The 60,948-nt window shown below is 41.0% G+C and overlaps 4 protein-coding genes across 4 annotated transcripts; all 4 read left to right on the top strand.

The window, feature by feature from the left end:
* Positions 1-3,286: 3,286 nt before the first annotated feature.
* LOC142183260 (alpha-2-macroglobulin-like protein 1) lies at positions 3,287-29,521 on the top strand. The gene is made up of 30 exons (XM_075258283.1): positions 3,287-3,398; positions 3,824-3,908; positions 4,225-4,306; positions 4,511-4,628; positions 5,666-5,775; positions 6,737-6,901; positions 7,048-7,272; positions 10,420-10,483; positions 11,779-11,924; positions 12,003-12,152; positions 12,357-12,533; positions 12,664-12,757; positions 14,455-14,563; positions 16,729-16,954; positions 17,180-17,306; positions 18,147-18,268; positions 19,110-19,161; positions 19,353-19,442; positions 20,565-20,741; positions 21,107-21,188; positions 21,736-21,892; positions 23,533-23,607; positions 24,083-24,245; positions 24,810-25,006; positions 25,084-25,299; positions 25,825-25,940; positions 26,108-26,198; positions 27,165-27,233; positions 28,441-28,543; positions 29,484-29,521. Exons 1-30 carry the CDS (start codon positions 3,287-3,289, stop codon positions 29,519-29,521), a joined length of 3,738 nt encoding a protein of 1,245 aa, XP_075114384.1.
* A 2,528-nt stretch (positions 29,522-32,049) lies between these two features.
* Positions 32,050-32,964, top strand: LOC142183380 (olfactory receptor 5AP2-like). The gene has a single exon (XM_075258455.1). It carries the CDS (start codon positions 32,050-32,052, stop codon positions 32,962-32,964), a length of 915 nt encoding a protein of 304 aa, XP_075114556.1.
* Positions 32,965-43,265: 10,301 nt separating this feature from the next.
* Positions 43,266-44,183, top strand: LOC142183462 (olfactory receptor 5F1-like). Its single transcript, XM_075258561.1, has one exon. It carries the CDS (start codon positions 43,269-43,271, stop codon positions 44,181-44,183), a length of 915 nt encoding a protein of 304 aa, XP_075114662.1. The 5' UTR covers positions 43,266-43,268.
* Positions 44,184-45,499: 1,316 nt separating this feature from the next.
* On the top strand, positions 45,500-58,845 carry LOC142183259 (transient receptor potential cation channel subfamily V member 5-like). The gene is made up of 15 exons (XM_075258282.1): positions 45,500-45,606; positions 46,977-47,074; positions 47,816-47,938; positions 48,539-48,679; positions 49,255-49,353; positions 49,428-49,600; positions 52,497-52,643; positions 52,716-52,928; positions 53,403-53,489; positions 53,642-53,718; positions 54,168-54,333; positions 54,698-54,764; positions 54,850-55,118; positions 55,226-55,332; positions 58,626-58,845. Exons 1-15 carry the CDS (start codon positions 45,500-45,502, stop codon positions 58,843-58,845), a joined length of 2,094 nt encoding a protein of 697 aa, XP_075114383.1.
* Positions 58,846-60,948: the final 2,103 nt, after the last annotated feature.

The following is a 60,948-nucleotide window of genomic DNA, read 5'->3' as shown; positions in this document are numbered from 1 at the left end:
CTGCTGGTACAGTCACTGTGTACATACATTACATTATTTATCCTGTATTATACTCCAGAGCTGCCCTCTAAATAAGATACAACCTATATACTGTATACTACTCACCGCCAGGTATCTTTCTCTCATTGGTTCCCTCTTCTCCTCCTCTTTAGGTTCCTGCTCCAAGCGGTGATTCTGAGGTTGTGAAAGTAAGAATTGTCGGCCAAGGAGCAGTCAGTGTTGAAGAGGTTAAATTCGTTTTAATCCAGAAAATACAATTTGGAGTTGTGGTGCAGACTGATAAACCAAGCTACCGGCCTGGTCAAACAGGTAATGCATGGGGTCAGGGTTTCGGGTGGGGATCGGGGTTCGGGGCTTACACTTATAACCTAGGAGTTCCTTTGGTTCTTTTACAGTGCTGTTCCGTATCTTGACCTTGGATGAAAACTTTTTGTGCGCCAAAATGCAGGTACGGAGAGCTTGTAATGTCCTCTGCTCTGGCCAGGGTAGGGCTGGGGTAGCAAATCGATTCATTGTCACGCATGAGCCTGGGTTCGGGGGTTTTGGGGTTCTGGAGATTTGATACATTGATGAATATAGTCAAGGATAGCCTTTGTCTTATTTCTATTGATGTGTCCCTTTGATTTGCATGAGGACAATGTATAGCCCCAGCCGACCTCTTCTCCAGACCCCTGCCGTATCACACCAGGTCTTACAATGAGCCCCTGCAAGAACCTCCAAAATTACTAAACAATGATGATCCACCTTTCCTAATATCTTTAAAACATTGGGGCCAATATCTTGTGCTTTGAACCCAGTTTTTTGGTGCACAAGGTGCGAAAGTTATTAGGAGACGGAAGACCTGTGCACTTCATTCAGCTGTAATCTCCAGGTAGTAAGTGCTCAATTTCCCTGCAGCGCCACCACAGGGGACAGTAAGAATTACACAATGTCCATGCAGGATGAGACAGATTCTCTACACTTTGTATCTATGTAGGTGACGTTGGCTTCTGCGTACATGTAACCATACAATACCAAACGTTTCTCTTGACCCCCAAAAGATGACATTTTTTTGCTGCAAAGGTGGCGCCAACAAGCACTTTTGGTCCATTATATATTGAACGCTGGGAAAGTAGCTCATCTGTGTGCAAGATAGAAGTTTATCTGAATAATATGTTGTGAATATATCGTGCCTGCGCCTTCAGTATGATCTACGCACAGGACCGCTTCTATATTCAGTGTATGAAGTGATTTGCACGTTCCTACATTGCTCGCTGCTAGTTATGGGGCTCATTATAGGGTCGGTGCACACTGCTGTTTGTGTTCTTGTGTATTTCTTATACACTCGGTTACACAGCACAAGCGCCGTATACAATGTATCAGACGTATCCTTAATCTGTCCCTTTCCTCTCTTACAGTACACTATAGTGGAGCTAAAGGTGAGTTCCGCCCCCCCCCGGCATCTTGTCTTATTGTTGGGTGTATGTGGTGCCCATCTTAAAGGGCACGATCGATGGTCTAATATCTCAAGCTGTTGATCACCAAGATTGGAGCAGAGCACTACCTCTTGATGCTACATGGTGCCCAGAGCTGTGCTACTGCTGGTGCATTGTAGTTCCTGAAAACAGCTGATCGTTGTGGGTGTTGGGAGTTGGACCCTTGCGGATCTAATATTGATATCATAGATGATCAATAATAAAGTTCTGCAATGCTCCCTTAACTACATTGTAGCATTACATAGCTATCATATATCACTATTAGAGATTAGCAAACAGTGTTCGATCGAATATCAGGCCATTCGAGGTTTTCGATTACAATCGAATACCACGAGGCAAACCCACTAAAAATTTGTATCCCCTCCCACCTTCCCTGGCGCTTTTTTTGCACCAATATCTGTGCAGGGGACTACGACAATGGAGGCAGTGAAAAAAAAATCGGAAAAAGTAATTCCCTGGCTAAGTCAGGTGACCTCCAATTTATACGAGGGGTGGATTTAACACTTGGTTAATATGAGACTGTGAACTATGTGACTGTGAGACAGGGACAGATGTACAGGAGGGTTAGCTAGGGATTACCTTTATTTAGGGGGGAATGTCACTCACCCAGCTCTTTGGGGCTCTATCTGGTCGGGATCCCTGTCAGCTTGTGATATGCGGGAGCTGACTTTTTCCCATAGGAATGCATTGACCAGCGTTGATTGGCTGAATGCCATACAGAGTACAGCATTCAGCCAATCAACGCTGGTTCTGCCGGAGGAGGCGGAGTCTAAGATCGGTCCACAGCAGTCTCTATTGTGGTTCCGATCTCAGATGTAGCAGTGTTGAGCGCACAGCTCTGCTACACCCGAGAGGTAGCATCGCTGAGTGTGCGCTGAGCTCTGCTACACCCGAGATGTAGTAGAGCTGGCCGTGCACTGAGCTCTGCTACACCAGAGATGCTCAGCGCACACTCAGCTCTGTTACATCTCTCTTGTAGCAGAGCTGTGTGCTCAACACTGCTACATCTGAGATTGGACCACAATGGAGACTGCTGTGGACCGATCTTAGACTCCGCCTCCTCCGGCAGAACCAGCGTTGATTGGCTGAATGCTGTACTCTGTATTGCATTCGGCCAATCAACGCTGGTCAATGCATTACTATGGGAAAAAGTCAGCTCCCGCATATCACAAGCTGACAGGGATGCCGACCAGATAGTGGCGTAATACAGGTACTTAGGCATGTTAGATGCCCCCAGGCATGCTTCCCCTGCTGTCCCAGTTGCATTGCAGGGTATTGGCATCATTTCCTGGGGTGTCCTAGTGGACTTGGTGACTCTCCTGAGTCGAATTGTGGCTTCCCCTGAAACAAAGCATTTTTCCCCATAGACTATAATGGGGTTCGATATTCGATCCAATAGTCGAATATGGAGGGGCTATTCGAAATGAATATTGAATCTTGAATATTTCACTGTTTGCTCATCTCTAATCACTATTATTCATGTATGAATCTGTTGTGGATTATGTGAGCACAGTGTGACAGTATTATAGATGTAGCATGGTATTTGTGCACTGCACGGGAATATACAAGGACAGCAACATTATGCTCTACACAAGACACTTTCCAATGTAAGGCCATGTTTGCAGCACAGGAACTAAATAGCCATAAAATACACATGTGCAGGCGAATGTGTAGTGACCAGACACTTGGCGTGTATTATCCTATGGGCGCCACTTGAGCGATTCACTCATTTGCCTTCTATCCCTTTTATTCTTGCCCATAAGGATCCTCAAGGTAACCGCATCTTTCAGTGGTTGAATGTGAAGACCACAATGTGCATTGCAGACTTGAGCTTCGTCGTGTCCGATGATCCCGTTCTGGGCATCTATACCATCAATGTGGAGAATGGACTGGCGTCAGCAAACTTTAAAGTTAAAGAGATCGGTGAGTTGGTTCATTTCAGCTGCAGATTATACGAAGGTCCAGTAGTGAAGATACTCATAGACCTCCAGCAGAACCAAACTGGACCTCCAGCAGGCCAGAGGATCCTCTGGTGGTTTTTCAGTGCTTCTCACCCAGTGAATCCATACCTTGCTCTGTATTGCACAAAGCACCAAATTCTAGCATGCACCTTCATAGACTGTGTGCATCTTACTCCAATATACCTTGGAGAGTTAACCAGAGAGGCCATTGGTCCCCCAACAAAATTTGCACAAATTGTAGCATTTACATTCCTCTTCTTTAGAGAAGCTCCAAATTTATGAGGAGTTTTGCACCTTGATAGACTGTGTGCATCTTACTCAACATACATTGGTTTAAGGTTAGCACTAATCCTCATACGTCGTCCATGTTGTCTTTTTTCACTTCAGTGCTTCCACGCTATGATGTCGCCATAGAAAAACCAACCTCGATTTATGCTCTGGATTCTGCGTTCCCACTGAAAGTTTGTGCGCGGTGAGTGGATCGTTTCGTTTTTTGGTGTGCTCTCATCACACCTAAGTGCTATGCATTTCAGGGTGCAGTCCCTACATTTTTGCCATGATTGACATATATTTAGCTCCTTGGAGTCAAGGGTGACGCCCTCGTTGCACCAAACATGTCAATCATGGCAAGATCTGAGGGATTAGGCGCTGAAATGCATAGCTTTTTGGTCAGGAGTAGGAAAAATGTGGGCTCTGAGCCTTCAAAGCTTTTGGTCCAAACCTGAGATTGGCTTGGGACCATCGTACCAGCTCTAATCCATGACCTGATCTTGATGATGTCGTTGCAGATACACTTATGGGAAAGGGGTGCAAGGAAACCTGCTGGTGACCATTTGTCGTAAAGGTATCTGTAATGTCCTCCGTGAAGAGGTGAGCTGACGTCCTAAGAATGAAGGGGGGTCTTTGCTTGGCTTTGGGTATTGGCTATGTGTGAGAGGGGGTGCAACTCAGTAGGCTGGTGGGGCACGTCCTCTAGGCCCGAGTAAGTTACAGCTGTCCAATGTGACAGATAAAAATCTACAGTATATGGTCTACTTATGGTGTGTTACTTTCACCATCTCATTTTCTTACCAGACGGATGCCACCGGCTGCTTCCAGACAACGGTCAATGGATATCTCTTAAGTCTCATGGATCCTAGTTTCTATTATGCTGATGTTCAAATCACAGCGGTTATGGTAGAGAATGGCACAGGTGAGCGGATTCCAGCTCTGAAATTCTCCCCATCCAAGAACTCAATATAGACACGGGCTGGGGAACGGTCCTATACATTTGTAAAGAGAGGTGGTCGGACAGGGAGCTAATGGACATACTGTAGCTTTCTCAGTCCTGATAACCTGGCCATCCTGATTGCAACATGTAGAACAGGAAATAGACAAGTGTGGCCACCACTGCCAGACGGCGGAGGTGGCTGTGTGCTTAGGCTGCAGACAAAGATCCATTTTGGGGTGGATTTACAAATACTGCTTAATCATTTAGACTATTTAGACTAGGACCACCTTGACTAAGCCAAATTGGTGTTACTCTGTGCCGGGCCCATCTCCTTACTCTTAACCACTGGAGGACAGGACATCCAGATCTCCAATGCTGGAACGTATTAGTGATACCCCCATAGTTTACTGAGGTATATGATCACCAAAAGAAAGGTTAATTCAGTAGTAAAGAACAACCAGGGCCAACATCCCCGCCCAAAACAGACTCAACCCACAAAATTGCACAGCATGGACTGCAGACAGCCGGACCATCAGCTTTGGAGGACGTGAAGGCGCAGGAGTTTTTTCCACCCCATAGGGCTATAAGCATCAGGATCTGGTGCACAAAGACTGTATATTGAGTGGTGGCAGGGGGATACCACCTGCTGCAGAGCCAATGGGTGCAACAAACTTTTGCCCATTTTGGAGAATCCTTGTTCCGCCCGGTTTCTAAAAAGTACCAGAATGAGGTCAATGCAGATACTCAGGAGGACACAAAGCGGCCATCACCACCTTACATTAATGCCTAAAATGCGCCATAATTTGGGCACAACGTTGCATCTTGGGCTTTGCCCCTTTCCTAAGACAAGTCCACTTTTTGCTAATCCAATACAAAGGCGCAAAAAGAGTGGAGCATTTTGATGAATCCATCTGCCCCAATGTTGCCCAGTCTATTCCTATGTACGTAGTGATCCAGGTGCCCACAAACCAGATCCTGGATCCCTTCTCAACCACTTATCCAAAATGTGTTTGTTATAGGAATCCAGTTTTCGGTCTCCCAAACTATCCCAGTTTCATATGCAGCTGTACAGCTATCTTTCGAGGCATCGGATCCATATTACAGAGCTGGAAATCCCTATCAGATAACGGTGAGGAGGGTCTTGAACGGGCATATATGGCATATATTCAGGACATCCACAGGTCTGATTTATAAGCTGACCTCTCCGCTGAAGCCTATAGGAATGGGAAGAGGGAATTGCCCCTTTTAGGCAGCCATAGCATTTACTATGGATAGGTCATAAGTGCTTAAAGGGATTGTCCTCAGAAATGGACCTATTGCTTAAAGGGATACTTCCGACCTGTACGTGCTTATAGTATTCAGTGGGATCTGAAAAGGGGACCGCTATAGGGTCAGCAATGACCCCTTGACTATGACTGTGTTATGTTCAAGTGGAACCTTGTCGTCCATGCACTGTCATGTGATACATGCTATAATCCACCCCTTTTGTGATATTACTATGCCCGGGGCACTTAGGAGATCTATGGATGGCGGTATGAGGTCACTTCATGTTACATTGCATCTTGCAGGGGTGTAATAGAAAGCTCACAGGCCCTGCAGCAAAAGCTCAGTCATGTCCCGTCTGTACTTTTTAGCAGAATTTACATTATCCTTTCCTTCTCTGGGCTCAGACCACCATTTCTGCGCACACAAGTGTCTCACCATTCCCATCCATTGTCAGTGATCCCGCTTAGTAATTGTGCCCGCTTTTGCACCCCGCAGAATCCTTCCTTGGCTATATGCTGCTGGCCAGGATTCATTTATTTCCTTTCTGACAGTGGAAGGCTGTGTATCCTAAATCTTCTGACTACAGTGCACCAGAGGGCAGGAATAGGAAATCAAAAGAGAGATCAAATCCATAGTGTGATGGGGTCCCACAAGTCACCCTCCTGGTTTCTGGGATAGCTTTGGCTACTGGAACGCCATCATGTCCATCCTGCAGGGTACAGCTAAGCCCCCTGACCGTTATACTACACGTGACTTTATAGATTTAGAGGTGGAGGCTGGGTATAGGATGCTCTATAAGGTGACAAATCTCTTTTCTATTTTAGCTGTTAGCGCTGGGCCGCGATGACGTCCCCCTCCAGTATAAGGGGGTGTCACTTGAAGTCCAATATGGAAGCCTCACAACCAATGTAGATGGAATTACTGATCATACGGGGCGAATGCGCTTTAATCTAAACACCTTCGGCTGGACGGGACAAGTCACTATCCGGGTGAGAAACCCCAAAGTTTTGTGTCATTTCTTAGCCGTCTCTTTGTAGAATTGTCGTGTTTTTATTCTTATTTTTAAACTTAAAATATCACCTTGAGCCATAACCAAATGATCTAATATGTCCTCACTCCTGCCCCCCACTACCAGGGATACACAAGGGATAAATCTACATCTAACGGACCATTCAGTAGTCAAATCTCCGATCCCACACAATATGTCCTCCCCTTTTACAGTGAAGCATTGAGCTATCTACGACTGGTGCCCATCTCTGACACCATTACATGTGGCCGCAGCGTGAGCATACGAGTGGAGTACGATATCAACCCAAATGATCTGAATAGCGGATGGAGAAGTGTTCAGTTCTATTACATTGTAAGAAAACTATACCAAAGAACCGTAATATCTAATGGAAGAGAGAGGGTTAAAAAGGGAATTATCTTACTGTAAAAAGATAGTAGTATTATAGTAGTTATATTCTTGTACATAGGAGTAGTATTATAGTAGTTATATTCTTGTACATAGGAGCAGTATTATAGTAGTTATATTCTTGTACATTGAAGTAGTATTATAGTAGTTATATTCTTGTACATAGGAGGTAATATTATAGTAGTTATATTCTTGTACATAGGAGCAGTATTATAGTAGTTATATTCTTGTACATAGGAGTAGTATTATAGTAGTTATATTCTTGTACATAGGAGTAGTATTATAGTAGTTATATTCTTGTATATAGGAGTAGTATTATAGTAGTTATATTCTTGTACATAGGAGGTAGTATTATAGTAGTTATATTCTTGTACATAGGAGGTAGTATTATAGTAGTTATATTCTTGTACCTAGGAGGTAGTATTATAGTAGTTATATTCTTGTACATAGGAGGTAGTATTATAGTAGTTATATTCTTGTACATAGGAGGTAGTATTATAGTAGTTATATTTTTGTACATAGGAGCAGTATTATAGTAGTTATATTCTTGTACATAGGAGTAGTATTATAGTAGTTATATTCTTGTACATAGTAGTATTATAGTAGTTATATTCTTGTACATAGGGGTAGTATTATAGTAGTTATATTCTTGTACATAGGGGTAGTATTATAGTAGTAATATTCTTGTACATAGGAGTAGTATTATAGTAGTTATATTCTTGTACATAGGAGCAGTATTATAGTAGTTATATTCTTGTACATAGGGGTAGTATTATAGTAGTTATATTCTTGTACATAGGGGTAGTATTATAGTAGTAATATTCTTGTACATAGGAGTAGTATTATAGTAGTTATATTCTTGTACATAGGAGCAGTATTATAGTAGTTATATTCTTGTACATAGGAATAGTATTATAGTAGTTATATTCTTGTACATAGGGGTAGTATTATAGTAGTAATATTCTTGTACATAGGAGTAGTATTATAGTAGTTATATTCTTGTACATAGGAGCATTATTATAGTAGTTATATTCTTGTACATAGGAGGTAGTATTATAGTAGTTATATTCCTGTACATAGGAGCATTATTATAGTAGTTATATTCTTGTACATAGTAGTAGTATTATAGTAGTTATATTCTTGTACATAGGAGTAGTATTATAGTAGTTATATTCTTGTACATAGGAGCAGTATTATAGTAGTTATATTCTTGTACATAGGAGCAGTATTATAGTAGTTATATTCTTGTACATAGGAGGTAGTATTATAGTAGTTATATTCTTGTACATAGGAGCAGTATTATAGTAGTTATATTCTTGTACATAGGAGTAGTATTATAGTAGTTATATTCTTGAACATAGGAGCAGTATTATAGTAGTTATATTCTTGTACATAGGAGGTAGTATTATAGTAGTTATATTCTTGTACATAGGAGGTAGTATTATAGTAGTTATATTTTTGTACATAGGAGCAGTATTATAGTAGTTATATTCTGGTACATAGGAGTAGTATTATAGTAGTTATATTCTTGTACATAGGAGCAGTATTATAGTAGTTATATTCTTGTACATAGGAGCAGTATTATAGTAGTTATATTCTTGTACATAGGAGCAGTATTATAGTAGTTATATTCTTGTACATAGGGGTAGTATTATAGTAGTTATATTCTTGTACATAGGGGTAGTATTATAGTCGTAATATTCTTGTACATAGGAGGTAGTATTATAGTAGTTATATTCTTGTACATAGGAGCAGTATTATAGTAGTTATATTCTTGTACATAGGAGTAGTATTATAGTAGTTATATTGTTGTACATAGGAGGTAGTATTATAGTAGTTATATTCTTGTACATAGGAGTAGTATTATAGTAGTTATATTCTTGTACATAGGGGTAGTATTATAGTAGTAATATTCTTGTACATAGGAGGTAGTATTGTAGTTATATTCTTGTACATAGGAGCAGTATTATAGTAGTTATATTCTTGTACATAGGAGTAGTATTATAGTAGTTATATTCTTGTACATAGGGGTAGTATTATAGTAGTAATATTCTTGTACATAGGGGTAGTATTATAGTAGTTATATTCTTGTACATAGGGGTAGTATTATAGTAGTAATATTCTTGTACATAGGGGTAGTATTATAGTAGTTATATTCTTGTACATAGGAGCATTATTATAGTAGTTATATTCTTGTACATAGGAGGTAGTATTATAGTAGTTATATTCCTGTACATAGGAGCATTATTATAGTAGTTATATTCTTGTACATAGTAGTAGTATTATAGTAGTTATATTCTTGTACATAGGGGTAGTATTATAGTAGTTATATTCTTGTACCTAGGGGTAGTATTATAGTAGTTATATTCTTGTACATAGGGGTAGTATTATAGTAGTTATATTCTTGTACATAGGAGTAGTATTATAGTAGTTATATTCTTGTACATAGGAGCAGTATTATAGTAGTTATATTCTTGTACATAGGAGCAGTATTATAGTAGTTATATTCTTGTACATAGGAGTAGTATTATAGTAGTTATATTCTTGTACATAGGAGTAGTATTATAGTAGTTATATTCTTGTACATAGGAGTAGTATTATAGTAGTTATATTCTTGTACATAGGAGGTAGTATTATAGTAGTTATATTCTTGTACATAGGAGTAGTATTATAGTAGTTATATTCTTGTACATAGGAGGTAGTATTATAGTAGTTATATTCTTGTACATAGGAGTAGTATTATAGTAGATATATTCTTGTACATAGGAGGTAGTATTATAGTAGTTATATTCTTGTACATAGGAGGTAGTATTATAGTAGTTATATTCTTGTACATAGGAGTAGTATTATAGTAGTTATATTCTTGTACATAGGAGGTAGTATTATAGTAGTTATATTCTTGTACATAGGAGTAGTATTATAGTAGTTATATTCTTGTACATAGGAGCAGTATTATAGTAGTTATATTCTTGTACATAGGAGCAGTATTATAGTAGTTATATTCTTGTACATAGGAGCAGTATTATAGTATTTATATTATTATTACTCACATTCATTAGAAGTATTATAATCACTGATAATTTTGTTTGGCAGGTTATGGGTAAAAATGGAATCATGCTAAATGGACAAATAACAATTCTACTGGGCAGCACGGCTTGTAAGTGCAGATATTGAATTTCTATATATATGTTATGTTGGGTCTGTACGTGACATGACTACTATATCAACATGGCTTAATGTAAATTGTCCATAGATAAACCTTCCCCCTATTGATGTAAATGCAATTAAAAGCAATCAGAACCATCCCATGCCCCGACCACCCGGGTTTCCAGACCAAACCATAAAGAAACACCTTAGCAGAATCCCATGTTATATCCTGTATATAATGAAAATGTTGGTAGAATATAAGGATGTTGCGCTAGTAATCCAAACATTCACTTACCAAAAATGCGAATAACTATGGTCATATACAAGATGTCCACTAAATGTCGGTGACCTGGAGTGAAGGATGGAGACACATTTCTGTGCTAAATCTTATATTGTATGTTTTTGACTTTTTTTTTCAATATTCTTAAAAGGAATGTGTCCCAAGGAAAATCGCCGATGTTTTAAGTTTGGGTTCTCTTGAGTATCTCATAGAGTTCTAGAGAGGTGCCGAAATATGATAAACCATGATACTCGCCTCCCTGCACTCCCTTGTCTTCTTCAGTTGTCCTCCAGACCAATGGTCTCCAACCTTTTTTCCACCAGAGACCAGTTTCAGCAAGACAATTTTTCTATGGTCCGGTGGGGGCGGGAAGTGGTGTGGATCGGGGAAGGGGTGTGGTTGGGGGCGGGGTTAAGCAGTGTACTGTAGTTGCCCAAAGTTTGGTAGGCGAGTGCGGGGTGGAGCCAAAACCTGAATCCTGGACATACAGCGGGTCCCGGCTCAACCCCGCACTTTGCTCACCTTATCCCGATGAGCAACAACCAAGCCGCACTCGCCGGCTCCACAGCAGCTGCTGTCTCGTCGCCGCTGGTATGCAGATCGGTGCAACATGCCCTGTGGCCCGGTACTGGTCCAGTGGGGACCCCTGCTCTAGTCTGTTCCATCCTCCTGGGTTATTTCATGGGTTTTGGGTGGCAGATGAGGCTTGTCCTTGGGCTTTAGTGCTCATGTGGGATGTGCTGAACATTTTAACAATTGGGTGCCATTATATCGGCACGCCCCATATGACCACTCAGTCCCAATCACAGACCTCAGCAGTTACCCAGGACCCATGACATCACCCAGGAGTCCAGTAGACAAATAGAGTACCCAAGAGAGGCGAAGGAACCCAAATATTCTCTGGGTCAAAAGAGACTTGAGAGCATTGTAATTGCACTTTTGGTCCGGACCATAAACAGGGTGATGAGCCTCCTGAATGTTCCCATCTGTATCGCCATATAATATATCTACCATCCTCTCTCTAGCTTTCCGTGGATTCCTAACCGTCCCAATCACGTTCACATCCAACTTTGGACCAGCTCCCAAAATGCTGGGATTCCTTCTGCTCAATAATGGCACTATGGTCGCCAACCGGCTGCTCTTCAATGTGGAGAAGTGTTTTCCAAATCTGGTGAGACCTCTAAAATTTGGTGCTTCAGCCTTTGGGTTTCCTTTTAGACTTTCCTACCCAATGTCTCTTCTTTGGCAGGCCTCGTTGAGGTTTTCACGGCCAGAAGCCAGCCCAAAAGATCAGCTGAATCTCCATGTTCAATCCTCGGCTGGATCTATGTGCGCTGTCCGAGCTGTGGATAAGAGCGTTCAGATTTCCAATGAAGATAAGGAGTTGACTACAGAGAAAGTAAGAGGAAAATTTGGCTAAAAGTCGGTAGAGAGGACGTAGCGAGATCAGAAGATCCTCCCAACCACCAGCTATAATGTATATGGCCAGCCTTATACTTGCCCATGGTTACACGGACCTTCATAGAGTTAGGAGAGGTTCTAAACCAATTCAATTTTGTTACTTGTCTTAAAGGAAATTGATTATTTTATATCTTCTTTCCAGGTTTATGGATTGTTCCAGTACTTAGTAAGAGGTGGATATCCCTACAGCGTACAGGAGAGACAATTCAACCCTTGTCGGTGGCCTATACCCATAATCCCTCTTCCACCCATTGAACTCTCTAGAATCTTCCTACCGTATTCGCGTTACGAATATGTGGATGTTTTAACTCTATGCATGGTAAGTCCTGAATATTCCCTACAAACAATTTTTTGCTGCTTTTCTGCCATCATGGTTCTCCATTAATGAAAAAAATTCTCCCTTATGCTTTTTTTTTTTTTTTTTTTTTTTTTTTTAAATCTCATTATAGGAGACTGGAACGAAGATACTGACTAATGCTCGGATACTGCAGCCTGCGCCCCTAAGGATTCGCTGCCCTATGTTTGTGGATGCATTTGCTGAGGGTAAGAGACTGTGACTTCACCTTTTTCCATTAATAATTTCGACAGGTCTTAGAGTTGACAAAATTCTAATCTTGCAAAGATACAATTGGCAATTTTATCCTACTAATATTATAAGTGTCAAAGTTTACGTGTTTGGATGTTTGTGAGTTTGGATGTTTGTTCCTCAATCACGCTAAAACGCCTGGACGGATTTGCGTGCAATTTTCCACAAACATAGTTTTCCCTCAGGATTGAGTCACAGGCTACTTTTGGTGCCACTAAACAACATGGCTTCCTAGCAGGAGACTCACAAAAGCAGGACTCCTAGCCCCAGCTATAGACTCACACACACTGCCTGGCATTTCCTGCCTCAACCTGCCTGCACACTCCTTACTGTCACCTCAGGAGTAGCCCTCACTCTACTCACTCACATTTACATATAGCTTTCCACTATATAACACACCACATTGTCTGTATCACGACATACACAATACAACACATCACATTGTTTGTATCACTAGATACACAATATAACACATCACATCACATTTGCTAGCCCACCAAACTTTTTAAAGCACTTTTACAGTTTCACACGTCTGTGTCCTCCCAATTCTCCAATCACCGCAGACGAAGTCACGGGTAAAAGCTAGTGTCAAATAAAAATATTTATATTATACAGTGTATACCTATGTAATATGTTAGAGAACCTTTCAGCACCACCACTTCCATCTCTTTGCATCCTTTAATCGGTGACACTCCACTCCTTCTAATGCCATTGGATGTTTTTCTCTAGCCCCCACCATTCCTGAGCAATCATTGTTACTTCCAGCACCCAATATGCTAATTGTTCTTTACTGTCCAGTGGGTGGTCTTAGATTGGAGGAAATCGTGTAGGACCTCCAACCTGTCAGTAGAGAGTCACATTAGGATATTCAGTGCTGAAACCAACAGCACTGATGGCTCAGGAATGGTGGGGGCTAAAAAGTTCCAAACGTACTAAAACTGTGGACTGGCACCAATTGATGGGCGCAAAGAGAGAGTTGGTGGAAGGTCCTGTTTAAGACGCACGACGTTTACGATTGAAAGCGAATACTTATGATGACCTCAGTCAAAATTTATATTTTTATACTCTAGAGCGATAGTAAAACATTTTTGACTATTCCCTGCTTGTTCAGTGTCTGGACAAAAAATTTCGTAAATTTTGTTAACCCACCAAATTATTAGAACGTAAATGGGATTAACCCAAGGAGGGTCAGCAATGGGGTAAGATAAAAACAAAAGGGGGGGTACTCACATACCCTCTGTCCTCCATTGTGGTATCGGGTCACCAGGTTCCTAGTTCTAGCACTGATCGGACCAGAAGTGAAGTGACTCGGGTGTGATCACGTATTGAATACCGGTCATGTCACTGCTATCAGTGTCCAACAATTCATCACGGAGGCAAATGATTGACTGCCCTGGTCTCCAGAGCGGGGGCACCTAGGGCAGACACAGGATGGATTGGGGGACCCAACATTACAATGGAGAACCAGAGGTAGTTGACTATCCCTTCAGTGGTTGGACTCCATCGGTTAACCTGTCCAGCAGATCGGTGAAAAGGGTCAATATTAGGAGAACCTCTTTAAAGTCCAAAGCAAATAAGTTAGTCTAAGAGGAAAGTAGCAGTGAGAATTGTAATCCGATGTTCTTGACACAATGTTTTTGCGATTTTTCCATAGTTCAAAATGTAGTGGTCCAAAAACTGCCTGAAGTTCCTGTATCTGCCCCATCTGATGCGGTGAGAAGATATTTCCCCGACACCTGGCTGTGGCAATTGGTCCTCATTGGGTAATATACTTGGAATGTTGACATTGCTCTATAACACTCAGTGCGCTAAACTTCTGGCTGTATAATACATCCGGGGCTGCAGATTAACCTTTATCTGGCTAGTTTGGGGGTGCCCCTTGTTTCACCCCCTTGCCCTGGTATCTGCATAAACATAATGTCATCCTTAATGTAGAGTGAACACCATAAAAAAGAAAACACAAAAAACTATTTCAGAATTGCATGTTTTCTGTGGACTCTTCAGAGACGTTAAAATCAAAACAAAGTCTAGGCGTCCATGATAATTTCATATAACATTTTACATATAGGGAATATATGGTGTAGGATGACATGCAGTACATTGTATTTGGGGGTATGTTCGGGATGACATGCAGTATATTGTATTTAGGGGTATGTCTGGGATGACATGCAGTATATTGTATTTAGGGGTATGTCTGGGATGACATGCAGTACATTGTATTTTGGGGGTATGTTCGGGATGACTTTCAGCATATTGTATTTGGGGGTATGTCCAGGATGACATGCAGTACATTGTATTTTGGGGGTTGTCCAGTTTGACATGCAGGATATTGTGTTTGCATGTTATCCCAGATAAACTCCCAGTGTATTGTATTTGGGTTTTCGTCCAGGATGAGATGCAGTAAAATGTATTTCAAGGCTTGGTGAGGATGATGTTCAGTACATTGTATTTGGGACTTGTCTGAGAAAAGATGCAGTATATTGTATTTGACATTTTTTTCCAGGATTACATGTAGTACATTGTATTTTGGGGTATATCCGGGATAACATTCATTACATTGTATTTGTGGATTTGTGCAGGTTGATGTGTAGTCCATTGTATTAGAGGGTTTGTCCAGGGTGACATGCAGTACATTGTATTTGGGGGTTTGTCCAGGGTGACATGCGGTACATTGTATTTGGGGGTTTGTCCAGGGTGACATGCAGTACATTGTATTTGGGGGTTTGTCCGAGATGACATGCAGTACATTGTATTTGGGGGCTTGTCCGGGGTGACATGCAGTACATTGTATTTGGGGGTTTGTCCAGGGTGACATGCAGTACATTGTATTTGGGGGTTTGTCCGAGATGACATGCAGTACATTGTATTTGGGGGTTTGTCCGGGGTGACATGCAGTACATTGTATTTGGGGGTTTGTCCAGGTTGATGTACAGTCCATTGTATTAGAGGGTTTGTCCGGGGTGACATGCAGTACATTGTATTTGGGGGTTTGTCCAGGGTGACATGCAGTACATTGTATTTGGGGATTTGTCCGGGGTGACATGCAGTACATTGTATTTGGGGATTTGTCCGGGGTGACATGCAGTACATTGCATTTGGGGGTTTGTCCGGGGTGACATGCAGTACATTGTATTTGGGGATTTGTCCGGGGTGACATGCAGTACATTGCATTTGGGGGTTTGTCCGGGGTGACATGCAGTACATTGCATTTGGGGGTTTGTCCGGGGTGACATGCAGTACATTGTATTTGGGGGTTTGTCCAGGGTGACATGCAGTACATTGTATTTGGGGGTTTGTCCAGGGTGACATGCAGTACATTGTATTTGGGGGTTTGTCCGGGGTGACATGCAGTACATTGTATTTGGGGGTTTGTCTGGAATGACAGGCAGTACATTGTATTAGAGGGTTTGTCCGGGATGACATGCAGTACATTGTATTAGAGTATTTGTCCGGGGTGACATGCAGTACATTGTATTTGGGGGTTTGTCCGGTATGATGGGCAGTACATTGTATTTGGGGGTTTATCCAGGATAACGTGCAGTATATTGTACTTGGGGGTTTGTCTGGGATGACGTGCAGTACGTTGTATTTGGGGGTTTGTCCGAGATAACATGCAGTACATTGTACTTGGGGGTTTGTCTGGGATGACGTGCTGTACCTTGTATTTGGGGGTTTCTTCAGCAATGATCTGCATTTACTTACGGATTGCCTTTGAATATTAAGCACTACATGAGAAGATTTATAGGCTAATAGAAAGCATGAAGTATGGTATACACACACACCTATAAATAATGTAATTTTTTTCTGAATGATTTGGTACTAAATATTTGATTTGCTGATAGAGATTATCTGTACAGGTTTTCTTTAGTTCAAGCAAGTATTTTATGTATTGATATTTTTATTTCATTTCATTTTTCTTTAACTTTAGTCCATTTGGTCGATCAAGCCTTGTAGTCACCGTCCCGGACACCATCACAACCTTTAATGCCAGAACCTTCTGTGTGGGAGACATTGGTTTCGGCTTGTCCCCTCAGGTTTCTTTGACTGTTTTCAAGCCATTCTTTGTAGAAATTTCTACACCATACGCCATCTACCAAGGAGAGACTCTCTTACTTAAAGCCACAGTCTTCAATTATCTCAGGCAGTGTTTGATGGTGAGTTACGAGATGTTTTTGGTAGTTTAAGAAGAATTTGCTATGATTAGCTATAAAACTGTTGCGTTTTGTGAAAGTAGACATCTGCCATATTGGTGGTGGGATCCTAAAATGCTGGGGTCATTGTGTTTTGTGAAAGTGGCCACCAAGCATGTAGAATTTCATTCAACATGAGCTTCAGCCTCAGATGGGCATTTCCATTTATATTCTGTGTTTGTTCCGTAGGTCCAGGTAACCCTGCTCGATTCTACGGAATTCTCAGTGCGAAAGTGCCTGAACTGTATATACTCGCGTTGTGTCTGCCCCAACCAAGCTGTGACCTTCACCTGGTATATCAGTACCAATCAAATAGGTACTTTGCACCGCGTGGTTGTACATGGGAGGCGCTAAAAGTTGTCGGAGTAAATGTGTCAGTTTGTTACGGAGCTTATATTATATATCATTTAGATAGTTTACTATATATATATTTTCATTGTTAAAGGGTTTCTCCAGGCAAAAATTGACAACCCTTTAAGTTTTAATAAGCTGGGGACAGTGAATCTAAAATTTGGAAAAAAAAGTAGACTCTCCTGTCCCTCTTGTTCCAGTGTCCTCCCGCACCTCACGTGTCATCTGCTTCTGCGTTGTGTTGAAGTCGCTGATCGCAGAGGCCAATCAGCAAAGGGCTTGAATGTCACTACCTGTGACATCACGGGTCCTCTTCCTGAGGTCACATGACTACTGAGGCCAATCATCGGCTCCAGCACAATACTGGAAGAGACCTGGGAAAGCAAACGAACCGGGAGGCACGGAATGATTAAGATACTCCCAGTTTTGGCTTTGAATTTGCATCATGAAAGAGCGCTCTTAGTGGTGGATAGTGGTACTACAACTGATAGACATTACTAAAATGAAGATTGGATATCTTAAAGTTTTTTATACCCTCTTAGACTCCTTTATTTGGTTACGTTCCCATGAGATATCTTGATCCTCGAGAGCCCAGAAAGTTGATCCAAGTTGCTAATCGATGGATCCCTTGCTACTGGGATATCTAATTTTTAGGTTGTTTTTCAGTAATAACTTATGACAGTACAACTAATGACATCTGGCGTATCTGGTGGACCCAAAGCTCCCTAGACGAAGCCCCAAGTATTGCTTTCAGGATAGGTCGAAAGTCTTATCTTTTATATGTATATCATTGGTATGTCTCTAGGATTGGTGACCATCAATGTGAGAGCTGAGGCCGTGGCCAGCAGTGAGTTATGTGAAGGAAGGCTACCATATGTGCCCTCTAGTGGAAATCTCGACATATTGCAAAGACAACTCCTAGTCAAGGTAAAGAAAATAAATAACTAATAATAATAAAAAAATAAATAAAAAATCATAAAAATAAATATAATAATAATAATTAAAAAAAAATAATATGCACCATATAAACGTATAATCAGAAGTGTAACATTAGACATATAACGTGGAGGAGGGCCTTCGGAGTCCAGGGGACACTTCTTAGGGCCTTCTTCAACTCTGTGGTTGCTTCAGCCATCTTTTTCGGTGTGGCCTGCTGGGGAAGCAGTATATCAACCAGGGACAGAAATAGACTTGTCAGGCTGATCAGGAGGGCCAGCTTTGTCCTGGGGAGCCCCTGGACCCAGTACAGGTGGTGGGTGACAGAAGGATACTGTCTGTGGTGACCTCCATGCGGGAGAACAAATCCCACCCCATGTATGGGACCCTGATGGGACTTGGCAGCACTGTAAGTGACCGTCTGCTTCACCCCAAGTGTGAGAAGGAGCTATCGCAGATCCTTCCTTCCAACCGCGACCAGGCTGTATAATCTACATCAGACCAAGCGAAGAGCTCTCCGCACAGAGAACTAAATGATCCTGAAGTCTTCCTTCTTTCTTCTTCTGTTCCTTAGCTGCTATGGACTCCTAGTATATCTTCTCTTCTCAGCTTATCTGTGTCTACGTCTGTAATATATTACTCTGTATTATCCTGTATCTGTATTACTATTGCTGCTGTAACATGCTGAAATTACCCCACTCTGGGACTATTAAAGGATTATCTTATCTTATCTTATCTTATGAAGTGATCACATTTGTATATGACATACTTCAGCTATGATCTGTATTTTCTTGGAGGTTACGCAGTATCTTATTCATTTTTTTTTTTCTAGCCTGCGGGAATCCAGAAAGAAGTTATTGAAAATATGTACCTCTGTCTGAACGGTAACACGAGGAACCTTTGTTTTGGGGTATGGAGGGCTGGTTTGGTAGATTTAAAGGGAGTGTTATCTATAGAGGTGTTATCTTCTATTCTAATCCGGTCTGTGATGTAAATGAGGTGACTGAAGCACAAAACCCAGATTTGGAAAGTGTGTGGGTGATGTAATACCGTACCTCTCTTGCTCTGTTTCTAGCCTCTGTGGACAGCATACAAAAGTCATTCTCACTTAAACTTCCACGTATTTGGGTGTATGGATCGGAGAAAGCGTACATGTCCGTCGTGGGTAAGAATAAGACTATAGTGATAATACATTCAAGAGCTGGCCACTGCTGCAACAGCAGGGATCAGTGATAGCGTAAGTGTAAGAATGCTCTAAATCCCACCCCTTTCGCTTTTCAGCACCGGGGTTGTAGGTTCGAATCCAACCAAGGGCATCATCTGCCAAAATATATTGATCTGTAAATTGGGTTCCCGCACAGTTCTATTAAAGAATGAAAAGTAATGATATATGTTGCATTAACAAGAAAAGCAGGGACAATGTGAACACACACAGGATATCTGAGTAAAAAAATATGCAAATCTATTCTCCAGGATGTAATTAGGAGAACAGTGCACTCTGTACGCCGCCCTCTAGAGGGCAGCATCCTTAACATCATGAACGACTCAGTTAAAAAGTCTATTTAATCATGATGCGGATTTAATTGCCAAAAGGAACAGATTCCCAGCTATGGACAGCACTGTTTCGGCCTATTGGGCCTCCTCAGCATAGCGCAGGGAAAATGATTTGGCAGAGTGAGAAACTATAGATCAGGGTCAGGGGATAATCGTACACATCAGGAAGAATGTGTGCCTACATAGGCAGTACAGAGACTTACAAGTCATTCCTGCTCTGCTAGGGATTCTGGGAATAGATTTGCATATCTTTTTACCCAGAATCCCTAGCGGAGCAGGAATGACTTGTTAGTCTCCGTACTGCCTATGTAGGCACACATTCTGATGTGTACGATTATCCCCTGACCCTGATCTATAGTCTCTCACTCTGCCAAATCATTTTCCCTGCGCTATGCTGAGGAGGCCCAATAGGCCGAAACAGCGCTGTCCATAGCTGGGAATCTGTTCCTTTTGGAATAGAAATTCTAATTTGGCAATTAAATCCGCATCATGATTAAATAGACGTTTTAACTGAGTCATGCATGATGTTAAGGATGCTGCCCTCTAGAGGGTGGTGTACAGAGTGCACTGTTCTCCTAATTACATCCTGGAGAATAGATTTACAGGATATCTGAAGCATTCTGAATGCAGCTTTGCATGCGACTAGAGTATAAGACAGGATGTAACTGCTATACGGTGAAAGCTTAATACTAGTGTGACTGTGAGCTGACTATATGAATCCATCTTACCCCAGGCGACCTTCTAGGAACGACGCTGCAGAACCTGGACCGTCTCGTCAGAATGCCAGGTGGCTGCGGAGAACAAAACATGCTGACCATGGCACCCATAATATATGTCATGGGCTATCTGGAAGCCACGGTACAGCTGGATGGTGCGCTAAGGCAAAAAGCCATCGGTTACCTGCGAAGTGGTGAGTTTTCTGTCCTCCAGGGATTGTGTTTTACATAGAGTTGAGCAATCGGGATCAGATTCCGATAGGCAATCGAGTAAATTTAGCAATCGGAATTCCAATCACAATCTTATCCAGGTCGGAGGTTATCTCAAGATCGGCTCAACCTTAAAAGTGACACTTCCCATAGAGAAGCATTGACTAGGGTTGAGCGATCGGGATATATGAACCGTTTCCAAATTTGCCTAAAACTTTTGCACTGTACTGTAGATCTTATACATTGTAAAAGTTCTGAGTCCGGCCCAGGTTCGTTCAATTAAATTCAAGTAAATTAAAGTTAAATAATTTGCATCCCTAACTACTATGACACTCTCCCCCATCACCAGGATATCAGCAAGAGCTCTTGTACAAACGCACGGATGGGTCGTACAGCGCGTTCGGAAACAGCGATGCGGATGGAAGTACTTGGTGAATAGTTTTAATCCCTTCTTTTTTGAGTCTCTCTGTGTCTTAACCAAATAACAAAATTGCAAAAAAATAAATAAATCCCAAATTATTTTTTTTAATTTTTCCAAACTAAAACATTGTTGTAGCCTTAACATAGCTAGCAAAACACAATCAAAAAGATGGATTTGTATGATTGCAAGACCCCTAGACTGCAATGCAACTATACTGCAACCTATGGGAGTTTTGTTAAGTTACTATTGAGGCTTAGCCATAGACTAGCCTCAATAGTGTTATACCTGTAATGATCTCATGGCTACCATAGGAATAGGATGGCTGCCAGGAGCTCAGCATTTGCCATAATAGCATGGTGCATGTTGGGAAGGGGAAAGAGATGGGTGCAACTTGGTGAGAGTTCGGGTTTGAAACAAAACAGAAGTGCTATTAGTATAAATGTTCGTCAAGTTTTCTAATCTCTAAATATTGTGGGTTTATTTATTTATTTATTTTTTTACTCTCCTGTGGCTTGCAAGTTAAGCGTTCACATCCTACTTGTAATTTTTGTCCCTAGGCTCACCGCATTTGTGTGCAAGTGTTTCTTCCAGGCTAAGAGGTATATATTAATCGACAATGATGTTCTGAGGCAAGGTGTGACTTGGCTTGGTCAACAACAGCAATCTAATGGATGCTTCATCAGTCGGGGGATACTGTTTCACCCAACCATGAAGGTAAAATTGACCCCAATAAATAAACTTCTAAATATGAAGCAGCAAGTCCTTAAAGGAACACGTTTATATAGTAAGACAATCATAGTTCAGATGTAACCAAAATAATTATACTCCCTCCTATATACGAGAATATAACTACTATAATACTACTCCTATGTATAAGAATATAACTACTATAATACTACTCCTATGTACAAGAATATAACTACTATAATACTACTCCTATGTACGAGAATATAACTACTGTAATACTACTGTGTACAAGAGTATAACTACTATAATACTACTCCTATGTACAAGAATATAACTACTATAATACTACTCCTATGTACAAGAATATAACTACTATAATACTACTCCTATGTACAAGAATATAACTACTATAATACTACTCCTATGTACAAGAATATAACTACTATAATACTGCTCCTATGTACAAGAATATAACTACTATAATACTACCTCCTATGTACAAGAATATAACTACTATAATACTACTCCTATGTACAAGAATATAACTACTATAATACTATTCCTATGTACAAGAATATAACTACTATAATACTGCTCCTATGTACAAGAATATAACTACTATAATACTACTATGTACAAGAATATAACTACTATAATACTACCTCCTATGTACAAGAATATAACTACTATAATACTACTCCTATGTACAAGAATATAACTACTATAATACTGCTGCTATGTACAAGAATATAACTACTATAATACTGCTCCTATGTACAAGAATATAACTACTATAATACTGCTCCTATGTACAAGAATATAACTACTATAATACTGCTCCTATGTACAAGAATATAACTACTATAATACTACTCCTATGTACAAGAATATAACTACTATAATACTACCTCCTATGTACAAGAATATAACTACTATAATACTACTCCTATGTACAAGAATATAACTACTATAATACTACTCCTATGTACAAGAATATAACTACTATAATACTACTCCTATGTACAAGAATATAACTACTATAATACTACCTCCTATGTACAAGAATATAACTACTATAATACTACTCCTATGTACAAGAATATAACTACTATAATACTGCTCCTATGTACAAGAATATAACTACTATAATACTACTCCTATGTACAAGAATATAACTACTATAATACTACCTCCTATGTACAAGAATATAACTACTATAATACTACCTCCTATGTACAAGAATATAACTACTATAATACTACTCCTATGTACAAGAATATAACTACTATAATACTGCTCCTATGTACAAGAATATAACTACTATAATACTACTCCTATGTACAAGAATATAACTACTATAATACTGCCTCCTATGTACAAGAATATAACTACTATAATACTACTCCTATGTACAAGAATATAACTACTATAATACTACTCCTATGTACAAGAATATAACTACTATAATACTGCTCCTATGTACAAGAATATAACTACTATAATACTACTCCTATGTACAAGAATATAACTACTATAATACTACTATGTACAAGAATATAACTTCTATAATACTGCTCCTATGTACAAGAATATAATACTCCTCCTATGTACAATAAAACAATGCTATAATATTGCTGCTTTCTCTGTGACTATTTTGTTCTTCCCAGGGTGGAGTACAAGATGACCTCTCACTAAGCGCTTACATCACAGCGGCCTTCCTGGAAGGTGGTATGCCAGTCACTGTGAGTAGACACTGTAATATGCGGTATTGATCGATCTTGTAGTGTAAGGCGTATGGCTGTATAATATAATGGTGTATCACTAGATTATGCCATTACTGTATTATTGGCCTTTGCTGATCCCGAGGGCTGACTGTAGTTGCTGGGCCTTGGCTTATCCCCATTGAGCTAAGTAATAAACATTAGTGACTTGTTACAACATAAGTTCCGAGTGTGTGCCAGTAAGTTGCGTCAGATTGTTGTCTATCCTTGGTGGTTGACTCTCTGGATCAGCCACTATGTGATTTCTTCCTTCTGGAAGGGAACTAATTTGCATACTTTTTCCCATGGTGCCTTGCCTGTAAGTAAGACTCTACACTCTGCCTGTTCTCCTCAATGTGACCTGCCCCGAGCACCTAACTAATAAGAAAATACTGACTGTTGCCCTTGTAAGTCATAGGTGACACAATAACACTACTGTATCTCTATAATCCTCCAGGACATTATGGTGTCTCGGGCTCTCTCGTGTCTGAGGACTCAAGTGGCGACCTCATCAAACCCGTACACTATGGCGCTGTTGGGGTACACCTTTGCCCTTGCCAATGACCATGTAACCAAGCAGATACTTCTGGACAGACTCTTGAACCTTGCCGTGTCCTCAGGTAATGTAATTCGGCTACAGGGAGTAACCTATAGAGAGTTACAAGGGTGCGGTTAAATTTAACCCTGGAGTTTCTATATTTCTAATTTTCGGTCAAGAATCGCTATGGCTATACAGGCAAGCTGGACATGCCCGCAATGATGGGCACTACATTGGTACATCTTGTTAAGATGAATTTACCCCCAAATTATTGCATTTATTACTGACCAACTTTGGCGCATGTGCGGTACAACTCTCAAGATTGCCAAATTTGCATCAGCTGACAGAGTGGTGGTGCAAGTATAAGACTCGGGCCAGGTGACATTTTGTCTACACTGCTTGGCCCTGTCCATTACAAAAGGGGAATGGTGATGCCATCGTTGCCCCAAACATATTTGTAAAATGAGAAAAACCGCTATATCTAGGGGACGTAGGCATGGAGGAAGATGGGCAAAGACCACTGGCTTTAGGTGAGCCTAAGTTTGTATCTGCAGGGATGATCTGATGACCAACTACCAAAAGTTCTAAAATGATTGATTCCAGATTTCATGTTGACCGACATCCATGTTGAATTTCTCTACCTCAGGTGGTGACCTGTATTGGGAATACACGCTTCCATCCTCTGGGGGCTCGGAATCAGCCAACGTAGAACTAACTTCCTATGTCCTGATGGTACTAACTACAGGCAACAACATACCGACATATCAGATTATATCCGCCTCCCGAACGGTCAGCTGGTTGACCAAAAAGCAGAATTCCGATGGGGGATTTTACTCCACCCAGGTAAAGCCCCTGGAATTGTTCATGGCAGTCGCCTCTTATGAGTGTTTTAGGACTGATTATGGCGTCTATCCCTACAGGACACAGTCGTGGGTATTCAAGCAATGGCCAAGTACTCGGAGCTGGTGTACTCTTCTAGAGGCACCGTTTACATTACGGTATTTTTTGGCGGACGGACTTTGATGCAGTTCACGGTGAATGGAACAAACCAACTTCTCTTCCAGAAGGAGCCTCTACCGTACGTTCCCGGGAGCTACAGTCTGAACCTTAGAGGAAACGGCTGTGTGTTCATTCAGGTGACTTATTAAGGATGGCAATGAGAATGTGTAACTCATCTGGAAAATATAGGTTTATTATATGGGGTGTAGAGTTTACGGTTCCTTTAACCACTGCAAGGAACTTTGGTGGTTCCGTTTAGAGATTCGGCGACCAATCTTAAACTGCGCTAAAGGCATTGGCAGTAAACATCAGGTCAAATATCACTTCGGGGGCCCCCTTAATCAAAATTTTTAGGCCATGTTTCGACTTTACCAGAACGGCCCATCCAGTTGCAGGTCAAAAATTCCCCCTTTATTATATAACACCCTCTTTACTGCCCCCACAGTAGATTTCCCACTTGTTTTCCATTTTACTCATATTGCGCCCTTTTATGGCCCCCAAAGAGTACACGGTCTTCTTTTATGGCCCCAAATCTTATATTGCCCCCCTTTACTGCCCTTATTATTCCAACAATTTTTATCTCTTTTCAATTTTTAGATCAACTAATCCGTAAAAATTTAATTTAATGATAAATCTATTTACCCCCCCAACCTGTTTTTCAGTGTGTCCTGAAATACAACGTTCTGCCAGTGAAGGCGCTGTCAGTCTTTAGTCTTTTTGCCGAAATTGAGGACTGTGATAACGGAATGGAAGAATACACTCTTCATGTATCCGTCGGGTAATTTTTGTATTGAATTATCCATTATTAATCATCGTATCTCGTCTTAATTGTACAACTAGGTCAATGTACTTAAATTTATCGCTGACGTTTTGACTTGTTTGTGTCGTCAGACTATAATTTTGGTTCTTTGTTCCTTTTTTGTTTTGAAAACTCTTTTGCCGCAGATACATTGGAGCGAGAAAGGTCACCAATATGGTCATTATTGAAGTGAACATGCTGTCCGGGTTCCAGCCTGTTAGTGAAGCCTACGTGCTGGTAATTCAGGAACATTGTGTCATGGTGGCGACTTGCGTTATCTTCAGACTCTTTGATATTTACGACCTCCGGGCCATGTGTTAAAATGTATATATTGTTAGAATTAGCGATGAGGGAATTTCGCAAAAGTTAAAACTTGTTTGCAAGGTTCAGGTAAAGAAATTAGTTTTGGACCGAATTTGTACAATTTGGTGCCAGACCAGAGTTCTGGAGTTAAAAAGTTGGAAAATGGGAGTTTGTGAGTTTCTGAACTTAATTGCGTAAAAATGATTGCAACATAGTGAGGGGTTACTGTGGAGTGGAGTCACATCTCAGGTCAGAAGTGATAGTTAGAGCTATAACAATGTATGAAAGTGTGCAACATTCTATAAATTTGGTACAAATTGTAGCATCAGCAAAACTGACTTTAGAGTTTCCCCTTATGATAAATTCCAACCCATCTCAGAAAATGTCTCCATTGTTCTGAGACTAAAATTCTCCATAATCCAAACCTCCTAGTCCCGTATCCAAGACTTCTCTCATGTTTCCTCAGTTCTCTGGAATGTTCTACTCCAGACAGTGGAATTCATTCTTGACATCCACAGTTTTTAACCCTATGCACTTGAAGAAACTACTTTTGCCACTCAGACTCCTTCCTCTTCGGCCTGCACCCCCTGTTTGTGACAGTTGTTTTTACCAAATAGGATGGGTGATGTCATGGTAGTGAGAAGATGAACTCGCATTGGGGCATAAGAGATTTGAGCATTGCGGATGTATTGGAGCAGTGCAAGAATGTTCGGTGAGAGGCTACAGAGTAGCCTACACTGGAAATGAATACATGGGCAAGAGTTTCAGTTGACCTGGAGTAGAGAGAGTAGATTTGATTCTTCTTAGTGAAGGTGACAGGAGGTGGTAAGGGCCTAGATTTAGCAACCAAAATTCCTAAAATGATTCAATTTAACCCTTTTTATAATTCTATTTTTACAGCTTAAGCAATCACCTAAGGTCAAGAGAGTTACCATCCAGGAGGGCACAATTAATATTTACCTGGAAAAGGTCAGTGAATATCTTGGGTCGTGTAAGATCCATTTGCATAGTTATTTGTGTACTCGATAGAATACCACACGGTCAATATTCAATTCCCCTCCCGCCTTCCTGGGCCCTTTTTTTTTAAAAAAAAATAAGAAACTACGCAGGGGAGGTAATCCATCAAATATACTCGCTCATCTCTAGTGAAAAGGCTACCACAAACTCCTTATTACCCACTGCCACCAGAGGTACCAGGAAGAGCCAGGTACTGTCCAGTACACAACCACCTAGATTAGATAGTGGTGCAATATCTAGTTAGTGTTAGGCAGAGAAGCAAAAACAACTGTAGCCTTCCCATCCTGATTTCCCATACCCTTTTGATTATATAAACCAGTGATACAATAAAAGCAACAGGCTAACTTTACCAAGAAAAGTTCAGTTTGAACCTGATTAGAGATGAGCGAATAGAATACTACTATTCCATCGAATACCTCCATTCACATTGCTTATCGAGTATTCTATCGAAACACCACGATCACTATTCGATTCACTTTCCCGGGATGGCGGATCGAATAGTGATCGTGGTATTCGATTGAAGATAATAAATGTGAATGGAGGTATTCGAGTGAATACTATTCGCTCATCTCTAAACCTGATGTTTCCTCAGTATCTGTCAATCATTAGATGGTTGTGTACTGGACGGTACCTGGCTTTATCCACATAAATATTACTGAATATTTCTGTCTTATAGGGTCCTGATTATGTATCTAGATGTGACATTGATAGTGTTATGGAGCAGATTGTCCTCTGTTTTCTGTGTGCAGCGTATAGGAGGCATCATAGTAGTCAGCTCCAAAAAAAATTGTGAATTGAAGATGAAGTCTGTTATGGGGAAAACAAATAAAAAATGATGTGTACAAGTTAGTGTCCGGATATATAAATTCTCTTCATGTGCTCTGTACTATTGATCTATCCAAAGTGAAGTGAAAGGTTAGGTAGACTTTAATCTTCAATCTTCTACTCAGGATACTTGTAGTCGAATTTGATGCTTAATGTATCTGTAATCATGCTGTAGCTGATCCATTTCTAAAACGAAGCCCAGTACCCTGTCTGTAGGGGGCACATTACAAAATACATACTTTCTTATGAGCCACACCTCATATTATAGCTTGACTCCTTTTGTATCAGATTGCCTTCTGATTGTTACATTATATCAACCTTTATCGTTCTTCAGCTTGATCACACAATACAAGACTATTACATTATAATATGGCCGGAAATCGAGGTCCTTGACTTGAAACCAGCAACTGTCAGAGTGTACGACTATTACCTGCCAGGTAAGAAAGATACCTGGAAACTCCTCATGAGGTTGAAGGAGTTCTCTATATTGGACATTCCCCACAAAATTGGCTGATCACAGTGTGTCGTCAAACCCCCCCCCCCCCTCCCCAGCGATCAGCAGTGGGTGAAACCTAAAAGTAAGTGTTTGATTTCCATGCAGCACCACCACAGGAGACATTAAGTATTACACAGTGTCCCTTCACTCCAATGAGTTGTCTATAAAATGGGTCCTCCAGAGGCAGAGACTTTCTCTACTCTCCACCTTGGCCAAGATATAAGGGATTCCCTGATCAGAGAAGTCCCTTCTATTATAGGTCTATTACAGTAATTTTAATTTATTGTGTATCAAGAGGTAAAGGTCTCCCAAATCTATCATGATATGGGGGTTCCCTTCACTCATCAGAATGTATCGGCATGTTACCTAGCCTAGCATTGTACTATTAAACCAGCAACCTTATTTATCGATTCTCTTCATGTAGACCTCACTTTACACCCGTGGATGTGTTTTGGGGGCTGAGATAGTTTGAGTTCCTTAACAACCACTTGACTTCCTATCTGGGTGATCATCACCTGATGACATGGACATGTCTTCAATGGTGGTCTTGAGAAGGAATCCTCCAAGGTTAGGAGAGGAGGAAAAGTGAAGGATGAAGTCTATAAAAACTAGGTTAGTAGGTGCAACTGTATCCATTATATGGGCCCAGGTCATGAGTCATAGGAGCTCGGCTGAGGCCAGTGATTGGCTGCAGGGGTCACATCGGTTTAGGGCAGGTCAGCAATGCAGAAAACATGTCGGGGACCACTAGGGCGGCAGCGCTGGAGCGGCAGAGGATTTAACAGGTAAATGTTATTTTATCACATTTCCTCTCGAGTCCATTTTTTCATAAAACTTTGGTGATATTAGATTGATTTTTGGTACTTTTTTCGTTTCTACAGAGGAGAATGCTGTAACTACATACAGTGCCTGCCAGTGAGAATCTACCGTACTGCTCTCCGGGGATGATAGAGGACACTATTGTGACTGGGACTACAGTGGTGACTTGGATATGAACCCATGGCCCATTGGCTGACTGACATGAGGGATGGAATAGCTGTCACCGTGTTACAGTATGAAATAAAAACAGCACTTTGACTGTTAATGTGTGTCTCTTTTTTTTTTGAGGAACATAGTCAAGAACTTCAAGGGGCCTTGTATAGACATAACCAGATTTACATTTGTAGACAACTAAAAGATTTTTGCAAATTTAAGTAAAAACATTTTTGCAGAGTTGGAGATTCCCTGTAGCCATCTTAGTAGGGTTGAGCGATCGGGTTCGGAAAAGATCGGATCCCGATCGACGATCGAGCAAATTTCATGATCGGGATCGGCTGGAAAATGATCGGAAATTGGATTTTAAAATTGATCCTGAAATCTCAAGATCAGTTCAACCCTACATCTTAGTGGTCACATCTGTTGACTTGATCTTGCCACCATCAGGCATATACCCTGTTTCCCTAAAAATAAGACACCCCCCTTCACTTCCTGGACCACCTACAACTGGCAGTCATGCCGGGGCTTCGCTAAGGAAGCTCCAGCATGACTGTCGATTGTCCCCTGCTCCAGCTACTGCATAAGACATCTCCCGAAAATAAGACAGGTCCTATATTTCGGAAGAGAATTTAATATAAGACATTGTCTTATTTTTGGGGAAACTGGGTAGTGTAGATCGAATCAATACAACAGATTCAGCCTTGGGGGATAACAAGACCCCAAAAGTTTCATTACGTATCACAGTATGGTAAAATAAATTCATTAACCACCAAGACATAACCCTTGATTTATTTTTTGGGCTAGATCAGATTATACAAACCCTTAACCATTCGGGTTGTTGACAATATAACAAGCAAATTATTTGTCACTCCAATAATATTAAGTCTTTGTTTCATTTAATGATCCCAAAGAAATTTCATTCTTATTATCAACCAAGACTAATGTGAACAGATCTGCGGGGAATACGGCACAAAGGTAACAAAACACACATAGATAACTATATAATGCTGCTCCTGTAGGTATCACTAGAGACCACGAGCCTGGCCTGCCGACAGCACACGAGTGAGTGATACAGTCAAATAACTTGGATATAAGACTCGGAATATCCATGAATTTATGTAACACGAGTCGTCTTGTGAGGTTTCTCACATTGAATAGTATAGAGAGTAGGCGCGTGGGTGGAAAGTAGAGGCTAGAGTAGGAAATAAGTATTTTATTAAAAATTCCCTGTTAAATTTATATTAAGGATATATATGCGAACGTATCTTGGCTCTGCACAAGTCCCACTTACATTGTATCATGTTATCCTATGCAGTGCTGCAGATTGCCTGTATTCCGCCTGGCTGTGGTCAAGTAGAATTCCACCCCACCCCCTTGTCCTTAGCACCCAATCCCAGCCCCCATCATCAATCTGGTATTTATCCTCTGTCCTATGGGTAGACCAGCAGTAGCAGGGACAAGGAGACTGCATAGGGGCCACACTGTGTATCTTATTGTTCTGATGGTATATTGACTTGATGTTATATCACCTGACGTGCTGCATGGAGCCAAGTTTGGTGGGGTCAGAGGTGGAGACCAACGAGCAGCGGTGGGGTCAGAGGCGGAGACCAAGGAGTAGCCAAGTGAACTTCTGAGGGTGACTCACTGGAGTAGCGTCACTGCTAATAGGTGAGTGCTGACTCTGCGCAGTCTTCATATGGCCACCCTGAGCTTCCTCTCCTCTTCTGCCTATATCACAGCACAGGACGGGTCCTGCTCAGCATGCGGTGGTTTTTTTTTTTTAAAGGTCAAACAAAACGCTGCACACCTAACTGACATGGATAGTGTCGCCTGAGCCAGCTGCCTCACTTTGCCTCATTAGAAGTGTGCCCCTGCTCCCCCAAGCACCTCTATTAGACAGGCTGCTCCATGTGCCCCCCTCTTACAAAGACTGTTCCTTCATGCCCTGCTTCTGACAGACTGCTCCCTATGCTCCCCTACACACAGGCTGCTCCCCTGCACACAGGCTGCCCTTTATGCTTCTCCTCTTCCACACCGTCTTCTAGCCGACTTTGTTCCATAACAGAAGCTGAATAGGGAAAGCCTAGAGAGAACCGTGCAGTTACTGTACAGCTTTGCAGATAGTCCTATGATTGGGCAGAGCAATTCAGGAACGCTCTACCTGATCATTTATGGGAGAGCTCAGAGAATCTGCAAGGGAACATACTATTCATGAAGGGGAGAAGTTTGCAAATGGAAAGGTCTCACTTTAACACATCTTAAAGAGAAGAACTTTCTTATCCCCGGGCCCTGTTTTGTATTGCAATGTTACACCAATCTGCTAAAAAATTTTAACTTGAAGGGACAATTTTGACTATTGAATCAATAAAAAACCATTATCCTTACTGATAACAATGTCTTCTCCTGTGGTGGCTGGACTTACCTTCACCACGTTTGCCCATTTGTTCTATATGTAATAGACATTCACTGAAGATGAACAGAAGTTCGGTAAAGGAATTCATCCTCCAGGGCCTCACGGACAAACCGGAGCTCTTCATCCCTCTTTTCATCCTGTTCCTTCCAGTTTACATCATCATCGTTGTGGGCAATGTCGGGATCATAGGTTTGATCCGGGCGGACCGACGTCTCCAGAAGCCCATGTACTTGTTCCTTAGCAATCTATCGTTTGCAGACCTGACATACTCTTCCTCGGTCACCCCTAAGATGCTACAAGACTTGCTCTCTGAATCCCGGACCATCTCCTTCATCGGGTGCGTTCTACAGATGTACACATTTGTCTCCTTTGCCACAGTTGAATGCTTTCTTCTAGGTATTATGGCCTATGACCGTTACGTGGCCATCTGTAGACCCCTGTTATATGGCGTCATTATGAGCAGCCTCTTGTGTCTTCGGCTGGTGGTTTCTGCTTATCTTGGCGGCCTCATGACTGCTTTGGTCCATACTGGTTTTGTGTTTCGCCTCAATTTTTGTAACTCCAATATCATCAGCCATTTCTTCTGTGACATGCCACCACTCTTTAAGCTGTCTTGCTCTGATATATCCATGAATATCTCTGTTATTTTTGTCTTGGGTGGTTTGGTTACGATGTCGTGTCTCATCCTTATCCTGGTCTCCTACACGAACATAGTCCTGGCCATTTTGAGAATCCGCTCTACCCAGGGCAGATATAAGGCATTCAGCACCTGCACCTCCCATATGACTGCCGTCACCATCTTCTATGGGACAGTTTTATTTATGTATTTCCGTCCATCCAGCAGCTACGCCCTACAGCAGGACAAGGTGGCCTCGGTCTTCTACAGCATACTGATACCCATGCTAAATCCTTTCATTTACAGTCTACGGAATACGGAGGTCAAAGAAGCTGCAAAGCGCCTTGTAAAGAAATAACCTGCTAACAATAGAACTGTGAGAATCAAGACATTGGAGCTTCCCAAAATTCACACTGTTGTGCTACATTTGCAATAAATACATTTTTAAACCCTTCTCAGCACCTTTGGCGTAGTCCTTATTGAAAGCTTGAGAGTAGAGAGGAGCAAACCATTTGTTAGGGAACTGAATTTGTCCCAAACCATCCAAACTTTTTGTGATACAATGGAGAAAACAGAGAAGGATCACTTGACCTCATGGATCACACCGGCTTTCCCATCGTTTTTGCAGATAGTCCTCAAAACAGGGGCAGCCAATCATAAAGGGCTATAGGTCTGATGTCACTGGATCACTTAGTGTTATCATAGCCTCATAAGCATTACGTAAAGCCAAGTGCTTGTGTGGGAAGAGATTAGACAGACTGAGTAAGATAGGAAATAATACACAGATCCACAATAACAGAGCGGGGGTGAATGGAGTATGTTAACACAGAAGAGGATGACTTAGATTTAATTGACATAAAACATAGGAGATTGCAGTTACTTTGTGTCTGTCACGCTGTTAGACCTGCTACACAGGCGGTGTGTCAATGACGTAATGAACAGACAGTGGCAGTAGGCAATAGCATAAAGTAATGTAATAAGCAGGTAAGATTGTGGGGTATACGGCTCACTTATCAGTTCAATCACAGCAGGAGGATGACAGTGACACTGTGACTTTAAGACGGAGATCAGCAACTTCAGTACATTCCTTCTACTCTGTGCCCCTGTCACAATAGCAGTCAAAAAATATCTCCATAGGATCCTTACTGTTCCGTGGTCGCTGACTTCCCCTGATACCTACTCAGGTAACTTTTATTTTTTATTAGAAGACACAGCAACACAAATGTTGAAGAAGACAAAGCTTCAAGTATTGATGCAGTATATGATAGCAGTTATCGTTTGGACTCTGATTTGGAGAAGGGTCAAGTAGACAACATGGGATGCTTGTAGCCATGATGGCGGTACTAGTAAAGGCAAATGTAGAGATGATGATAAAGAGGGAAGGCAAGAAGCCTGTGTCCAGGTCAAACAGAAAAAAAGTCATTCCTTCATTTGTAAACCTATAACTTGTTGCTTGCTACTAGTATTCGCTTAAAAAGGATAATATTTGGACCGATTTTGTAAAAACAGCCATTACTTGAAGCTACTCCCCAAAAAAGGATAATTTTGAATCACTTGTAAAAGCCTTTACTTCCCGCAATACAACCATGTGTGTGAAAACAGCCAGAAAGGGAACATTTGTGGACCTTATTAATTTCACAGTTAAACAGTCTATTGTGTTAAGGGAGAGGATATATGTTACCACTGGGTACTATCCATAGCCAAATCATCGCTTCTAGGAATTCAAAGGGCGTTCACAACAAATATTCATAAAATTAAAATTTCTATTTCATTAAGTCACTTCATTTTGTTAGTTAAGTAAAAAAAAAAAAATGTATTAACATAAGTTACAGAAATTTTTTGCAACTGTAAAAAACATTCGTATAGTAATTATATTCAGTGTTATGCTACTGACTTCTAATACTGCTCCTATGTACAAGAATATAACTACTATAATACTGCCTCCTATGTACAAGAATATAACTACTATAATACTGCTCCTATGTACAAGAATATAACTACTATAATACTACTCCTATGTACAAGAATATAACTACTATAATACTACTCCTATGTACAAGAATATAACTACTATAATACTGCTCCTATGTACAAGAATATAACTAATATAATACTGCTCCTATGTACAAGAATATAACTACTATAATACTGCTCCTATGTACAAGAATATAACTACTATAATACTACTCCTATGTACAAGAATAGAACTACTATAATACTGCTCCTGTGTACAAGAATAGAACTACTATAATACTGCTCCTGTGTGCAAGAATATAACTACTATAATACTACTCCTGTGTACAAGAATATAACTACTATAATACTACTCCTATGTACAAGAATATAACTACTATAATACTGCTCCTGTGTGCAAGAATATAACTACTATAATACTGCTCCTGTGTACAAGAATATAACTACTATAATACTGCTCCTATGTACAAGAATATAACTACTATAATACTACTCCTATGTACAAGAATATAACTACTATAATACTACCTCCTATGTACAAGAATATAACTACTATAATACTCCTCCTATGTACAAGAATATAACTACTATAATACTTCTCCTATGTACAAGAATATAACTACTATACTACCTCCTATGTACAAGAATATAACTACTATAATACTACTCCTATGTACAAGAATATAACTACTATAATACTGCTCCTGTGTACAAGAATATAACTACTATAATACTGCTCCTATGTACAAGAATATAACTACTATAATACTACTCCTATGTACAAGAATATAACTACTATAATACTACCTCCTATGTACAAGAATATAACTACTATAATACTCCTCCTATGTACAAGAATATAACTACTATAATACTGCTCCTATGTACAAGAATATAACTACTATAATACTACCTCCTATGTACAAGAATATAACTACTATAATACTACTCCTATGTACAAGAATATAACTACTATAATACTACCTCCTATGTACAAGAATATAACTACTATAATACTGCTCCTATGTACAAGAATATAACTACTATAATACTACTCCTATGTACAAGAATATAACTACTATAATACTACCTCCTATGTACAAGAATTTAACTACTATAATACTACTCCTATGTACAAGAATATAACTACTATAATACTACTCCTATGTACAAGAATATAACTACTATAATACTACTCCTATGTACAAGAATATAACTACTATAATACTGCTCCTGTGTACAAGAATATAACTACTATAATACTGCTCCTATGTACAAGAATATAACTACTATAATACTACTCCTATGTACAAGAATATAACTACTATAATACTACCTCCTATGTACAAGAATATAACTACTATAATACTCCTCCTATGTACAAGAATATAACTACTATAATACTGCTCCTATGTACAAGAATATAACTACTATAATACTACCTCCTATGTACAAGAATATAACTACTATAATACTGCTCCTATGTACAAGAATATAACTACTATAATACTACCTCCTATGTACAAGAATATAACTACTATAATACTGCTCCTATGTACAAGAATATAACTACTATAATACTACTCCTATGTACAAGAATATAACTACTATAATACTACCTCCTATGTACAAGAATTTAACTACTATAATACTACTCCTATGTACAAGAATATAACTACCATAATACTACTCCTATGTACAAGAATATAACTACCATAATACTACTCCTATGTACAAGAATATAACTACTATAATACTGCTCCTGTGTACAAGAATATAACTACTATAATACTGCTCCTGTGTACAAGAATATAACTACTATAATACTGCTCCTGTGTACAAGAATATAACTACTATAATACTGCTCCTGTGTACAAGAATATAACTACTATAATACTACCTCCTATGTACAAGAATATAACTACTATAATACTGCTCCTATGTACAAGAATATAACTACTATAATACTACCTCCTATGTACAAGAATATAACTACTATAATACTGCTCCTATGTACAAGAATATAACTACTATAATACTACCTCCTATGTACAAGAATATAACTACTATAATACTACCTCCTATGTACAAGAATATAACTACTATAATACTGCTCCTATGTACAAGAATATAACTACTATAATACTACCTCCTATGTACAAGAATTTAACTACTATAATACTATTCCTATGTACAAGAATATAACTACTATAATACTACTCCTATGTACAAGAATATAACTACTATAATACTGCTCCTATGTACAAGAATATAACTACTATAATACTACTCCTATGTACAAGAATATAACTACTATAATACTACTCCTATGTACAAGAATATAACTACTATAATACTGCTCCTATGTACAAGAATATAACTACTATAATACTACTCCTATGTACAAGAATATAACTACTATAATACTACCTCCTATGTACAAGAATATAACTACTATAATATTACTCCTATGTACAAGAATATAACTACTATAATACTGCTCCTGTGTACAAGAATATAACTACTATAATACTGCTCCTATGTACAAGAATATAACTACTATAATACTACTCCTATGTACAAGAATATAACTACTATAATACTACCTCCTATGTACAAGAATATAACTACTATAATACTGCTCCTATGTACAAGAATATAACTACTATAATACTACCTCCTATGTACAAGAATATAACTACTATAATACTGCTCCTATGTACAAGAATATAACTACTATAATACTACCTCCTATGTACAAGAATATAACTACTATAATACTGCTCCTATGTACAAGAATATAACTACTATAATACTACTCCTATGTACAAGAATATAACTACTATAATACTACCTCCTATGTACAAGAATTTAACTACTATAATACTACTCCTATGTACAAGAATATAACTACCATAATACTACTCCTATGTACAAGAATATAACTACCATAATACTACTCCTATGTACAAGAATATAACTACTATAATACTGCTCCTATGTACAAGAATATAACTACTATAATACTGCTCCTGTGTACAAGAATATAACTACTATAATACTGCTCCTGTGTACAAGAATATAACTACTATAATACTGCTCCTGTGTACAAGAATATAACTACTATAATACTGCTCCTATGTACAAGAATATAACTACTATAATACTACCTCCTATGTACAAGAATATAACTACTATAATACTGCTCCTATGTACAAGAATATAACTACTATAATACTACCTCCTATGTACAAGAATATAACTACTATAATACTACCTCCTATGTACAAGAATATAACTACTATAATACTGCTCCTATGTACAAGAATATAACTACTATAATACTACCTCCTATGTACAAGAATTTAACTACTATAATACTATTCCTATGTACAAGAATATAACTACTATAATACTACTCCTATGTACAAGAATATAACTACTATAATACTGCTCCTATGTACAAGAATATAACTACTATAATACTACTCCTATGTACAAGAATATAACTACTATAATACTACTCCTATGTACAAGAATATAACTACTATAATACTGCTCCTATGTACAAGAATATAACTACTATAATACTACTCCTATGTACAAGAATATAACTACTATAATATTACTCCTATGTACAAGAATATAACTACTATAATACTACCTCCTATGTACAAGAATATAACTACTATAATACTACTCCTATGTACAAGAATATAACTACTATAATACTACTCCTATGTACAAGAATATAACTACTATAATACTACTCCTATGTACAAGAATATAACTACTATAATACTGCTCCTATGTACAAGAATATAACTACTATAATACTACTCCTATGTACAAGAATATAACTACTATAATACTACCTCCTATGTACAAGAATATAACTACTATAATACTGCTCCTATGTACAAGAATATAACTACTATAATACTACCTCCTATGTACAAGAATATAACTACTATAATACTACTCCTATGTACAAGAATATAACTACTATAATACTACTCCTATGTACAAGAATAACTACTATAATACTATTCCTATATACAAGAATATAACAACTATAATACTACTCCTATATACAAGAATATAACTACTATAATACTGCTCCTATGTACAAGAATATAACTACTATAATACTACCTCCTATGTACAAGAATATAACTACTATAATACTACTCCTATGTACAAGAATAACTACTATAATACTCCTATGTACAAGAATATAACAACTATAATACTACTCCTATGTACAAGAATATAACTACTATAATACTACCTCCTATGTACAAGAATATAACTACTATAATACTGCTCCTATGTACAAGAATATATCTACTATAATACTACCTCCTATGTACAAGAATATAACTACTATAATACTGCTCCTATGTACAAGAATATAACTACTATAATACTGCTCCTATGTACAAGAATATAACTACTATAATACTACCTCCTATGTACAAGAATATAACTACTATAATACTACTCCTATATACAAGAATATAACTACTATAATACTACCTCCTATGTACAAGAATATAACTACTATAATACTACTCCTATGTACAAGAATAACTACTATAATACTACCTCCTATGTACAAGAATATAGCTACTATAATACTACTCCTATGTACAAGAATATAACTACTATAATACTACCTCCTATGTACAAGAATATAACTACTATAATACTGCCCCCTATGTACAAAAAGAGAGCGTTGGGTCGGGCTGATATATTGTTTTGTGTATGGTTATACTGGCCACTTGATGATATGTCTGCGCTGGGTGGTACCAGGCAGATTACTGGTGAACCATTCATAGACCACACTAACAATGCCAGGCCATCATTATCAGAGCAGCTTCTGTTCCAAGAAGTGCTGAAGCATGCCTAGAAGGTTCTCCCATGGAAGTCAATAGGGTCTCCTCCAGACCATTGTGTTCGTCCCTAGGACACAGGAAGTCCAAGCGTATAAGGTATTTTTAATGGGGTCCCTGGAGCTTTGGTGTGCTTGGGACTTGTTCTCGTGGAAGTTCTCAGTCCTACCTTTGAGGTCAATCAGCAGCCTCAGAGGCCTAAGGAAAGGAACAAGGATGTCTCTCAAATATGTCACCTAGACACCGGTGCACTAGGGGCAGGTGAGTATGTTTTTGATACTTCAGACCTGCGGGCGTCCTGTAGACCTCAATGCTTTTGTTGTTCTCCATGCCATCCGTGGTCCAACCAGACAGATACAGAGACTAGTAGGCTCCTTCGACTGCCACAGAAGGAAATGCTGTCTACATGTGGAAGTGATTCCACCTTCTCGGCATACTTGGTCACCAATCTGGACCAACTGTTATCCTTGGTAGTACATCCACTCCAGAATGGACCTCACCAACTTTGAGGATGTCCAACCTTATCTGCCAAACCCTAGCTAGATCCTACAAGCACTTTATCATGGAACTACACCTGTAGATTTTCTTTGGTCATGGCTACGCTCTCCTACCACAATGCTGAGCTGTATAATATAGGCTCTTCTCTTCCGTTTCCCGTTTTTTGACAATTATCGATCATCTTAGTGAATATTTGGCATGTTCTGGACTTTATCCACCTGTGGAAGTTATAGTCTCCTCAAATCCAGGTACTTTTACGTTTCACGATCGGGCCATGGACAGGGTTGAGATTTCAGGATCGATTTTAAAATCCGATTTCCGATAATTTTCCAGCCAATCCTGATCGTGAAATTTGCTCGATCACCGATTGGAATCCGATCTTTCCCGATCCCTCAACCCTAGTCAATGCTTCTCTATGGGAAAAGTCACTTTTAGGGTTGAGTCGATCTTGAGATAACCTCCGACCTCAACCTCACGATCATGAAATTTGCTCGATCGTTGATCGGAATCTGATCTTTTCCAATCCCGATCGCGTGACCCTAGCCATGGATATTGATGACCTCACATTACCCTTCTCGAAGACTTTTCTGTGACCATTAAATACCCCCTTCTTGTAGCACTGACCGGGGTATCTTAGGATTCTTCTTTTCCAATTGAATCCATTGGGTTACATCCAATTTTTCAACTCAAAACTATTTGCCAAAATCCTTGCCCCACATTGGACCCTTCACCAAGAGATCTTCATGACCTTGCGCCAATCTAACAACCCCCCACCTATGTGCTATATGTCCTATTGGCCTCTTTTTGGACCATTTTACGTTATGGGAGCTGGAACCATTGTCATTAGAGATGAGCAAGTAGTTAAATACTCGATATTCGTTTCGAGTAGCCCCTCAATATTCGACTACTCGAATCGAATATCGAATCCTATTATACTCTATGGGGGAAAAATGCTCGGTTCAGGGGTAGGCAACATTCGATCAAATTATACTTACCAAGTCCACGAGTGAGGGTCAGGCTGGAGGGACAAGTCTTCTCCGCGCAGCGTCCCCACGGCGTCTTCCGGCTCTGAATTCACTCTGCCAGGCATCGGGCCTGGGCAGAGCCGACTGCGCATGCCCACACTACAAGAAAATGGCCGCTTAAAGTCAAAGCGGCCATTTTCTTGTAGTGTGGGCATGCACAGTCAGTTCTGCCCAGGCCCGATGCCTGGCAGAGTGAATTCAGAGCCGGAAGACGCCGCGAGGAGAAGACTTCTAAAGGTAGGAGAAGAACCAGCGTTGAATGGTTGACTGTATAGCATTCGGCCAATCAACGCTGGTTCTGCATCGAATTTTTCCATTCGAATAGCGGGTGGTACTCAATCGAGTACGAGAATTTCGAATACCGTAGTATTCCATCCAATACCTACTCGATCGAATACTACTCGCTCATCTCTAATTGTAATGGCTTCTGCAGATGATATAATGAGCCAATTATTTTTAATGCCAATAAAAATTTTTTGTTCTGTTTTGTTAAATAATCCCGAAGGAATTCAGGGAATAAACACCAAGGAAAGTGAATATGTGCGGATCTACTGGGAACGCAGCACAGAATATAAATAATGCGGCTCCTGTAGGAATCACTGGAGACGGCCCTGTCGATCGCACACAAGTGAGTAAAAAACGGGAATAATGAGACTGAGTTTCCATCAATTATTGTAATATGAGTCGGCATTTGAGGTTTGCGTGGTGCAGGGAACAGAAGATGTAGGGGTGGGATGGAGAGACGAAGCAACGGCAGGAAATAAAAATACCTCCTAGGCGGAGAGCACGCTGCAATAACATGAGCAGAAATAGAAACAGTTTTGCTCCATGTTAATTTTCCAGAATTGAAGCCCTGTAGGTCAATGACTGTGTGTGCAAGTGTCTAGTTGTACAGCATTGTAATCTGGGATCTATGCACATGACGTATGGTCTTCATGTGCAGCTGTATGGCCGGAGATATTTCCCTCTAAACACAACGCTTTCTCACACCTCCATAGATACAGAGCAGAGTGTAACAAACCAACATTTTTTGAGTATTTCTCCTAATATATTGGTCTATGTTTACAATTATATATATATATATATATATATATATATATATATATAATTTGTGTCTTTAGTTTGCATTTGAAACTGTAGAAATTGGGAGTTAATCTGTCCGGGGTAGAGCATTCCAGAAAAGTGGTGCAGCTTGGGAGAAGTCTTGTATACGAGCGTGGGAGGTTCTGATAATAGAGGAGGTAAGTGTTAGGTCATTGAGTGAGCGGAGAGCACGGGTTGGGCGGTAGACAGAGATGAGGGAGGAAATGTATGGAGGTGCGGCAATATGGAGAGCCTTGTGGATGAGGGGGAGAAGGTTATATTATATTCTATAATGAATAGGCAGCCAATGTAGTGACCGGCACAAACTGGAGGCCTCGATGTAGCGGCTGGCACAGACCAGAGGCATCGCTGTAGCGTCTAGCCTGATAGATGAGCCTGGCCGCTGCACTCAGAATAGATTGTAGAAGGGAGAGTTTAGTGAGGGGAAGACCGATTAGTAAGGAGTTACAGTAGTCAAGGCGAGAATGAATCAGAGAGACAATAAGTGTCTTTAGTGTATCTCTGGTGAGGAAAGGGCGTATTCTGGAGATGTTTTTGAGGTGGAGGTGACATGAACGTGCGAGTGATTCAATATGAGGGGTGAAGGAAAGGTCTGCGTCAAACATGACCCCGAGGCAGCGGGCATACTGCCTAGGAGTTATAGTAAGGCCTGAGACTGCAATGGATATATCAGGGACAGATCTGTAAGATGGTGGAAACAGTAGTAGTTCAGTCTTAGAGAGATTTAGTTTCAGATAGAGTGAGGACATGATGTAAAACAAATATGAGGCCAACCCATTGTAGATACTTCCTTTGCACACAGTGTTACTTAGGGTCAGTAAATTTCAGGTTGACCTCTATTGTTCCCATTGGGACTAAAGTTGACCGTAGATGGTTAGACCCAATAAGTGAGAGGAGGCTTCTCTCCAAGATTGCGATGGGGACGGCCATAGCTACTTGTAGTTACGTGTAGTGATCTAGGAATGAATTAATGACCTCAGAGCTTCAAGACAAAGTGGTAACCACCAAGACGCTTCACCTTTGATAGTCTATTCTGCTCTATCGATGAACTCATCTGACTGTTACTGTAGTGAAGGCTTCAAGTAGTGGTGGACTATGTCATTTCCCGTGGTCTTGTCTTCACCATGTTTGGCCATATGTTCTATAGATAATAGACATCCCTGAAGATGAACAGAAGCTCGGTTAAGGAATTCATCCTCGAGGGCCTCACAGACAGGACTGGACTGTACATCCCACTTTTCATCATATTCCTTCCAGTTTATATCACCACCATACTGGGCAACATTGGGATCATAAGTTTGATCAATGTGGACAGACATCTCCAGAAGCCCATGTACTTTTTCTTAAGCAATCTATCCTTTGTAGACTTGACATACTCTTCATCCGTCACCCCTAAGATGCTACAAGACTTGCTTTCTGAATCCCGGACCATCTCCTTCATCGGGTGCGTTCTGCAGATGTTCACATTTGTCTCCTTTGCCACAGTTGAATGCTTTCTTCTAGGTATTATGGCCTATGACCGTTACGTGGCCATCTGTAGACCCCTGTTATATGGCGTCATCATGAGCAACCTCTTGTGTCTTCGGCTGGTGGTTTCTGCTTATCTTGGAGGCTTACTCAATGCAATGGTGGAAGCCAGCTTAATTTCTCACCTTAATTTTTGCAAATCCCATGTCATCAGTCACTTCTTCTGTGACATGCCGCCCCTCTTCAAGCTGTCCTGCTCTGATATAACTATGAATATTGTTACGGTTTTTATCGTGGGTGGGTTGATAACTGGGTCGTGTCTCATCATTATCCTGGTCTCCTACATGAACATAGTCCTGGCCATTTTGAGAATCCGCTCTACCCAGGGCAGATACAAGGCGTTCAGCACCTGCACCTCCCATATGACCGCTGTCACCATCTTTTACGGGACTGTGGTGTTTATGTATTTCCGTCCATCCAGCAGCTACGCCCTACAGCAGGACAAGGTGGCCTCAGTCTTCTACAGCATACTGATACCCATGCTAAATCCTTTCATTTACAGTCTACGGAATACAGAGGTCAAAGAAGCTGCAAAGCGCCTTGTAAAGAAATGATTACAAATGAATTTCCTCATTTGCTTTATTCCTGCCTTTATGTGTTATCTTCCTATCGAATTCCATCTTTGACTCTACATTTGCCTTCATTTTACATTTTTAGAATTTTTGAATTCATCGTCCTGAAAAATCAAAAAATTCCACATAACGGAGGTTTCATTTTACTTCTAGGTCTGACCTAAATCGCTTCTATCTTCTATACAGATTCCAGAAAGGAAAAAAAATCCGAGTATCAATAAGTTGTGTCCATGAAAGGTTTCGTTTTACGCTCTTTACCTTGTAGTAATCTGTAGGTGGCGCTAGTGAGACATCATGGCTGGATGTTTTTGAGTTAATGCAACAAAACATTGCAATATCCTGAGACTGGCATCACAATAGGAACGGTCAAGTCAGGGTGATCAGTGTTGGACTGGACCACCAGATATCAAGAGGATCTTCTAATACCATAGACATCCAAGTTCGATGGGTTTATGATCCATTTCCAATCCTATGATCTGGTGGCCACAAAAAAACCTCAATCTGACCCATAGGAGGCAAACCAGGACTCCAGGAATATTGATCAGTATATGTTCTTCCTTTCCATGGTCATAAGATTATGACCAATGACTGTAGGGTGATGCTTTCCCTTTAAGACCCTGACCACTCATCGTTTGTTGTACATTTGGAACAAGGTGTCATCTACTGTATACGAGTTCCCAGACAGGTCTCTCCGCATTCCTACACACGATCTGGATAAGAAGCAGTTTCCACTGCCCCAACCCACCTAGGGAGATCATCGTATTCTCAGAAAGTCCTCAGCAGGAGAGGACCAGGAGTCCGGATCGTTGTCACTCACCCCATGAACCAACGGTGACCATGTGTACACGAAACCTCCGATTTATTCTTTATTAGACACCACTAACTGAACACCGTTGACGCAAATGGCATAGACAACAAAAAGATCCGTCGAGGACTTGGCGGTGAGTAGAAGAATTTTATCCAAGTGATTATTGATAGAAAATACTACCAAGGGATATCAGAAATATATGTGTATCTATTTGCTTTTGTGTTCCAAAATGTATCAAATTTTCTAAATTTCCAGCACATCAAATTTTTGTTTCTTTTACGTTTACTTTACACTTTGATACATTGTATTCATTCATCTTTGGAAACTTTTGGAATCATTACAATTGTTGATCGATTCTGTTGAATTGATGAATCGCTGCTTTACGAGATGGCGGTTGTTACTTTCTTCTTGTTGTTGTTTCTAATAGTATTTTGCTTTTTATCTTTGTTCAATTTTATTTTGTTATTTCTTGCACCCTGTCAGCTAAAATATGAAAACAAGGAAGAAATCCCTACAAGAGATCTGCTTCAATGTTGGCTTTTTGGACCTGGTGCAGGAGGAGGAGGAGGATAACATGGATCTGCTACAACAACGACGGTATTGTAGAGAGAAGGGGGTCAGCGGATAGATCTTCAATCATGGGATTGACGCCCCTTTGCGGTCTTAACCCCTTATTAGCGACCCTTGACGTAACTGTACGTCATGGGTCGCATGGGGATGTATGGAGCGAGCTCACACGCTGAGCTCGCTCCATACACGGCAGATGCCGGCTGTATAATACAGCCAGGACCTGCCACTAACAGCAGCGGTCGGTGCCCGAGCCGATTGCTGCTGTTAACCCTTTACACACTGCGGTCAAACGTGACCGCAGTCTGTAAACGGCGCCGCCATGTTTCCCCGATCGCCGCCCTCCTGAACGTCACAAGAGGGCGGTGATCGGTTGCTATGACAGCCGGAAGCCTATTGAAGGCTTCCAGGCTTGTCTCTGCACTAGATCTATTAGACGATGCCAGAGGCAGCCTCTAATAGAAGTGCTGCGATTTTCCTATTCACTGCAATACTGTAGTATTGCAGTGAATAGTATGAGCGATCAGACCCCCTAGGTTTCAAGGTACCTAAGGGGTCTGATCATAAATGTAACAGAAGAAAAAAAAAAGTTTTTAAAAGTATTAAAAAAATAAAAAAAATATAAAAGTTCAAATCACCCCCCTTTCCCTAGATCAGCTATAAAAGTAATTAAAGAACATTAAACATAAACATATTAGGTATCCCTGCGCTCCAAAATGCCTGAACTATTAGAATATTAAAACATTTATCCCGTACTGCGAACGGCGTAGCGGCAAAAAAAATAAAAACAGCCAAAAAGCGTTTTTTTCAACACTTTGCCTCCTATAAAAAATTGAATAAAAAGTGATCAAACCATCAGATCTTTCCCCAAATGGTATCAATAGAAACGTCATCTTGTCCCGCATAAAAAGACACCACAACCAGCTCCATACATGGAAATATGAAAAAGTTACAGGTGTTAGAACATGATGACACAATTTTTTTTTTCTATTTTGCAAAGTTTATCATTTTTTTAAAGTATCAAAAAATTTCAAATACTATATAAATTTGGTATCACCGCGTTTGTACTGACACGTAGAACACAGGTAACATGTCATTTGTACCAAACAGTGAATGCTGTAAAAATTAAACCCATAAGAAAATGGCGCAAATGCATTTTTTCTCCAATTGCGCCTCATTCTGAATTTTTTTCCAGCTTCCCAGTACATTGCACAGCATATTGAATGGTGCCATTACAAAGTACAATTTGTCCCGCAAACAATAAGCTATCATGTGACTCTGCGAACTGAAAAATGAAAAAGTTATGGCTCTTGAAATGTGAGGAGGGAAAAACGAAAATGCGAAACCAAAAAATGGCCTGGTCCTTAAGGGGTTAAGATGTCATTATTTTGTCATTTTAGGATCAAGGAGCTTCCCCTCCTTCAAGCTGCAAAAGAGAATAATGTGGAACTCCTGAGACATCTCTTATCATCAGACAAATGTGATCCCTTACAGAAAGGTAAGTACCAGGAGATACGGCAAAGCTTCTAATAACCAGAACAGCAACGATTCATAAATTCTCCACTCGAGTCTGCGTGTAGAGTAATGTTACTGAATAACATGGTAATAGCTTTATTGTGAAGTTATGTGCTCCCCTCTGGAGCTTTCTGAGATCCTCTGATGCACACAGTCTATGGCAGGTAGTTTGAGGAGACTTTGCTAGACTTGCATCATGAGATTTTTTTTCTTGATGCTTTTTGGGAAGGATGCATTACACCATTGTAACCCATCAAGGTCTTCAAGGGTTCTCATATTTTGAAGTTGCATGAACAGTACATCATAAGTTTTCCTTAGGAGAAGGGGGACAGAAACTCTTATCTCAGCTACTGCTGATAACCAGACAGTGACATCTTCCTGACTGTATACACATGGCTTCTCAGTTTATTTATCAGAATATAGCGATGTGGATATTTCAGTGTCTTACCAGCAGGCAGAGATGGCATTGTCTCTAGCTGTTCATGTTCTATAGTACTGAGGCATCATGGTATTGTCAATACGATGGCCAGTCATCTAATATAATATCACCAAACACATTGTATCTTCTTTGTTGGATATTCAGTGTCTTACCAGCAGGCAGAGATGGCATTGTCTCTAGCTGCTCATGTTCTATAGTGCTGAGGCATCATGCTATTGTTAATACGATGGCCAGTCATCTAATATAATATCACCAAACACATTGTATCTTCTTTGTTTCCATAAGGTGCTTTAGGAGAAACAGCCCTGCACTTGGCAGCCTTACACGACAACCTGGAGGCAGCGGAAATTCTCCTAACTCAGGCGCCATACTTGCTGAACCTTCCTATGACCTCGGAGGTCTACAAAGGTCAATGTTGACACTATATATTCAACATTTCACTACTAGTGTGATAAGATCTATGATAAGATATAAGAAATATATGTGATAAGTATAAGAAAGTGACTATTATGATTCCAATGAGGTTCTTAGCTCACATGTTGAGCCCTTCTACCAACGACCAAAACAACCTCTATAGATGGATCGCTAAACTATATGAGCTTATGACATGACCCAACTAATGTGTTCACGTTGTCAATGGCAGATGGGCTGTCACAGTATTATCAAAGTGTGAGCCAAGAACCTCATTGGCATTGTATCAATGTCCTTGGAAAGTGTTGTGTGTCTGTATGGTAGCCACATTACCTACACATTTAGCTCATATTGCATGTCGGTGCTGACTAATTTTGTTTACTGTCCACCATCCAATCCATACAAGATACTGATAAGGGGTCAATGAATAGGACTTCGAAAAAACCTCACCAGTCCCCTAAACCCATAGATATTTACTAGTTGAATCAGTCAGCTGTGGCTCGTATGAGGAACCTCCACTATGTCTATCACATATGTACTATGATAGAAGTGGCAGGCTGCTGGTAATCTCCCAATCTCACCTCCCTTTGTCTACAGGACAGACCGCTCTTCACATCGCCACTGTCAATCAAAATAGGAATTTCGTCAAAATGCTGATACAGAGAGGAGCGGACGTTTCTTCTCCACGAGCGACCGGCAGCTTCTTCTCCCTAAAACCTAACGGGCTCTTCTACTTTGGTATGACGAATAAACCACCTATTACATATGCGCACAATTGTACGGTTATACTCTAGATACTATACTAGGATTGAACATTCTGGCAGCTTCTTCAAGCTTCTGAGCCCATATTTCCCGGACATCTCCTGCTCCTTCTGTATCTGAACAGAAGAGCTCAGGTAGATTCTACAGAACCCAAAATCTTTGTGGTTCTCCACCCACGAATCCACTTATGTTGGTTGTTATACTTTGTGGCCTTCTCAGACCCCAGAGTATAATAATTGGTGGCCAGGGAAGTCGTGTAAAATTAAAAAATCTTCTACTCCTCTTTCCTGGGCTCCAGAGTGGAGTTTGGTCCTCTCAACAAGTGTCCTCGATGTGTTCCGGCTCTCTCCTTGATGTCAAGGGCCCGAGGTCACCTGGGGCCAATGACACTAGAGAAAGATGACACCAAGGATACTCATGGTTCATGGTTCAGGTCCATGGGCAACCTTGTTACACTATAATGTCCTAAACTAAAGAGATTGACGCATTTATTATGGCTTTAGTATCTGGAGTGATCTGATTGGTGTCTTAGATTTTACTCTTTTCCTTAGGGGAACATATATTAAGCTTTGCTGCTTGTGTTGGAAACACCAAAATTGTCAAGCTGCTTGTGAAGAACGGAGGGAACCTTTGGGCTCAGGACTGCTGGGGTAAGACTAAACTATGCACCTCTCACCCAATGATGAAATCTACATTGTCACCAATATCTGATTTTTCTTGGCAGGAAACACCGTCCTTCATATTCTGACTCTCCAGCCCAACAAGTCCATGTCCTGCCAAATGTATGACCTCCTTCTCTCGCTAGACTCTAAACTGAATGCTCTATGTCTGGACCAAGTAATGAACCATCAGGGTCTTACTCCGCTCAAGATGGCTGCAGCTGAAGGAAATGTTCTTGTAAGTAGTAAGAAGATGAATAGGGTATCCAGATCACCACTTTGCCGCTGAGTTAGCAAAAAGCGCACGCAAACACTTATGATGCGAGTTATATCATCAGCAGAGCAGTGGATACAAATGTATCTGCGCTTACTGCATATATTTACCAGTGATCCGTGAAGCCTCCTCTAGCCTTGATCTTTCCACCAATGGTAATCCACCATTAATGCTGATGGACCTTCCACTAAAGCTACAGTAGATCAGTCCACCATGATACTAACTGGCCAATGCCCCACCAGTGATTCACCACTGCTCTACTTTAACCTAATAAACACTTGGTAATCTATCATTTTTAGGCTAAGTTCACCCCTATGCACGGCTATCCGTCGTTTGGGTGTGCCATGGGACCTGAACGATGTAGAGCCAAACTGCTGAAACATTGGTTACCCATGGACCCCATAGACTACAATGGGGTCCATCATGTCTTCACCGTTTTTATACTGAAATCATTGGAGGCAGGGTCGGACTGGGATGTCTAGGGCCCACCAGTGGAATTGTTTCTAGGGGCCCACCGCCAGGACCCTGCAGATCAGCGGTACCGAGACAGGGCGGTTAAAGGTAATAACATGTTGGGAGCCATGCTACTCACGCACTATACCATGCGCACTACATATACCTACTGCTACAGCCTGTATGGCAAGTGAACAGCATGGCTCCTAGAAATGTTACCATTACCCATAGCTGAAGTGTCCTGGAAAAGCTGATCTGCAGAGGTCCTGGCTGTTGTATCATCGCAGATGTAATATTGATGGCCTATCCTAAGGACAGACCATCAATATTAGAAAGATGGATACATCCTTTAAAGTGGTTGTCCAGGAATTGGAGCAACTCATGTGGTGGGAGGGAGGTGTAAAATAAAAAAACAAATAAATAAAAAAAGAATACTCATCTGTCCTTAGTGGTTAAACGGTTTTGCGGCGGAGAGCATAAAACGCACACCGCCGCACCCGGTCTGACAGCTTTCTGTCTTCTACATGCAGAAGACGGAAAGCTGAGAACGGACTGCCGAACGCTAGTGTGAACCTAGCGTCAGCCTAAAGCCCCATGTAGCAAGACAAAGCAAAAAGCGCTGCGGGAAAAACCCCGGCGGCAACACATCAGTTTTTCCTGCAGTGCTTATTGCAGAAACTCCGCAGAGGTTTCCTCTGAGGACTTTGTTTCCTTTAGGGTAAGTTCACGCAGGGATTTTTGGTCAGGATTTTGAGGCCGTATCTGCCTCAAAATCCTGACCAAAAAGACGGCTCCCATTGAAATCAATGGGAGCCGGTCAGTTCTTTTTTTTCCGGGAGCCGGTTTGTTCCAGCTCCCAGAAAAAGAAGCGAGGTGCTCATTCTTCAGGTCGTTTCGCCTCGCGATTCAGCCTGAAGACACTCCCTCCTCCCATCTAGGCCCATTTATTGGGCCTAATCTGGAGCAGAGTGCGTGACTGGATGCCGGTGTATCCAGTCGCGGCTACCCGATTTTTGGTCCGGAACCTGAGGCGGCCTCTGCCTCAGGTTCCGGACCAAAAAACCCCGTGTGAACTTAGCCTTATACCTATAGTGAAACTGCAGGTGTTTCTGTAGATATAAGTGACATGCTGCAATTTCCAAAACCGCAACAGTTTTGGAAATTGGTGTGTGTCCGCCGTGTGTGTTTTTCTGCAATGCGTGGATGGGATTGCACTCACTATATACCTACACACTCAGGCCTGGTTCACATCTGCGTTCAGTAATCCATTCGGGGAGTCCGCATGGGGACCCTCCCAAACAGACTACCGAACGCATTAGCAAGTGGTATGCAGTGAAAGCACACATAGACTATAATGGGGTCCATGTGCTTTCCGTGCGGCGTCTGCATACAACATGCGGACAGAAAAGTACTTTACAATCTACTTTCTTGTCCACATGACTCAGGCGGACACCACGTGGAAAGCACACGGACCCCATTATAGTCTATGCGGTCCGCGTACTTTCACTACACAGCGCTTGCAAATGCGTTTGGTAATCCGTTCGGGGGGAAGGGGGAGGGGGTTCCCATGCAGACTCCCCAAACAGATCACTGAACGCAGATGTGAACCAGGCCTTATACATATACCATATATACAATACAATATACAATATACACATACAATACTATAGCACATATACATTTATATACATTCATATACCATATAAGTCATATATATACTTGTATGAATACTATATATATACACACACACACACACACATATATACATACATATTATTATAGCATACAGTATATACTCACACATACCTGTATACAAACATACAGTACTCACACAGTATACAAGACACATACTTTACACAAATGTACATATATACATATTAAACATACAGATTTTACAAAGAGTTTACTCACCTATTCCAGCAGCAGTCGGCTCCCTGTCCTCCCCACACGCTGCGATGTAAGAGGACTCAGTGTGAGGAGGGGGGGGGGGAGGGGGAGGAAGTGCGTGCGTGCGTGCAGCAGGGGAGATCTCACAGGACAGCAGCTGCAGGTAAGTGAAGGGAGAAGCCATTAGCTGATGCTGAAGAAAGACACGTTGTCCTCCGATGTGTACTTCTTCAGCATCAGCTAATGGGGGCCCCTGTGTGTGGAGGCAGATGCATTGGCCAGGTGCCCGGTTGGGGCCCCTGGCCATCCCGATCAGGCCCCGACCAATGCATCTGCATTGGTAAAAATCAAAACTTTAAGTCAGGGCTCGGGGGCCCACCGGGGGATTCCCCGGTACACCGGTGGGCCAGTCCGAGCCTGATTGGAGGTCATGCAGGTCTTTTCTCTCCACCGATTCTCTACGGTTTCTGTGTGTACTTAGCCTTACTGGGTTTTACTTACGATCGACTTCTCCCTGCAGATGTTCCAGCATCTCCTCAATAAGGGAATCCAGACGGTGCAGACAATGGGTCCAATATCTTACACCCTGTACGATCTGACAGAGATTGACTCCTGGGCGACTCCATGTTCTGTTCTCCACCTCATTGTCACCTCTCATAAGACCGCGGTATGTGTTCGCTCTCTCCCTTATCACATGATGATGGTCGCCCATTTTATTGACACTGGACTTCTTTACCAGGCTCACCGAATTCTGGACGTCTCTCCGGTGAAGGAGCTTATTGAAGAGAAGTGGCAGCGGTTTGGACGGCCGTATTTCTGGGTTATGGCCACAATTTACGTCCTCTATATGATCTGTGTCTCTCTGTGCTGTGCTAACAGACCTCTCAAGCTTTTAGAAAACCGCTCATCAAATCCGCGGGATATTACTTATGCAGTGGAAAAGGAACTTTTTGTAAGGAATTAAGTACAGCATATATTTATTTTAACTTTATAGTTTCCACAAAAATTTTGATTCCCTGGCCCATTAGAATTAAATCATAGTGATGACAATGGTCTTACCAGTTGCTGGATTTGGGAGTTATCTGCTTCCTTCAAGGTCCTCAGCTGTGTCATGTGACCTCCCTGCTGAATCTTTAACGGACATGGAGTCTAAGACCTCATATACAAGACCAAGGTGGTCCCATTGTTACCAGTAATTTGTCACATGACAATATTAGTAAATCTGCTTCAATGTATCCGTTCTAGAATCTAATGGCTGGTCACATGACACAGCTGAGGACCAGACAGGAGTGGTCAACTCACAACATAGCGACAAGTAAGAAGATGCCCTGTCCTAAAACTTGACCTCAGTGGGGGTATATAGTCAGGACAAGTGGACAGATGAGATTTTTTATAATCAGTTATATACTGTCCCTTCTATTTCCAGGAATCTTACACCACACCAATGGATGAGCTAAGATTAGTCGGTGAAATCATCTCCGTCATTGGGGCGCTGGTCATGTTACTTTTAGAGGTAATCCGTTACATAGAAACATGTTATTTATGGTCTAGGATAAAATTCTGTCTGCGTGCAGCCACCACTAGAGGGAGCTCTACAGTTCCGCATTGTTAGATCCAATGATCACTTCCTTTTTTTTTGTAAACTTTTATTTTATCGCCCCTTAGATCCCTGTGCTAATGAAACCACGGAGTATCTCCTTACTCCAGGACACGGTGTCCGGCGGACTATTTCATATAATTCTGTGAGTATTTTTTAATTTTAATTTTCAAATCTAGATAAAGAATAGAATATCATTGATCTAGTTTCTGACAGTCCAGACATTCTGATACTCAGTTCAGATCATAGCTGCCGGTGGGAGAAGAAAGCATGATGGGCACAGGGCGGGACTTCAATGAAGTAGCAGAAGGGGCGGTACCATGTTGTTTTTGAGAATTGCAGTATTTTTTCGCAATGTGACCAGTTCTGCTACAGTCTTCACATTTAGCGCCATGATGGTTTGCTACATAATAGCAGATTCCTTGGGAAAGCCCCCAGAACCTGCATCTTACAAAGCTGGAATTCTGGAGAAAGTAGATTGTAACAATATCACTACAACCTAAATCTTTCCAATACACTGAAAAGATCAAAGTTTCACAATTTTGTAACAAATTTCATTAGATTATTTTATTCAGTCTCTCTTGGTTATTGCAGAGTTTCCTTCTGCTGCTCAGTACTCCTCACGCTTATCTTAAGACTGACAGACTACAATGGAGAAGTCATTCCGATGTCCTTGGCTTTGGTGTTCGGCTGGTGCTTTGTTTTGTATTTCGCACGTGGATTCCCAATGCTTGGACCGTTCACTGTCATGATACACAAGGTGAGTGGTTGGGACTTAGATTTTCCATGAAAAACTGGGAATAGAATATGGGGAAAGGAAAGGAACTTGCTCTAGCGCCATCCTTTGATAGGTAACTCCCTATAGATGATTGCCTGGTTTTCCTGAAACTTAATGGAAAGATCTTGGAATAAGGCTACGGCAGAATATCTCACATCCTTGACCTTGCGCCCTGTTCTGATGAGGAGCAATAACCTCGATACCGTTGTCTGTGGACAGGTCTATCCTCCATTTGGAGACAATATTCTGTCTTGACTTGAAGATGTAGCGATACATTTCTTTATGTAGCCTTGACTTAACAACATTCCAAAATCAACGTAATTTTTTGGATTTTCTTGAATTTTAGATAATATTTGGAGACCTCCTGAGGTTCATCTGGCTTATGATGATCGTCATTGTAGCTTTTGGATCAGGTATAACCGAGCAGTTTCCATTCTTCTATTTCTTGATACATCTGGACCTCCATACCAATCCGGATAACTTTGTATCTCTTTGTAGCTTTCTATGTATCCTTCCAGTCTCAGGACCCCCAAGCCTTGGGTACATTTTTTAGCTACGCCATGTCTATCTACAGCACTTATCAGCTTCTAGTCAACGTCATCAACTCTCCGGCCAACTACAGCGTCAACTTCCCATTCAGTTTCAGCTTCATCTATTTCTTCTTTGCGTTGATGGCCAGTGTCTTAATGATTAACCTATTAATTGCTATGATGGGAGACACGCACTGGAGGGTGGCGCAGGAGAGAGACGAGCTGTGGAGGACTCAGGTGGGTGGAATCCAAACATTGACCTAAAATTACAAAAAAAGTTTCCTTCTGGCAAATATTTAGCCAGTTTTACCTCCAGCTCATTCACTGATCTGTTTTATCCATAGCTGGCAGCAACTACAATCATGATAGAGAGCAAGTTACCCCGAAGCTTCTGCCCCCGACTTGGCATTTGTGGAGCTGAATATGGTCTCGGCAACAAGTGGTATTTATGGTGAGGCCACTGATAACAATACTGCAAAAATATTAAACTTCATACAGTACATTGTGTAAGAGAATCCCACAAAGGAAACACACAGCAGTACAAGAAAGAAGGTACTCTAATACCGGACAGTCAATGACTAGGGCAATTTATAAAGCACACAGGACAGATCCTCTATATACTACACCACACAGGACAGATCCTGTATATACTACACCGCACAGGACAGGTCCTCTATATACTACACCACACAGGACAGGTCCTCTATATACTACACCACACAGGACAGATCCTGTATATACTACACCGCACAGGACAGGTCCTCTATATACTACACCACACAGGACAGGTCCTCTATATACTACACCGCACAGGACAGGTCCTCTATATACTACACCGCACAGGACAGGTCCTCTATATACTACACCACACAGGACAGATCCTCTATATACTACACCACACAGGACAGGTCCTCTATATACTACACCACACAGGACAGGTCCTCTATATACTACACCACACAGGACAGATCCTCTATATACTACACCACACAGTACAGGTCCTCTATATACTACACCACACAGGACATGTCCTCTATATACTACACCACACAGGACAGATCCTCTATATACTACACCACACAGGACAGATCCTCTATATACTACACCACACAGGACAGGTCCTCTATATACTACACCACACAGGACAGATCCTCTATATACTACACCACACAGGACAGACCCTCTATATACTACACCACACAGGACAGGTCCTCTATATACTACACCGCACAGGACAGATCCTCTATATACTACACCACACAGGACAGATCCTCTATATACTACACTACACAGGACAGGTCCTCTATATACTACACCACACAGGACAGATCCTCTATATACTACACCACACAGGACAGATCCTCTATATACTACACCACACAGGACAGGTCCTCTATATACTACACCACACAGGACAGATCCTCTATATACTACACCACACAGGAGAGATCCTCTATATACTACACCACACAGGACAGGTCCTCTATATACTACACCGCACAGGACAGATCCTCTATTTACTACACCACACAGGACAGATCCTCTATATACTACACCACACAGGACAGGTCCTCTATATACTACACCACACAGGAGAGATCCTCTATATACTACACCACACAGGACAGGTCCTCTATATACTACACCGCACAGGACAGGTCCTCTATATACTACACTGTACAGGACAGGTCCTCTATATACTACACCACACAGGACAGGTCCTCTATATACTACACCACACAGGAGAGATCCTCTATATACTACACCACACAGGACAGGTCCTCTATATACTACACCACACAGGACAGATCCTCTATATACTACACCACACAGGACAGGTCCTCTATATACTACACCACACAGGACAGGTCCTCTATATACTACACCACACAGGACAGGTCCTCTATATACTACACCACACAGGACAGATCCTCTATATACTACACCACACAGGACAGGTCCTCTATATACTACACCACACAGGACAGATCTTCTATATACTACACTGTACAGGACAGGTCCTCTATATACTACACCACACAGGACAGGTCCTCTATATACTACACCACACAGGACAGGTCCTCTATATACTACACCACACAGGACAGATCCTCTATATACTACACCACACAGGACAGGTCCTCTATATACTACACCGCACAGGACAGGTCCTCTATATACTACACCACACAGGAGAGATCCTCTATATACTACACCACACAGGACAGGTCCTCTATATACTACACCACACAGGACAGGTCCTCTATATACTACACCACACAGGACAGATCTTCTATATACTACACCGTACAGGACAGGTCCTCTATATACTACACCACACAGGACAGGTCCTCTATATACTACACCACACAGGACAGGTCCTCTATATACTACACCACACAGGACAGATCCTCTATATACTACACCACACAGGACAGGTCCTCTATATACTACACCGCACAGGACAGGTCCTCTATATACTACACCACACAGGAGAGATCCTCTATATACTACACCACACAGGACAGGTCCTCTATATACTACACCACACAGGACAGGTCCTCTATATACTACACCACACAGGACAGATCCTCTATATACTACACCACACAGGACAGATCCTCTATATACTACACCACACAGGACAGGTCCTCTATATACTACACCACACAGGACAGGTCCTCTATATACTACACAACACAGGACATGTCCTCTATATACTACACTACACAGGACAGATCCTCTATATACTACACCACACAGGACAGATCCTCTATATACTACACCACACAGGACAGATCCTCTATATACTACACCACACAGGACAGATCCTCTATATACTACACCGCACAGGACAGATCCTCTATATACTACACCGCACAGGACAGATCCTCTATATACTACACCGCACAGGACAGGTCCTCTATATACTACACCACACAGGACAGATCCTCTATATACTACACCGCACAGGACAGATCCTCTATATACTACACCACACAGGACAGGTCCTCTATATACTACACCACACAGGACAGGTCCTCTATATACTACACCACACAGGACAGATCCTCTATATACTACACCACACAGGACAGGTCCTCTATATACTACACCACACAGGACAGATCCTCTATATACTACACCGCACAGGACAGATCCTCTATATACTACACCACACAGGACAGGTCCTCTATATACTACACCACACAGGAGAGATCCTCTATATACTACACCACACAGGACAGGTCCTCTATATACTACACCACACAGGACAGGTCCTCTATATACTACACCACACAGGACAGGTCCTCTATATACTACACCACACAGGAGAGATCCTCTATATACTACACCACACAGGACAGGTCCTCTATATACTACACCACACAGGACAGATCCTCTATATACTACACCACACAGGACAGGTCCTCTATATACTACACCACACAGGACAGATCCTCTATATACTACACCACACAGGACAGATCCTCTATATACTACACCACACAGGACAGGTCCTCTATATACTACACCACACAGGACAGGTCCTCTATATACTACACCACACAGGACAGGTCCTCTATATACTACACCACACAGGACAGATCCTCTATATACTACACCACACAGGACAGGTCCTCTATATACTACACCACACAGGACAGGTCCTCTATATACTACACCACACAGGACAGGTCCTCTATGTTGTTTTTTCACAACAAAATAATCTGCTTGTTTTAGTGTCAAGAACGAAATCCAAGAAGATCCCAATATGAAGGCGGCAGTGACACCCCAGAACAGTATATCCCGGGACAGTCTGAGCGCGCCGGAGAATCCCAGAGCTTCATTCAATGATAACCCCATAATAAAGAGAAAATTCAGCCAAGGTTGGGAAATCCTCCGCAGGGTGACAGTGGGGCAGTTACTGGACAATGCAGAGCAGGAGGTCTATTATATTTAGTAGTTACTATTCCTGCTCCAATAATGATCCTTTGTCACGGAAAGAAACACTGTCATTGTTATGTCCATTGAGTACCATTGGATGAGATGGAAGGGCTCTGGGAATGGCACAGACAAGTAATTTGTACAGATCGCAGATTCATGGACTTGCTTATTTTTTTTTATTTTTTTTAAATAAATATCATCCAAATAATAATAATAATAATAATGCCATGAGAGCTTTAAGCTTCTCCTCAGACAACAATCACACATGAAGATTATTCTAAGATTTATTCTAAAATATATTTTGATACTCTTGATTTGTATTGGTCAGTATCAGGCGGTCGGAGATCCATTACCCGTTCCCTCCTAGTCGGGAGGCTCGTCTTGATCGGTTGTTCCTGGTATAAGCACAACACTACTGACTGGTGACTTTGCCGCTCCCCCGGGTCCTCGCTATCCCAACTTGTCTCTGGCCATCTTATAAATATACCGCAGCAGATGGAGATATTTTCTCCCCTAAAAACACTGGACCTTTGAGCACGACAGGGACAAGCCAAAGCCGTAGGATTTCCGCCATGTTCCCTTTGATTCTTAGTTCGTGCAGATAAAATGTATTTGTCATTTCTATTCAGTAGGTGTAAGAAGAGATCTGGCTAATAGATCAGATTAAACAATGGCGGATTCCCAAAATGAAGTTGTGTGAGTTTGGCTTCTTTGTAGTGCTGGCGGAGGCCGGGCGCATTGAATAGAAGGCCTACATGGTGGAAGATTGATGATAAATCTAGCTTCAATTGGTAAAGTCTCCCTGTATACTGAGTACTGGAGATACTTTATGTACCGGACACACTCTGTATACTGGAGATGCTCTGTATACTGTGTACTGGAGATGCTCTGTATACTGTGTACTGGAGATGCTCTGTATACTGTGCACTGGAGATTCTCTGTATACTGTGTACTGGAGATGCTCTGTATACTGTGTACTGGAGATGCTCTGTATACTGTGTACTGGAGATGCTCTGTATACTGTGCACTGGAGATTCTCTGTATACTGTGTACTGGAGATGCTCTGTATACTGTGTACTGGAGATGCTCTGTATACTGTGTACTGGAGATACGCTATATACTGTGTACTGGAGATGCTCTGTATACTGTGTACTGGAGATGCTCTGTATACTGTGTACTGGAGATGCTCTGTATACTGTGTACTGGAGATGCTCTGTATACTGTGTACTGGAGATGCTCTGTATACTGTGTACTGGAGATGCTCTGTATACTGTGTACTGGAGATGCTCTGTATACTGTGTACTGGAGATGCTCTGTATACTGTGTACTGGAGATGCTCTGTATACTGTGTACTGGAGATGCTCTGTATACTGTGTACTGGAGATGCTCTGTATACTGTGTACTGGAGATGCTCTGTATACTGTGTACTGGAGATGCTCTGTATACTGTGTACTGGAGATACTCTATATACTGTGTACTGGAGATGCTCTGTATACTGTGCACTGAAGATACTCTGTATACTGTGTACTGGAGATCCTCTATATACTGTGTACTGGAGATACTCTGTATACTGTGTACTGGAGATACTCTGTATACTGTGTACTAGAAATACTTTATGTACTGGTGATACTCTGTATACCGTGTACTGGAGATACTCTGTATACCGTGCACTGGATATACTCTGTATACTGTGCACTGAAGATACTCTGTATACTGTGTACTGGAGATCCTCTATATACTGTGTACTGGAGATACTCTGTATACTGTGTACTGGAGATACTCTGTATACTGTGTACTGGAGATACTTTATGTACTGGTGATACTCTGTATACCGTGCACTGAAGATACTCTGTACACTGTGCACTGGAGATACTCTGCATACTGTGTACTGTAGATACTCTGTATACCGTGCACTGGAGATACTCTGTATACTGTGCACTGGAGATATTTTATGTACTGTAAATACTCTATATACTGTGTACTGGAGATACTCTGTATACTGTGCACTGGAGATACTCTGTATACTGTGCACTGGAGATACTCTGTATACTGTGCACTGGAGATACTCTGTATACTGTGCACTGGAGATACTCTGTATACTGTAGTCCTTAGACAGTGA

The sequence above is a fragment of the Leptodactylus fuscus genome, chromosome 10 (genome assembly GCF_031893055.1).
Source record: "Leptodactylus fuscus isolate aLepFus1 chromosome 10, aLepFus1.hap2, whole genome shotgun sequence".
In the NCBI taxonomy this organism is placed as follows: Eukaryota; Metazoa; Chordata; class Amphibia; order Anura; family Leptodactylidae; genus Leptodactylus; species Leptodactylus fuscus.
Note: the sequence above shows the minus strand (reverse complement) of the source record. Positions and strands in the feature narration are given on the sequence as shown.

What these genes read in the sequence shown, in the direction of transcription:
- LOC142183260 (XM_075258283.1), top strand. Translation starts at nt 3,287, where the DNA reads ATGTGCATTGCAGACTTGAGCTTCGTCGTGTCCGATGATCCCGTTCTG. An exon ending in AGAAGTGTTTTCCAAATCTG is followed by an intron (nt 11,925 to 12,002) that starts GTGAGACCTCTA and finishes CTTCTTTGGCAG; the next exon opens with GCCTCGTTGAGGTTTTCACG. An exon ending in AAAGACAACTCCTAGTCAAG is followed by an intron (nt 18,269 to 19,109) that starts GTAAAGAAAATA and finishes TTTTTTTTCTAG; the next exon opens with CCTGCGGGAATCCAGAAAGA.
- LOC142183380 (XM_075258455.1), top strand. Translation starts at nt 32,050, where the DNA reads ATGAACAGAAGTTCGGTAAAGGAATTCATCCTCCAGGGCCTCACGGAC.
- LOC142183462 (XM_075258561.1), top strand. Translation starts at nt 43,269, where the DNA reads ATGAACAGAAGCTCGGTTAAGGAATTCATCCTCGAGGGCCTCACAGAC.
- LOC142183259 (XM_075258282.1), top strand. Translation starts at nt 45,500, where the DNA reads ATGAAAACAAGGAAGAAATCCCTACAAGAGATCTGCTTCAATGTTGGC. An exon ending in GACCTCGGAGGTCTACAAAG is followed by an intron (nt 47,939 to 48,538) that starts GTCAATGTTGAC and finishes CTTTGTCTACAG; the next exon opens with GACAGACCGCTCTTCACATC. An exon ending in TCACCTCTCATAAGACCGCG is followed by an intron (nt 52,644 to 52,715) that starts GTATGTGTTCGC and finishes CTTCTTTACCAG; the next exon opens with GCTCACCGAATTCTGGACGT.